Consider the following 63695-nt stretch of genomic DNA (forward strand, 5'->3'; position numbering starts at 1 on the left):
AGGCTTACACTTCTGCTTACCTGAGCAACTACCATTTTAAGTTCTAAGGGTGTGGCAGCCAAGGCAGATGCCCTGGGCGCTTTGAGATAGCCTTAGAAATCTTTATATTTACTGGCAGAAGCTTTAGCTTTGCGAAATGTGGCTGCTGGCATTTGTAAGTTCTGATCTCTGTTCATTAACACTTTTAGGGCACAATCCTATGCAGGTATATATAAAAAAGTCCTGCAATTCCCAGCATGCCCCAGCCAGTTGTAGGACTTATTTCTGTCCACACCTGCATAGGACTGTGCCCTCAAACTCTACTGAAGGCCAAGATCAAGTGTTGGCCTTGTTGGGCTCACATCAGTGCCCACGCCGCAGGAAGGGGCCCACTGCCAACCCCTTGTGGGCCCTGGTCCTACTTTTCCATCCTTTGGGTCACTGTACTGGGTCATGTACAATGCAAACCCAGCATGCTTCTCTGACACTGCAAACCCATGGCTGCATGTCTTGCCAACATATATTTTGAATGCCCTGCAGGAATATAGAAATGTACATTATCAAAATGATTAATTTGTACCTTAGTTATATTATTTAATGTGTTGGGAAAATATTTGCATTTGTTTTCATAAGATTACACAATATATAACAGGTCTATTCAATGGGCTTTAATGCTGAAATTTAATCTTGAAACATCAAGAAGAGAGTGCCTCTGAGCACGTGCAGATCGCATTACATAGGGAATAGGGGTTCCAGGTCAGAGGTGTGACTTCCAGCCGTTCTGCGGTTCTGACATTTCTCTTAATAACAAAATTGGATACAGTTAACTAGTTGTTCTGATTCCAGTAGAACTAATATGGGTTTTACCAGAGCTTCTATGGTTAGGAATGCTAAACTCTAAAGGGTGTGCGTGTGTTTGTGAAAACGTTCAGCAGTGGTGAAAAGTTTTCCGCTTTGGTAGTGATTTTTCAGGGAGGATCACTATTTTTTTCAGCAAAAACGGGCCAAGGGGTTCAATCAAACAGGCTGCAGTCCTAATGGCTTTCCCCATTTGAGAAACTAGCCTATGGGGAGAGAAATACTTTTTATTTGTTTGGGCTATTGCTTTCTGAGGGATCATAGAATCATAGCGTTGGAAGTAGGGATGGCAGAGAATTCCACCACGGATCTCGGTGAGGCCAAATGCCAGTGCATTCAGCCCCCCAAACTCCATGGCGGAATGGCCTGCCACCACCCCACAGAACCCCCCCGGGACGAGAATTACCTGGGGCGGATCTTCTGGGCGGCGGTGGTTCCGGCGGCGGTGGCGGTTCCGGCGGCGGCAGCGACTGCAGAGGCTGGTCTTCTGACTGGCTGCCACCGCCGCCATTTTTTTGAAAAAAACACACACACAAAAAATGACTTGATAGGCTATGTAAAGATTTACATAGCCTATCATGGCTGGGTTAAAAAAAAAATACAAAAAAAGGGATAGGCTACGTAAATCTTTACGTAGCCTATCACGTCGTCGTTGTTTTTTTTTTTACTGGGTTAAAAAACAAAACAAAACCATGTACGCAAATGGCGGCGGCTACGGCTGCCACCATTTGCATTCCTTATTTTTGCTGTCTTAATCTACGTAAATATTTACGTAGACTATGACGGCGAAAACAAAGGGGAACGCAAATAGTGCCCGCTACGCTATTTGCGTTCCCCTTTATTTTCGCCATCATAGTCTACGTAAATATTTACGTAGATTAAGAGGGCAAAAATAAGGAATGCAAATGGCAGCGGCCGTAGCTGCCGCCATTTGCGTATGCAGTTTTTTGTTTTTTGTTTACCCAGAGCCCTCCGCAGCCAGAAATCCAGAAATCTGGCTGTGCTCCATGGAGCTGCTGCGGAGCACAGCCAGCCGCGGAAGATTCTGGGGGGCAGGAATGGAGCGCCTCCCCCCCGGCGAGGATTCCGGGGGGAGGGATGGAACGCCTCCCCCCCCACCATCAACATAATCTGCGAAAGGTAAGTGACTTTCGTACATCCCTAGTTGGAAGGGGCCTACAAGACCATCGAATCCAACCCCCTGCTCAGTGCAGGAAGCCTGATTCCCAGGCGGTAACCCATCCAAATACTAACCAGGGCTGACCCTGCTTAGCTTCTGAGATCAGACAAGAGTTGTAGGACATTGTTCTGATGCTTCACAACAGTTTTGGGTAATGTGTAGTCCTCCAGATGTTTTGGCCTATAACTCCCATTGGGCCTAGCCAGTACAGGAATGATGGGAGTTGTAGGCCAAAACATCTGGAGGACCATATGTTGCCCACACTTGCTTCACAAGATAGATTTGGAATAATGAAATCAAGACAGGTTGCAACACATTAAAGCCAAGCATGCAGAACTCACTGTATGAGGATGGGGATGTTCCCTCTGCTTCTCCACAGCTGCTTCTTCCTCCCTTCCAGGCTGATCCCCATCATCCCCACAGCGCCACCACCACTGCTTCTCCCACCCCTTGCTTCTCCCTTCTCACACGTTGGCCCCCAACTCCAGGCCTTAGGGTGCTCAGCTTTTCCTGACACTGAAGTTAATATGATCAGAAGAGTTTCAACTGCTTAATTTGGCTGCTGTTATATCTTGCCTGTATTAAAACGGGTAAATGTGCTGCAGTGGTTAGAGTGTTGGACAGGGACTAGAAAGACCAGAGTTCAAGTCCCCACTCAGCCGTGTTGAAGCTCACTGGGTGACTTTGGGCCAGTCACTGACTCTCAGAATAACCGACTTCACAGGGTTGTTGTGAGGATAAAATGGAGAGGAGGGGTATCATGTACAGCTCTTCAGGCTCTTTGGAGGAAAAGGCAGTATATAAATGTAACAAATAAATAAAATATATAAAAACAACTGTATTTGTTCCTGCTATGATTCCATGCTAAATTCAAAATCCTGGTTCTAACCTTTAAAGCACTATACAGCTTAGAATCCAGATATCTGTTTCATTAAATGGCATGTGCATAGTTAAGCTATTGAATTCACTTCCAAAAGGTGTAGTGAAGGCCACCAACTTTGATGGCTTTAAAACAGGATTGGACAAATTCCTGGAGGAGAAGGCTATCAATGGCTCCTAGTCCTGATGGCTATATGCTACCCCAGTATCAGAGGCAGAATGCCTATGTACGCCAGTTGCTGGGGAACATGGGCTGGAGAGTGCTGATGCACTCATGTCCTGCTTGAGGTTTTCCCATGGGCAGCTGGCAGCTACCATGTGAACAGAATGCTAGACTAGATGGACCCTTGGCCTGAATCAGCATGGCACTTCTTATGGTCTGATGTGCCTAGCTTAATTCTGATCCCTTTCCTTAAGGGATAATAATAATCACAGGCTGATGTGGAAACTGGACAGAGCAAATTCAGGTGTAATTGCCACAGACTGGAAATACACAGTGTTGCTGCAGCCCTAGCATCCTCACACACTTGTGAATATTTTAATTCACTTTGGAAGCTACATTTGAACTGTCCAAGACAATTGTTTGGGTTCAAGAGGAGAAAGGCAGCTTGAGAGGATGCTGCTGCCATGCTCCAAATGCCAGGAATGTGAGATTCAAGGGAACAACATGGCTTGTTTATCTCCAGGTCTTCCTTGCCTTATGTTATTCCAGTCACTTTGCAAGTAAGAACAGGTATTGCTTCCTGTTATTTAATATCCCTGTGTGTTGGTACATCTGTTCTTTTATGTAGGGGTGTTGCATGCCTCAGGCTTCAATTTTTCCTCTAATCCCTGTTTTTAAAATTCTGTTTAAAATAGCTACTACTAGAATTGCTGTTGTTGTTTAAACTATTTCAGCCACATAATTCAACCAGCTAATTAATTTTACATTTCATTCATTTCAGTGGTAGAAATGAATAGCATTTAAATGTGCGTAGCTTTGGCTGGATTGTGCATTTTGTTTTTGTTTTGTTTTTTCTCCTCCTTCTCTCCCTAAGAACTTGTTTTGGATTCACCAGTTGTCCAGGACTACGTTGTTGAGGTGGGCTTCTAGTTTCTTTAAATCTAAAACACCTTTCCTAGTTTGGTTTCTTACCATTTTCTTTCATATCCTATCCTTCAGGATGGCATATGAAGCTTATCTGCTTTAATCTACACAACAACCCTGTGAAGTGTGCTAGGCTGAGAAACAGAGATTGGTTTAAGGTCACCCACTGATTTTCATAGCTGACTTAGAAGGGCTTTTTTGCACACGCGCACACACACACCAAAAAAATTAAAAAGGAGAATCCATGCACCTTTCTTCATATATCAATGGATGGATGGACATGTGAGGATTCTTTTTTATTTTCCTTTAATAGACCATCACTCACACACACACACACACACACACACACTTACTTTAAAGGTATGCATTTACATATTATGCAATACAGATAGATAGACAGATGTAACTAACATGCACAACACACATATGCATTTAATACAGTTAATCACTTGGGTCATGATCCTACATAATTAAACTCAGTAGATTTATCGTCCTTCAGACTATTATTCCAGCTTAATTCTTCCCAGTGAATTTGTGTATGGCAAATTTGTCCTTATATCACATATTGTTTACATATACCCTCATTCATAAGCTCGAGAGAGAGAGAGAGAGAGAAAGAGAGAGAGAGAGAGGAACTCATAACCAAGAAAGGATATTTTACTAAGAGATTTGCTTGCTCTGAGATTATTTCAGGAGGCAGCGAGCTTCCAATGACAATATTATTTCTTCGAAACAGATTGCATTATATTAGTTCCCTCTTTCCCATCTCCCACTCTCATTATGCTCATGAGAGAAAGAGGAAATTTGTGGTTGCAAAAGGATATTTCACTCAGAGATTTGTTGTGTAGAGATAATTTCTGAAGCTTTTCACATCAAAATTTCTGTCTCAAAAACATTGCATAATACCATTTCCTCATTGCTGTGCACAGTCTTCATATGGTCAGAGCTTTTGTTATTATAGCAAAGACATTTCTCACTTTTAAGCTGCTGCAATGGTTGCTTTAAGGACACTGTGACCATTTCATGCATGCGGGGTACCACTGGAGGCTGGTAGCTCCGATTTCAGTGGGGCTGCGAATCCATTCTGGGTTTCAGTCTGAACCAGCCAGAACTTTAAAGGAGCTATCCAAGGTGCTAGGGATAGGGTTTGGGATAGGGTAGGGATAGGGATATCCCAAACCCTAGGGATAGGGTTTGGCACCTTGGATAGCTCCAAGTGGCTGTCTGATGAGGCTTTACAAGTAGCTGAGGAAAGAAGGGAAGCAAAAAGCAAGGCAGAAAGGGGAAGATATATCCAACTGAATGCAGATTTCAAGACAATAGCAAGGAGAGACAAGAAGGCCTTCTTAAATGAACAATGCAAAGAAATCGAGGAAAACAATAAAATGGGAAAGACTAGAGATCTCTTCAAGAAAATCGGAGATCTCAAGGAAACGTTTTGTGCAAAGACAGGCATGATAAAGGACAAAGAAGGCAGGGACCTAACAGAAGCAGATGAGATTAAGATGAGGTGGAAAGAATACACAGAAGAACTATACAGGAAAGATCTTAATGCCCCTGATAGCCATGATAGTGCAGTCACTGAACTTGAGCCGGGCATCCTCGAGAGTGAAGTCAAGTGGGCCTTAGGAAGCATGACTAACAACAAAGCTAGCGGAGATGACAGTATTCCAGCTGAGCTATTTAAAATCCTAAAAGATGATGCTGTTGAAGTGCTGCACTCAATATGCCAACACATTTGGAACACTCAACAGTGGCCACAAGACTGGAAAAGTTCAGTTTACATTCCAATTCCAAAGAAGGGCAATGCCAAAGAGTGTTCAAACTACCACACAATTGCGCTGATTTCACATGCCAGCAAGGTGATGCTCCAAATCCTACAAGCTAGGCTTCAGCAGTATGTGAACCAAGAACTACCGGAAGTACAAGCTAGGTTTTGAAGAGGCAGAGGAACTAGAGATCAAATCGCCAACATTTGCTGGATCATGGAGAAAGCAAGAGAATTCCAGAAAAACGTCTATTTCTGCTTCACTGACTATGCTAAAGCCTTTGATTGTGTGGACCACAACAAACTGCGGCAGATTCTTAAAGAGATGGGAGTTTCCCAAAATTGGGAAAGGAGTACGACAAGGCTGCATATTGTTGTCCTGCTTATTTAACTTATATGCAGAGTACATCATGAGAAACTCCGGGTTGGATGAATCACAGGTTGGAATTAAGATTGCCGGGAGAATTATCAACAACCTCAGATATGCAGATGATACCATTCTAATGGCAGAAAGCGAAGAGGATCTAAAGAGCCTCTTGTTGAGGGTGAAAGTGGAGAGTGCAAAAGCTGGTTTGAAACTCAACATTAAAAAAACTACGATCATGGCATCTGGCCCCATCACTTCCTGGCATATAGAAGGGGAAGAAATGGAAGCAGTGACAGATGTTATTTTCTTGGGCTCCAAGATCACCGCAGACGGTGACTGTAGCCATGAAATTAAAAGACGCTTGCTCCTTGGGAGGAAAGCTATGGCACACCTAGACAGCATAGTAAGAAGCAGAGACATCACCTTGCTGACAAAGGTTCGTATAATCAAAGCAATGGTTTTCCCAGTAGTAATGTATAGCTGTGAGAGCTGGACTATAAGGAAGGCTGAGCACCGAAGAATTGATGCGTTTGAACTGTGGTGCTGGAGAAGACTCTTACGAGTCCCCTGGACTGCAAGGAGGTCAAATCAGTCAGTCCTAAAGGAAATCAACCCTGAGTGCTCATTGGAAGGACAGATACTGAAGCTGAAGCTCAAATATTTTGGCCACCTAATGCAAAGAGAAAACTCTCTGGAAAAGACCCTGATGCTGGGAAAGATTGAAGGCAAAAGGAGAAGGGGATGGCAGAGGATGAGATGGCTAGATAGCATCACCGATGCAATGAATATGAACTTGAGCACACTCTGGGAGACAGCGGAGGACAGGAAGGCCTGGTGTGCTATGGTCCATGGGGTCACGAAGAGTTGGACACGACTTAGCAACTGAACAACAACTGTTGGGGCTGATGGGAGTTGAAGTCCAAATCACAGGGAGGGCTACACCACTGTACATGAGCCATGTTCCAACAACCATCGCTTCACCTAGCTAGGGATGCCAACCAACTGACCTGACTTGTATTTCTATGTCTTTGCCCAATTGCTAGAACAAAAGGGCCAAGGCCATTCCGGACCCCCGGGGACATCTTTTGCACTGACAAAAGGGACTAGGTGTGATGAACCCCGGTACCAAGCCTGCCCTTACCACACATGTGAGGAAAGCTCATCCTCCCCTGCTTGAACCACTGCGTAGGGCAGAGGTAGGCAATTTGCTGCCCTCCAGATGTTTTAGCCTACAACACCCATCAGCCCTCACCACTGGCTATGCTGGCTAGCATGGATGGGAGTTGTAGGCCAAACTACCCGGAGGGCCACCAGTTGCCCTCCCCTGGTGTAGGACTTGCAATGGAAGCCAGGTTACAGCTGCAACACAGTTCAATACCTTCTCAGCCCAGGAGGAAACGCCAGCTCCGCCCTTCTGCTGCATTTTGGAGATTTGGCTAGTGACAGGGGAACTGTAGCCAGAAGCAAGGGCGTCATGACCCATGGTCTGTCATCCTCTCAGTTCAGGGCCTCTGGAACTGTACACTGTGACAACATCCTCTCCAACCAGGCTTCTGTCAAGTCTCATACTTTCACAGCCCGCTCACCCTCTGTGACCTGGCTTTCTTTGGAAGTCCTTCACCAGGGCTGGGCAACTTGTGACCCTTGGGACGTTTTGGCCTATACCTCCCATCAGCCCTAGCCAGCATAGGCAAAGGGGAGGGATTAAGGGAGTTGTATGAGAACTTTAGACCACAGCAGGACTAAACTTGAAAGTCCAAGACCTGCAAAAAGTCCTCTCAGACAGCATTTGGCCAGAACAGGTCATGTGGGTCCTAGACCCTAGAAAAGTTTCCATACTCTGGAATACTCTGGGCTTACTCTGTTGCCTGAGCAACAAGAGCTGCTGCTGCTGCTGCTCCCACTTGGCCTATGCTTTGCCTGTGCCTCATTTCCCTCAACCTTGTTTCCATGACATTTCTCCTCCACTTGATAGAAGCCTGGTTGGAGAGAATGTCACCACAGGGTACAGTTTCAGAGAGGATAAGAGAGAGGATAAGAGATCGTGGGTCATCATACCATTGCTGTTGACTACAGTTCATCTTTCAATAGCCAGAGCTCCAACGTGTGGCAGAAGGACGGAGTGGGCTTTTTTTCATGGGATGAGAAGGTATTGAATGGTGAAGGGAGGGAAAAGCAACTGAAGAAAAAAAATACTCATTTGCAGGGCCAGCCCTCCCATGAAGTAGGGTGAGATGCCTGCATTAGGCAGCAGAGTGGGAGGGGAGGGGAGGGGAGCTGTGCCATTCCCCCCAACCCCCACAAGGAAGGCCAGCCGCCACTGCCCCACCAGCACCAGCAGGTGCTCTGGCGAGCCCTCCCAGCCACTGTCCTGCTGTGACATTTGCTGCAGCAAGAAAGCAGCTGGTGGGGCTCTCTGGAGCAGCCACCTGACCTCTCTTTCCATCACCATGCCCCCTCCCCAATCTCCCAGCTGCATGCTCTCCATAGAGCAGATAAGGTGGTGGTAAGAGGAAGGGGATGTCCCCTTACACGACAGGGGATGGGTGAGCAATGCGGCAGCGTGCTTTCTCCTACCTCAGGCTGTGGGAGAGTTTGCGCTGGAGCTGATCTTTTCCATAGGAGTGTATTAATGTTTGGCCTTCTCATGGAACCATTTTAACCACTGGACGTGTGTATGTGTGTGTGTGTGTGCGTGTGCACGTGCACGTGTGTGTGCAAGCTGTTTTTGTGCAGGCCAGCTCAGACTGGTAAAAAGGCTAAATTGATAAGCACGGCTGCTTAAATATCACTTAAACCTTTGTGAGCAACAGTGCAACCAATCCAAGGCCTGGCTGATAAAAATCCAGGCTGATACTCAGTACCACTAAGTTTCAGGGCAAAGCTAAGCTTTTGGTGGCAAACATGGGTCTGGGAACCCTGACTCCTGCTTCTCCACCACCAAGCTGTGGGGGTGGGATTTATGGGATGGAAATGGTGGGTGATTTTCTTTTGCAACCCCATTTCACTGGATTTCCTAGACCTGTGTTAGCTGCAACAAAGGGGAAAAACAGTTGGGGTGTGCGGGTGTTGCAGGGGAACAGTGGCATGTAGGGCAAAGACTAACCACACACTCCTGTCTGCCATTTGTCCCCTGCAAATCATCCTCCCTCAACTCCCACAGTCTGGTAAAGGTTCCCAGATTTTACTTCTTCTTTTTCTCTTTTTTTTTACAATACATCTTCTCGTTGCAACTTGCAATGCAAATTAAAGAACAAGTGAAAAGTGACCCCTAGTGTTGGTTTGGAAGGTTTTCCTTTTCCTACAAACTATTGTAGGAAAAGCTTAGGATTTTTAAATTATTTATTTATTTATTACATTCCCCCACACACACACACCTCAGGGCTGGCCCTACCATGAGGCAGAGTGAGGCAGTCACCTCGGGCAGCAGATTTGGAGTGTCATAAACGGGCAGCAAATTGCAAGTTATTTAGGTCGTAATCCTATGGGGATATTTATTTTATTTTATTTATTTATTGCATTTATATCCTGCCTTTTTTCCTCCAAGGAACTCAAGGCAGCGTACATGATCCTCCTCCTTCCTCCATTTTATCCTCACAACAACAACCCTGTGAGGTAGGTTGGGCTGAGAGTCTGTGACTGGCCCAAAGTCACCCAGTGAGCTTCCATGGCCGAGTGGGGACTAGAACCCGGATCTCCCGACTCCCAGTCCAGCACTCTAGCCACCACACCACACTGGCTCCGAATTTGGAGGCGACCACCTATCCAATGCAGGGCAGGAGAAGCACAGAGGGGATTGTTTCCTCCGCGCTTCTTCTGCCCTGCATTTGTGGGTAGACAGCTGATTTCGGCTGTCTAGGCATGGGAAGGCAGAGTCGGAGAGGAGGATGCCAGGCAACACATAGGATGTGTCGTACCAGCATTTCCGCCTTCCCCACCCCGCAATACCCCCCGGAATGCCCCGTTTTGGCTGCTCCGCATTCCTCTTCCAAGCGTGGAGCAAGGCAGCATGGAAGGCGGGGAAGGTCAGTTCTCCAGGAACCAACCTTGGAGCTCAGGCTTCAAGGTCAGTACCTGGAAAACCAGATACCCTATGGCTGTCTAGCTGCTGACTAGCAGCCATAGGACTGCTCCCTTAATTATTATTGTATTTTCCACTGCTAGGGATGGGGAGAGGTGTTATGGGATTTTCTGCCTCATGTACCAAAATATCTTGGCTCGGTTTGGACACTATGCACCTTGATTTTTGGAGGAGGGGGCCAACTTTTGCCTCTCTGCTTCAGGCAGCAAAATGTCTTGGGCTGGCCCCGTTACCACCCAATAGCTGAAGGTCCCTGGGTGGTTCACAACAATTGAAACCATAAAATACAACACAAGAAGATATAAAATAAAAGTGTAAAACTTTTAAACTACAGTATAAAATAAAAACCAAAATAAAACCTAGAAGCAATGGAAAGATTTAACATACAGTAACAGATCTAAAACAGCAGAAATGGAAAGACCAAAATGCCTGGGCAAATAAGGAGGTGTTCAGCTGGTGCCGAAAAGAGCACGTCAGTGTCAGGAAAGCCTCCCTGGGAAGCTCAGTCCACAACCAGGGTGCCACAGCAGAAAAGGCCCTCCAGTTAATAGCCACCCTTCTCACTTCCTTTGGTGTGGGCCAAAAATTCACCCTGGATTTTTTTTGGGGGGGCAGGGTAAGAGGACGTTCAGTTTGAGTTGTTCAGTTTCCCTCCATTTCACCTAATAGCTATTTTGTACTATGAGAGACCCTCAGCTGAAAGTGTTTCGAAGTGCTCATCTCCCCTGACAGCTGTGGTGGGCATTCAGGCAGGCCTCCAGGTATGTCTTTCCCCCAGCAGCATTTCTTTCCTCCCCTGCCCACCCCCCCAACCCACAGTAGATGCACTTGACAGCAGAACAGGGGGAGGGGCAGGGCTGGAGAGGGCCCCTTTAGATGTGAGGAACCCCTGAGGCATGCAGGAGGGTCCTGCTTCAAGGCCAGCCTGAGACATTTGGCTGCCTGAAGTGAAGGACGAGATGGCCATCTTTCCATTCCACCTACAGAAGCTGGCAGTGCTACCACTTGAACTTTACTTGAACATTAGCAATGAGACAGCCTCCTCCATCTCACCTGAGGGCAGCAGGCTAGCTTGACAGGGGCAGGGGCAAGGGGTGGGCCAGGCCATGTGGAATACACAGCTTTGTCTCCAACAGAGGGGAACATCCAGGGCACTGCTGCCACTGCCCAGTCCACATCACCCATCATCTGACATCTGAGGTGACTGCCTCACTCTGCCTAATGGTAGGGCTGGCCCTGCTGTCCTTTTTTAAAAAAAAAATCACACCACCCAAATCTGTGAAACAGGTACAGACTCAGGGCTATGCATGTATGTTGCCCTCATGATGCCACTGAATGTTAACCACAGAAAGAAATATACTGGGGTGAGCCATCACCAACCAGAGTAGTCTCTTTAGTTAAGGTACTTTCACCAAACCCACCCTAGATTCCCCTGCAAGCCCGGGATGGCTCCAGATTTTGGAGGACCCTTGAGGAAGACACCCCCAATAGGCCCCCTGCCTGAGTGAGTCAGCCTCCTCACCACCATTGTCACCAGTTGCCATTGCTCCTCCACCACTGTTTTCTGGGCCAGAGCGAGAGGCAGGTGAACTTGCAATGGGGAAGAGGAGGACAAAATCCTGGGGGGTCTTGTCAGTGGGCCCCTGCTGCATTGTGCGCCCATGGCAGATGCCCAAACATGCCTGCCTTTGATGCCAGCCCTGCTGCATTCCCTACATATACACACCAAAAACAAACTCAGACCTATGCAAATGTAAGTATAAACTACAGAGGACAAGAGGAAAAAGTGGCTTTGGGGGTACAGAAAGTTGCAACTGGAGCAAGAGAGTTGGGGCAGGGGGAGTCCAGTGCAAAATCCAGTGCAAAATTAATGACTGTGGAAAGTGTTTTTATTGATTTTTACTGGTACTTGCTGTTTTTATGGCATTTTAATTAAATATATTCTTAAGGATCTTTATTGCATCCATTTGGTGTGGTTTATCTTGTACACTGCCTTGAGAGCATTTCACCCATAAAGGCGGCCTACAAATAAACTTAAAAAATAAAAATAGGAAAATCTCAGCCTTGCCCCCTTGCTATACTGGTATCTGGCCTCAAAGCAAAAACCACTGGGCCAGGCACCCTAAGCCAGCAGGAGGGGATGGCTAGGTGCACAGCATAGGGCCTGTGGCCAGCAAGGGATTCCACGTAAATGAAATCCTCACAATGCCCTTAAAGCCCGCCTGCCAGGAGATTGAACTTGATGTCCTTGAACAAGAGAAGTGACTGTATGACACTGCACATAGCAACAGGGAAATGAGTCTGTCGGTTTCTGAGACTTCGAAGAAGGAATGTTATCATGAGAAGCTGTCTGTGGAGTAGCTTTCCCCAAACAAACCTCTTAGAAAAACATTTCCTTTCGTGAACCACAAATGTCCTCTTTCTTTCATGACCATTTGAGGACAGCACCGGGACGCTGAGAAATGGCATAATGAAATCTTGTTTCTGAGACTTTGAGGATCGGATTTCGCAATTGCAAACTTCTGAACTCAACACCTCAGAAGCAAGTTCTTTGTAAAACAGTATCATTTTGCGGCCACAAGTTTCCTCTATAACTCATCAGCATATAAGGGCATCATTGTGAGTGGCCTAAGAGAAATTTTGTATATAACAAGAGGTCGAAGGCAAAGGGGCTGCCCCACAACACACTAACCCACACTCAGTGGTGGAGTGTGGGTTGTTGATGACCCATAGGTAGTTTGTTGAGCCATGGGTTATTAGGAGCAGTTACTGCTGTGGTTACTCCGAATGGGAGCCACGAAAAGGGGCAGGGAGCCTAGCTCTTCCCTTTCTTGAATAGCTGGAGACTTGGGGAAGTGCTGAATGGAAGCAGGACTCAGACAAGTGTTGGTACAACACTTAAAAACACTTATTTTATCTTTTCTGTTCATGGCGCCGAAATCTGTTTTAGATATGGAGCGGTATACAAATATTGTAAATAAAAATAAAATAAAAATAAATAAAACCCACAGGATCACTTTGCTAAGTGGCCAATCATGTAACCCTGTTTTTGGTGCACTTACTTTTCTTACCTGACACTGACAACAGTGAACTGATTAGCCTACATGCAGTCTCATCTTGTCCATTTCTTTGTATGTTTCCTACTGCACTTTGTTCCCTTTGGCAGATGAAACATACAAGGGCATTGACAAGGCAAGGCTATACATATTGGACAGCCACATGTGTGCACTTGCACACCTCTGAAAGACTGACTATAACAAGAAATAATGAAAATATGGCCCCATTTGTTCAAATTTCTGGGGCCAAAAAATAATTAAAATAAGAAATATTATGTCCCTATTTGTGCAAATTTTGGGGGCCAAAAATGTTTTCTAAAAAGCCAGAGAATGAAAAGGGGTTGCGATCAGACTTGGGAGGGGGACAAGATGGGTTCTGCCACAAAAGACAGTGGGATACTGGCTGGAGGACTTAGGGGGAGAACAAGCAGGGTCAGCCCTGGTTAGTACTTGGATGGGAGACTGCCTGGGAATCAGGCTTCCTGCACTGAGCAGGGGGTTGGACTCGATGGCCTTGTAGACCCCTTCCACACCTATGGTTCTATGATCTATAACCCACAGTGAGCCCAATCATCTGTCAGGTGCACCGTGGGTTGTTTGAACAATAGCTTATTCACAGAGTCAGTTGTCGTGTTATGTGAACCTGCCCATTCTCTGCTTCAAATCTCGCTTTTGCCATGAAGTAATCAGGTGGACTTAGGCAAGCTACTCACTCTCAGCCTCAGTTTCCGTATCTACAATGCAGTGGATAATAACAGAGCTTTGAGCACTTGATAGTACTTCAGTCTATCACTTTAGCACTGTTCAGACATTTGCCCTCAGAGTGGGTAGAGAGTCGGGGCTGTGCACCAATTAATGAAATAAAGTATCAAAACACGTGGCTATAAACAGTAGGACCAGAGAAAGTGTTTTCCCATATGCCTGCATATGGGAAAGCACTTCCTCTGGTCCTACTTTTTATAACCACGATGTGTTTATGGAACTCATTATTTGGATTGTGTGAGGAAGTAGGGAGTGGATTTGGAGAAGAAGCATAAACAAAGGAAAGATTTCTCCTACTACTTTGTGGGATGGAATATAACAACACAAACAAAAAGATATAAGCAGAATGATTTTTAAAAATCAGGTTTTCCCTACCTACCCTTATATTCCATATTGCTAACTTTCCATTTTAGTTTAAATAACACTTGTTCTTTAAAAATACAAGACCCAACGTTTCTGTGTAGTTCTGTGGTTTATTTCACAGCCTTTAGAAACACAACATAAAGAAGAGACAGCCATTACATCATATGCTGTCTGTGTGCTGGAAATTTACAGACAGTATTGGAATAATTACAAAATGGCTAAAAAACAAACTCACTGAGAAGGCATAAATAGAAATGAGAGCCAATTTTCTTTGTAAAATGAACTACGATTGCATTACTTGCTAATTTTTCTGTTTTTTTGTTTTTTTTTTAAGTTGGTTCAGAAGTCACAAATTCCTCCAAGGACTCCTGGGAAATTGGGGACAGTGCTGGGATGTTCAGCTTTCCAAGGTCCCTCTCAGAATTACAATTCCCATGGTTCCTTAGGGAAAAGCCATGACAGTTAAACCAGTGTGTGTGTCTGTATTATGCATCCCTACTTAACCTTAACTGTGTAGCTGCTATACAGTGCAATCCTATACATGTCTACTCAGAAGCAAGCACCATTGAGTTCAACGAGACTTATTCCCTAAATATGGATTGCAGCCTCGGAGAGAAAAATATCCTGAGTGGTTTGTCACCACATCCAGTTTTCAGACCAAATCCAGTTTCCAGGGTGATGTCTCATGCCCCACACATGTTTTCCTGTTGACAGCTGCATTGCATAGGACCAAAGCTAGTGTCGTATGGGCAAGAGTGAAAAGTGTGTTGGGCCACCATCTTTTCCCTTTCTCACATCCCTTTCTCCCTCTCCCCACCTTCTCCTTTCCTCCCCACCCAGTGGGCTGCTGAAAAAGGGACAGACTGCTCCTGCCAGAGGTCTGAACTGATCACTTGTAGAAGGCTTTTGAACGTAGGTTGAGAGTCACATGTGGCGCTTAGGATGCCAGTTGCCCACCCCTGCTTTGAGGTCCACCATCCTCAGTACTGGTTTGGTATTTTACTCAATTCATCCCTTGCTCCTGACACCCTTGGCTGAGGTATCTGCTTGTTTCTGTTATCTGTTTCCCACTTATTCAAATAATAAAGGACGGTGCTGTTTCTAGTCTGTTTTTAGTGTTAGGTGAAAACCTTTTTACTTGTCCTTGTCTTTTACAGCATATGTTTACTGAGAAGTAAGCCCCTTCGTGAGTTCAGTGGGACTTGATCCCAAGTCAGTGAGTGCAGCCTTAGTTTTGTTCTTTTATCCTGGACTGGTATTGCCTGATGTGACTCATTATATATCTATATATCTTATATTATTTATCCATCATCTACCTGTCTATCCATCCATCCATCCATCCATCCATCCATCCATCCATCTATGGGTATTTTTATGTTTTTATCTCTGTGTTGTTCTGGGAGCTATGGCTGAAGTGTGGCTAACACTTGTTTTAAATAAATAAATTAACAAATAAGATCTGGTTAATGCAGATAGGAGGATGACAAAATGGGCCACTGCAGCGTGGGGATAGCAGAGGGAAGCACCATTCCTTCCTCCAACATATCACACTGCTCTGGGTCTTTAAAGCAATGTGTACCATCTCTGGGCCAGGAGATGGAAACCCTAACTCCATCTGTAGGATGGGGGGGGGTGTCTCAGCCTGAAAAGTGCTAAGTTTCTTTCACAAGGCGCAAATTCACCTTCAGCTCTTGAATAGTATAATTATATAGCAGTAGTTTTGCAGGGTGCTTCCAGATGAAGGACTCCTGGTGCTAGCAGTCAGAAGGCACTGTGCAGCTGTTCCATCTTTTTCTCCTGAACAGATTTTTTGTGTTAAGGAAAAAGACGGAAGAAGCAGTAACAAAACATGGGAGGGTGATGAGTAGAAGATGACATCTGGACCTCCAGTAAAGTCCCATGAATGACGCAGGGCAATGGTGTCATGAAAGCCTTGTCTGGAAGCATCTTTCATCAGCACCTGACAGGATAGTTGTCCACTGTTTCTTCATGCAATTTTCAAATATTGTAATGCCCCACAAAATGCTTGTGAATTATAACACTATCCCTTTTAATTCAGTTCCAGACTGATGTACATAGTGCTACATGGTCTCATATATACAATATAAAGTCAGTGGCAAAATTACCAGAGCTTGTTCACAGAATCAAGCTTCTAAGTTAAAACAAACAAACAAACAAACAAACCCCAACACCCACTATATTATTGTTCATGGGTGACAAATTGTTCCACAGGTCAGAACCTGGCCAAATGCAATCAGCACCAGAAAATGGAGTTGGTGTTCAAGACCCGAATAATTCTCTCACTCCAGATGCTGAATTCATACTGCAGTGGTCCATTGAAAAAGTATATATAACCTGCAAGAGAAGAGGACTAGTTAGATCAATTTGCCACTTAATGTTGCTACTATTTTTTTTGTTTAAATGATTTACTAGACATTTTAAAAATACAATGGCTGGGATCCTGAATTTGCTGATGGGATGCTCCCGCGAGTAGATATTCCCTTTGAAATTCCCTTTGCAGACTCTTGAAAATCTGTCCCAGTGGGCTTGAACAGCATTGCAGGGCGGCTGCAGGGGGAATTGGTGAAAAACTGCCTTCCTCTGACAAGTTCCTCCACAAGATCTCAATTCCATCCATGAAGTGAAGGAGCCTTTCCATTCCCAGGAGCTTAGGCAAAGATCCAAACCTATTCTGTTTGTTTCTTTCTTTTTAAATACATGTTCTGCAGTTCACAAAATGATTTGTTGATTAGAGTAGACCTGCACAATTTGTGATGTTTCCCAGCAGGGACATGCTCACCCTGTGCCCCAGCCATGTATGGTTGCCTACCTGGTGGCCCCCTCTTTTTTTAGTCCCAGATAGGCAACAAAACTAGCAAATGGACCACCAATAATTAGTGTTACCAGAATCAAGGCCAGAGAGAAAAGTCATATATCTTCAAAGGCGCAATCCTATGCTGGCTGGGGCATGCTGGGAGTTGTAGGACTTTTTGTCTGTCTAAACAATGCTTTAGCAGACAATGCCATTCCCTCCCCAGCCCTGTCATCCATCCCATTTATCGACCCACTATATAATTAGTCATGGTCAAGATATGCCAGACATCATGGAGGGGATAGGGTAGGGCTCCTCCATAACGTGAGGGAGGAGGATGGACAGGTCTGGCTCCCAATTTGAGGGCCCCCCTGGGGCAAAGTGCCCTCTAGTTGGCCTCCTCTATAAACAGGCTGTGGTGGATTTACCTGGCAGTTGGGTTGGGGGGCAGCAACAAGAGTGCTCTGAGAGGCATCAGGGCATTGTGACAAATTAAAATGAAGGCCGAACTGAGCTCCCTGACACCGCTTGGACTGCTGGGCCAGAAAAATGCATAAATGGGGAGGGGGAGACCCAGCAGGCATCAGCAGGGGGCCCTGCTGGGGCACTGGCTACTGCCCCAGGATATCTGGTGCTGACACCATCTCTGAGCACAAAAAGTAAATGCATACCATTTTTCTGATAGGCTGCATCCACTCGGTGACCAATCCCTGGGAAATCTTCCTCTATAAGTCTAGGGTAGTCTTTGTCCATACCTTGGTTCTTTTCATTGTAACTGCATTAAAAAGGAAAATAAGTAAATCAACAAATACGGTTATGTGTACCGTGATGTACTGCAAATCTGTTTCAAGGACTTCTGCTTCCTGCAGCTTACAACGAATTAACACAAAGAGCCTCAAACCCAGATCAAACAAAAATAAATGTCATAAAAGTAGAATATAAAACAGTAAGGATACAGCTACAACAAAAACGTACATGTTTCTGGCAGCAGTATACAAATGCCTGCTGGAACAGAAAAGTCTATACATTTATATGGATGTGTTTATGTGATAGATTAGATAGATGATAGATAGACACGACAGACAGACAGACAGACGACAGACAGACAGACAGAACGGGACATACAAAAATGTCTTTTGAAAGGGAGTTCCTTAAAGTGGGTGCTGCTACACAGAAGATTCTGCCTTAGACAACACCTCACCCTCCACAACAAAAAGGAGACACAGACTAGGCCTCACCAGCTCATCTGCAGGACTTATTGTTGAAGCTTTTAGAAATAAGCAACTATCTTTACAGAGCAGAAGATGCCATGGAGTTAATATAATCACAGAATAACCTTTGCCCCAAATATTTCTGAATTCAGAGAAGCCAAAACAAGGGGCTGGATCTGGCCTTAGCGTTAGACATACTTAAAATCAATAGCACTTAAGTTAGTCATGTCTAAATGAAGTTTCAATGGGTCTACTCTAGGTATGACTAATATTTGGATCCAACCCACAGACTACAATATGTTTAGTACAGTATGCAAGTTGTTCCAAGTCACTGGAACAGTGAGAAAGAATGAGAGAGAAACTGATTATAATATCTAGCAGCAGGTGAAAAGAATCGCTGACATACCTCCAGTATTTGTCTCCTATGAAAAGAAGAGTTTTACCGGTGTCGCTGATGTGGATGGCTGCATCTACCGCCTTCACAGATTGTGGCAAACCCAATTCATAAATTTTTTTAGGGTAGCCCTCTACGATGTTATAGCCATTCAAAGCCCAGAATTTCCTGCCTGTGAATAAGTGTAGATAATGCATTACACTTAGACCTGGGTTCAGATTCCACATCAACCATGTACTCATCATAATATGGCCTTTCACATGTTATTCTCTCAGCCTAAGTCCACCTTTTGTAAAATGAGACTAAAGATGATTTACATCACAGGGATGATGTTATGATGGATGAGACTGGCAAAACACCTGCTGCAAACATTTCACACACTAGGTAGGAGCATGATCCAGCCAGTACTAAGCATATTTAAGTCCTACTGGTTAAGAAGGTAACATTAAAGCATATGCTCAACTCTGCCCCACAGAAAGCAATGGGACTTGAAAATGCTTAAGCAGGGCCAGCCCTACTATTAGGCAAAGTGAGTCAGTCACTTCACGTGGCAGATGCTGGGAGATGGCAGCAAGATGTTGGAAGAGAGGGCAGTGTGTGTCACACAGCCTGCCCTGTTCCCCTTAAGATGTAATGGAGGATACTGTCCTATCACCAATGATGAGGACAGATTCAACAGCCATCCCAGTCGGCAAGACAAAGTAGTCCTTTTTCTTCAAAACTTGTTTTAACCATGTGTACCTTTCTCCAGATTTAGGCTACAATCTTATGGTCCCCAGGAGGGTGTCCCAAGGGCAATAGGGATGTTTTGGATCTCTCCCTCCAAGGACGGGGAGAGAGGGAGAAATGTATGCTAGACCTGAAGCTGACATACATAATATACCTCCCACTGCAGCCAATGGGAGGAAAACCGTAAAAGAAAAAAATTAAAAGGGATAAGATTCCTGCAATGAGCAGGGGTTTGGACTCGATGGTCTTATAGGCCCCTTCCAACCCTACTATTCTATGATTCTATAAGAAATAAGAAAAATGCCCCTTAGACTCCCACCCTAAGGTAGTTTCTTCCACTCATCTACCACTGGTAGGATTGCTCTGCCCATCCATCTGATTAATTGACTAATATTTCTTTTAAGGGCACAATCCTATGCACGTTTAGACAGAAAAAAGTCCTACAACTCCCAGCATTCCCCAGCCAGCATGGATGGCTGGGGAATGCTGGGGGTTGTAGGATTTTTTTCTGTCTAAACATGCATAGGATTGTGCCCTAGGTGAATGACAGCCCTAGGAAAAGTCAGATTAAAAAGCCACATGATGTCCGTGACATGCATTTGATTTAATAACAGTTCTCTTCCCCTTTCTGTTTCATGTTAACGTACTCAAAAGTATTAGGGCTCTACCTACTGAATATAGGAATCTCCCTTCAAATCAGTTTTCACAATTGTTTCTACAATACCTTCAAGTGTTCTCATGTAATGCACCAAGCAGGACGTTTGTTCTTTCCTGCCCTGTGCAGAAGCTTACCCCTAAAAAGCAGCACATGATCATTTTCAGGGTCTTCATATGCCGCATCAATCTTGCCTGGAATTTCTGGCCAAAATGACTTAATTTGTACCAAATCTGCATCAACCATCTGGGGATGTAGGCGCCAGAAGAACCTGTGATAGGAAGAGGAACGTTTTGACTCAACATGTCTAGATTTAAAGATATTGAATAGGCCTTTAAAGTAAACCAGAAATTAAGTCACTGGAGCCAGGTCTCAGATAGCACTGAAGAAATATATGAATAAATATCATAGTTGTTAACTATTTGAATGAAGTTAACTAACTATGTTAGTTGTTAACTTCATTCAAATTTCAAGTTACAAAGCATGTTTTTTGCTTAGAATATATTCAATGAAAGCTTGTATTGATGGATACAGTGTAGCCCTATTCAGGTGTTCGCCTGCACACATGAGAGTTAAAATGGGGGGGGGGCAGCAGGGCACATACAAGCCCCACCCCCAGCATCTTCCTTAGATCTTCCCATGTTGAGCAGGAAGATCCACAAAGGGCTTCTATTCATGTTCACCTGCAAAGGGCTTCTACTCATGTTCATGGTTACAAGCATACACAAAGTCCACGTGTATACATGAAACACTTGATATTTCATTTGTGTCTCACCTATCCTTGAAGATCATCATTTCTCCACGGAGTTCTGTGATGGCATCAAGGGTCAAGTTTGCACTGCATTTCTCTGGAGTTTTGGGATGATCCGGATGAGGATCATGGTCTCCTGCACCTGTGTCAGTAAATTACATGTTAGCAGCATGGAGTTCCCCTATAGTTGACCACAACAGTGTGTGGATGGCACAAGGAAGCTTTTGTTTGATATTACATGAAAAAGCAAAGCAATCATCAACAAGAAAGAGTTGTTGAAGCAGGGTTTATTTTCTTCTTTTACCAATATGTAGTACAGACAGAATACTAGTTTAGATTAGATTTCCCAGCTTGGAGCACAACAATATATTCAGCTAAATAAGGTGGCACAGAGCTTTCTCAGACTGTACTGTTTCAGACTAGCTGGTGTGTGTGTGCGCGCGCGTGTGTGCGTGTGTGTGTGCGTGTGTGTGTGCGTGTGTACGTATAGACAATACATGCTACAGAGAACCAGGATGGACTTCTCCCTGATGTGCTAATTTTTTTTTACATGCAGGGTTTCTTTTTTTAATGTGTGGGAATATTCCAACATGCAGATCCCACCTCTGCAGTCTGAAACAGAACTCTGTACCACCAGATTAATCTGAATGTGTTGATCAGATCTTAAATGCAACACAGTACATCTCAGCTGGCTATTGCCTGAAGTGTAAGAAGATGAGAGTAAAAATAGTTAAGGGTGTAGAATAAGTCGTAGGTAGGAAGCAGTGAATATATTTTGTTTCCACCAAGTTCAACTAAAAAGCATGAATTCAAGGAAGGTTGGTGATTAGTCTCAACCCAGAGTTGTCTCAAGGAGACCTCTATGGAATTAAGCAGTTGTGCTGTATGAAAAGGGTATGAAGGTCAGCAGTGATGTGGTCAGAGGTTTCTGAAGGAGTGAAGGGTTTGCCAAAATTGGTAGTGCAGATGCAGTGAGGACATGATAACAGATTAGCAGTATCTGTGGGAGATGCAGGAAATTATGTGATGACAGAGAGAGAGAGAGTTGAAAAGATAATATTTAAAGAAGAGTGAGGTGAGAGCATGAAAGATAAAAATGAGAGTATATGCATATGGGAAACAAGTAGATAATTAGAAACCTGGTGATGATTAACATAGATTTGCATGTGATGTTCTGCAGGATCTAACACAGAATGATGATAGAAAGCTGTGACTGTGTGTGTGTAAAGCAGCATCACACACGCAGTGGCACATCTTTCAACATTATGCCTTTGTGTAGAAACGCCAGTGAAATTCACCACCCATATCTTCCATTGCAGAATAATTTGTACACAAAAGGAGGACACCGCAAAAGGCAGACATACCATAGAGAGTCTGGATTCCTTGGACGTCATCATCTGGAAGCAACAAGCCCGTGTTGCCAGTGTATGTGTAAATTGGATACATCAAAGCTCCTGGGTCTCTGGAATGCTCAAGTCCCAGCGAATGACCAAACTCATGGGCAGCCACAAGATACAAGTTATATCCTAGAGAGCAGCATGTAAGTGTGGTTATGAGAGCAATAAAGCTTACATCGCATTATTGCTTTAACCCAATTCTTTTGCTTAATGCCTCCTTCTCCATAACATGTTCAAATACTAATAGCTGGTATGGTTATTCACTACTATTCTCCTTACATTAATGGAATGGAAATAGTATTTGACATCTAAATTAATTCACTGAGTAGGAAGACAGCACATACTTGGGTATGCTTTAGTCCCACTGGAATCAAACTCCGGTAGCAATGATATGTACACTCACTTGGGAGTAAGTGCCACTGAATACAATGGAACACTTCCAAGTTAACATGCATAGCATCAGGGTGCAGATGTGCTTACATGAGTGCAGCTCGGCTCGGGCAGCATGAGTAAGGAATGGCAAATAACCAATCACCAAAATAATGTGGTTCAGCCACTATTTACTCTTTGTGAAATTATTCATGTGAACTTTTTTAAATTATTCATGAAATCGCACACACTTCAGCAAAAGGGAACGTCCGCTTTCTAAACCATGCACTCATTAAACATTGTCTAACTTGGCATCGAATGCTGTTGAAAACCAGCAACCCACATTATGGTAAGGTAAATGATCTTTAGAGCACTTGTTACCATTGGAATCAGTTGACCACAGTTCATCCTCATCGAAATGAGCATCTCCTCCAAAGTCTGGCCCAGGAGGGAAAGCGTGAGCCAACAGTCCAGAAGGTCCATCGAAGGGATAGAAATCACCATGCTCTACAAATATTAGAAACAGCAGTGAATTCTATTAACATGCCTAATTGCTAATCAAATGAAGGGATAACATAACTCTCAACACAGAAAGCAATTTCTCTCTAGTTACCTCTCCTTCCAAAGGAGATCATGATATCAGCAGTGCCACTGCGAATTCTAGTAAAGTTGAGCGGTGTCACATCCGACCAGACCTTGAAAGCCTTTCTGAATGCTCTGTCCACTTCAGACTTTTTCAGATCGGGGGTGTAATTTACAATCCTACCAAAGAGAAACAATTGGTTCCTTGCAAACTCCAAAAACGTTGCAGAACATTCCTGTGATAATATTCCAGTTATTGTCTTTCCATTACCTATTTAGCAAGTACAGGAATGCAAATGCAGGCACCTTTCCTGTTATGGAATTGAGGTTTTGTGGTCACAGGATGTGTGGTTTTTATTGCGGCACTATAATAAATTGACTTTCTTTTTGGCAGAAGCTATGAAGGGCAAAATCCACACACAGTTAAGGTGGATCAGGCCTTTTGATTCAATCAGACTAGTGGCTTGATCCTAAACATGCTTATTTGGACTTGTTTTTTAGTACACAGGCATTTAAATGTGTAACATTCATCCTATGTTAGCAATGTGCAGTATTCTCAAAAATAAAGCCAGACAATTCCACCAAAGAATACTGGTGGTTAATCTAGATATGTAAACCTTATTTTCATCTCTGCTTTTACTGGATACATCGTAGCACCTCATTTACAAAACCAACAAGTTCCTCTGTTTCGATTCCTCATCCAAGGCTTACAAATATATGCCTCAAAGGAAATTATATAGGACAAATGAAATACAGTCAACGACTTATGGCCTCTGAAGGTCTAAAACTAATAAAACATAACATGAAAGGTTGACAAATGTTGCAATTAACTTTCTTGCACATCTTGTTCCCATGGATGCACAGCAAAACTCTTGTTGTCTTAAGGATGCAAAGACACAATACACATGCTAAGTGCCTAATTATGCACCAAAAAACAATCAAACAAACCCGCAAGTGCTTAAGAGATGGGTTCTGGCCCAATGGTAGATCATATGCCTTGCATATTAAATAAGAACTAGCAAAGACCTGAGACTCTAGAGAGATTCTGCTAGATTAACAGATAGTTGGACTGTGGTTTTGACTTGGTATAAGGCATTTCCTTTATATCCCAAAAGGAATATAATGATGTGTGCCAAACTAATGTCATTACAAATGGTCAGCCTTCCCAAACCTAGTGCCCCAGTTGTTTTGGACTACAACTCCCATCATCCCTGGCCATTCAGCATGCAGGGCAGTGCTGGTAGGAGTAGTCCAACCTATCTGGAGGGCATCAGGTTAGGGAATGCTGACACAAGCGTTGTGCTGGCATTGCACAGAGTTACACCAGCACAAAAATGTTTTGGATTGGGACCTAGAGACGGGGTTCTTACCTGTATGTTAGGTTATTGTGGGACCACTTCAGCTTTCGAGGGAAAAAATTGTATTCCCCCACATCAGGGACACCACATCGTGGCTGTTGCATTAGCTCATACGTTTCTTCATCTAGCTTGCCTGTTACTTTCAGTCCAAAAAAAGCCTGCATTTCTTGAAGTTTGGAAGCAACTGTATCAGCTGACTTCTTCAGTATCCCAGCAGGACTGGATTGGAGATGATAATGAGTTTTTAGATAACGCTGGGAAGAGAACAACAACAATTACACTTCTAGTTTGGTACTGCAGTGTAGTGTACTACCAGTAATAATCGTATTTTGCAGACTAACATAAGCAAAAGGACAGGCCTCTGCCCTGAAGAGCTTACAATCTAAGTTTTAATAGCGGGGAAGGCAACAGAGACAAGGGAGGAAGACAGAGGCAACAGAATGAGAATATGAAGAGATCTATACTGCACCTCTGCAAACTCAAAATCTTGCTTCGTGAACTCATCACTTTCTGATTCCTCTGATATTGGCAGTCTAAAACACCACGACATGCCCAGCAGTAGTAAGAAGGCAGCTACAGAGTGTAGGTACATCATGCTGGAAGGATGCTTAGCTTTTGGAACTCTGATGGTTTAGCCTTTAAGAGGGTTTGACTTATATAGAGCGACACTAGTGACTCATCATCTCTCAAAGACAATGTCCGAGTGACTGAAAAGTAAACATGCTTACACTGCTCTTCCCCCACACGCCTCCCTTTCCTCCAAGAAGGCCTGGGGTTTTAGGAATCTGTTGTCCCACTAGTGGCTTAGAAACACGGTCTCAGCATATTCCCAGGTGTTGTGGGAAGGGTTGAGTGGAGCAAACAGAGCATTTCTGATGACTTCGCAGTAATGTTTCTGACCTGCTTTTGTTGCCTTTTACAAGAATGATTTCCTGTCTTTTGTTCTGACAGACAGACAGCTGAGATCCAAGCAATGAGATCAGATAAATTGGCAAAAGGACTTTTTATATACTGCATGGAGTGCATGGAGGTGGGGAGAAAGGTGGGATGCATGTTGATTCCTTCTTCTGACTTCCACCTACATGCATAGCAGTGGAGGCTGGTGGCTCCGTTGTCAGTGGGGCAGTGAATCCGCTCTGGGTTTCAGTCAGAACCAGTCAGAACTCTAAAGGAGCGATCCAAGGTGCTTCGCACCTTGTATAGCTCCTTTAGAATTCTGGTTGGTTCTGACTCAAACATAAAGCAGATTTACTGCCCCACTGACATGGGAGCCACCAGCCTCCACTGATGCACAGGGCCCATTCCATGTGATCACAGGAACCTTGGTGGCGGCGGCAGCTGGCTTTGAGCTGCCATTTTAAATTCCCCACAATGTCCCAGAGTGATGCTTTGCGGGCCGGGCTGCTCAGTGCATGGTTGCACCATTCTGAAGCTTTCTCTTTGAATGTTCCCACTGATTGGAGAATGGAGTGGGGAACAAAAGTGGATGAAGAATATTTTTCAGGCAGGCAATCAAATGTTTTGAAGATGGGGGGCCGGGGGACTTACCAGTAAAAATAGTGGCATCAGCACCTATCAGTTTTTAAGTGTTCTTTGTGGCTACTTGAAGAGGCCTGGAAGAGTAGCTGCAAGGAATTTCCCACAATCCCACATTTGGAACGATGCTATATCATGACATAGCATTGTTCCAGAACTTTCTGCAGTGGTCACCTGCCCTTCCCCTCCACCATCCACAAATGTCCAGAAGAATGCGCCTGCACTTTGGTGGCCCATGAATATCGCTGCAAAAGTGGGAGGGCCTCCTTCACCCATCATGAACAGAGGGGGTCCCAGGGCAGTTATCAATGCTGGCAGAGCCCTGGCACCTGCCCATGAGTGTATTATGTGCCAGTTTAAGCACTGTACGGTCGGCAAGTTGTGCTATTGATCAGCTTGTACATATTTTGAAGATGACAGATTATCAGCCCCTCATCTAACAATTTGTCATAGGCATGAGTGTTCTGATGCATATGTGGAGTTTCCCTGTTCATTTCAATGGCCAAAGCAAACCCACGTGCTCATTTTTTTTTGCATGAACAGATCTATACCTCCGTTAAAATGAGTGGGGCAATATATACGAACAAGAATTCCATGTGTGCATTAGAGCATACACAAGGCTCCCTATCAGAGTTTATTGATTTTGTATAATGTATAAAAAGAATCATAGACTCACAGAATAGTACGGTTGGAAGGGGCCTATAAGACCATCGAGTCCAACCTCCTGCTCAATGCAGGAATCCAAGTCAAAGCATCCCTGACAGATGGCTGTCCAGCCTCATCTTGAATGCCTCCAGTGTGGGAGAGCCCACCACCTCCCTAGGTAATTGATTCCACTGTCATATTGCTCTAACAGTCAGGAAGTTTTTCCTGATGTTCAGCTGGAACCTGGCTTCCTGTGACTTGAGCCCATTATTCTGTGTCCTGCACTCTGGGATGATCAAGAAGAGATCCTGGCCTTCCTCTCTGTGACAACCTTTCAAGTACTTGAAGAGCGCTATCATATCTCCCCTTAGTCTTCTCTTCTCAAGGCTAAACATGCCCAGTTCTTTCAGTCTCTCTTCATAGGACTTTGTCTCCAGTTCCCTGATCATCTTTGTTGCTCTCCTTTGAACCCTCTCCAGCTTGTCTGCATCCTTCTGAAAGTGTGGTGACCAGAACTAGACACAGTACTCCAGATTAGGCCTAACCAGTGCTGAGTAGAGGGGAACTAGTACTTCCTGAGATTTGAAAGCTATACTTCTATTATTGCAGCCCAAATGAGCATTTGCCTCTTTTGCAGCCACATCACATTGTTGGCTCATATTCCGCTTGTGATCTACAACAATTCCAAGATCCTTCTCGCTTGTAGTGTTGTTGAGCCAAGTAGCCCCCATCTTGTGACTGTGCATTTGGGTTCTTTTTCCTAGGTGCAGAACTTGGCATTTATCCCTACTAAATTTCATTCTGTTGTTTTCAGCCCAGCACTCCAGTCTATCAAGATCACTTTTGTGTCATCTGCAAATTTGATCAGAATTCCCTGCACCTCCTCCTCCAAGTCATTAATAAAAATGTTGAAGACCACTGGTCCCAGGACTGAGCCCTGCAGTACCCCGCTCATTACCTCTGCCCATTTTGAGAAGATCCCATTGATAAGCACTCTTTGAGTCCAATTCTGTAGCCAACTGTGGATCCACCAGATCATTGTTTCATCTAGCCCACTTAGAGCTAGTTTGCTCATCAGGATATCATGGGGCACTTTGTCAAAAGCTTTGCTGAAGTCGAGGTATATTATGTCCACAGCATTCCAGCAGTCCACAAGGGAGGTGACCTGATCAAAAAAGGAGTTCAGATTCGTCTGGCAGGAATTGTCCTGCCAGAAATGATATTTGACTCATCTATAAGGCAAAAGATGGAGCAAATTTATTGATGTGCTGACAGAGAACACTATAATTCTTTTTTTCTTTACTTTTTTGGTGGTGGAGGAGTATAATTTGGGGGCATTTTTGGCATGCAAAACCTCAACACAGTAAGTATATTAAATCCTATTCAATAGTATTCCTTCAAGCATTGAAATTTCTTATTAGAGACAGTCTGCACCTGCCTTGTACATCTGTTGGTTTGTGTATATTGGATGAAGATATTTTTAATTACTTCCAGACTGTGCCCACTATTTTCAGTTTGCCTATTTAGTTACTCAATGTTTTGCTGCCTGCGATACTTCCAAGAGCAAATCGAGACAGCTGACAAAACCCTAGTCAGACAGGAAACAGTGCTGGTTAAAGTTCAACCAATTCTTTGGATAACAGCAGCATTCTAGCAAGCAGCGCCAAAGGGCAAAACCAACTGGAGGTGGGCAGAATTGCTCACCGGGTTAATTTTCTAGTTTCACCTTTTGCTAGGTGTGGTTGTTAGACCGGGAAATCACCTATGAAACTGTGGTAGCCATGCTACTGACTATCTAGGAGTTCCCCTCCATGAGTGTACAGAGAGGAGGAATTTGAATACTATAGGCTATTTATTGACTGAAGTGCTGGTCCTGATCAGCTGTGTGGTCACTTCCTCTTTTATCACTATGGATTTGCCTGAGTCATAGGAATTAGTGGTTATTCCTTAGCCTACATTCATCTCCAACGGGTCTGCCTTATCATGGACTGACCGGAAGCAATTATATTAGGCAGCAGGTTTCAGAAGGTGTGTGGGTTCCTTGTCTCCAGTCTCCATGTCTGTGTGTGAGTTTTTAAAGCATGAGTTCTCTCCCCATTTGAATAACATCTCAGCTCACATATACTTGCACACCTCAAAATTAATTAATACAAACAGATCGTACACTTCCAACCTCCCTTTCTCTTGTCCCACTGCAAAACACCAACTGATTTCCAATACTGGTTAGGAAGATGAATGGCAGTATATAGCCAGCAAGTAAAAAACAGACAAATATATTATAAATTATCAGAAGGAATCTTTTAGAAAATAATTCATAAACGTTAAAAATGATCTAACTAACAAAGGGCATGATCCAGCTAAAGCAAAGCGCCATTGATTTCAAGCAGAGAATTCAGCACGTGGCCTCAAGAAATACTCTTATTGTGTTATTTGGGGGGGGGGGTATGGTTTCAATAAATACCACTGCTGAACTGCATTTTTCAAGTGTTGGTATGAAATTGTGTGTCTTGGTGCTGCCAAGGGCAAAAAGTCCAAGGCAACCCTCAGCTTGTTAAAACATTATCAAAGGGCACGTCTGTGTTTCCGCCAAGTAAATAACCAGGACACTGCACCATTTGGTCTGTTGCTCAGTCTGCAATGTAATTCTTCCCCCATTTTCATGGTCCTTTGGTGTAAGTAAACATGTTGCAAATGCATAGCAAGATGACCCAATTTCATCCTCCTCTTTGTAATGAAATATTGTATTGTTATATTACTGTTTTATTATGTTATTGATTGGTTTTATGGTATTTTATCACGATTTTTTCTCGTGAGCCACTTTGATAGTTGTTCCTTTTTAAAAAATGAAAAGCGGTATAGAAATTTTCAGAAATAAACATAATAAATAGTACTGTGTACCTAAACCCAGGCTATGTTTGGGTCAACCCACATTTCAACCCATTTTTAGGATCGTGTAGAGTGGACCACAGAAATGGCGCTCCAGTAGGCAATAGACATCACTCTCATGCATAAACATCATAGTGGGCTTTTCTAAACCAGTGAACATTACCCTGGTTGAATTGGACGGCCAATCATTTTACATTACCCTGGTTGAATGGGACGGCCAATCATTTTACATTATGCAAGACTGGGAGACTGCGAATGCAGCATAAACAAACTATTTATGCAGCTCTGGTATTTGGGGCATGATTGAGGTAAGAGTGGATTGACGGGAATTCTCTTGGAGGAGGGAAAAGAGGAGGCCATTTTCACACGTCCTTTTCCTCCAAAAAGGGGTCAGTGAGAGGAAGGGGAGACAAAGTAAAGCCCATGGATTAGGACTAGTCATTAAAAACAACAAGAGAGAGACAGCCAAAAGCAATTGCAAAACATCCACAAAATGTGTGGGTATTTTGTAATTGCTTCTTGGCTCTTTCTGTGGGTTTTGTCTTTTTGGTTTTTTAAACAAAATGTATGTCATATTTTGACTTATTCTAACTGGCATTTGCAATAGCTATACTGAGACCCTCTTTTTTTCCTCAGGCACAATTTCCTGAAAATAAAATGCTATACACTTTAGAATGTGCAGTATTCTCAAAAATAAACTGCCTGGTTTTGTCAGTTCCTAGCCAGATTTGCACACAAACATTTGTTTCCTGTTAGACTCTGATCCTGAGGTATAAATTGAGGTTTCTTCTAGACAAGTGATGACCTGTGAAAATTCTAGAAGGGGCTGATTTCTTTTTTGGGGGTGGGGGGATGACAAGCATCTTGGGCCGTTTTTCACTCACAAAACTCATGGGCACGCAGCCCATACAGTGCACCCTGTCAGCTATGTATAGCAGTCCACCAGAGACTGATAAACCTCCTGTCGTTACTGCCTGCCCGGGACTGCAAAAGCAGGGGAGTTGTCATGCCCTTCACAGGCCACAAGACAAGTTGTGCAGATCTGGTCTACAGGGAGATAAGTAAAAAAAAAAGCACACATTCCAGAAGAGTCACTATGTTTGTCTACAGATACAAAAACTACTGTGGCACCTTAGACCCTGTTCCCTCAATGACAGCAATGTCAAGCGATGACTTGTGTGACTGAAGGAGCTATTACAGATTAAACATCACATATTGAGCTCCCATATTATTACATCACATTAACTCGAGCACAATGTTTTTCAGTGGTGCTGATGCCCATGTTCATCTGCAAGTTCACCAGCTGATGAGAAATAAAAAGATGGACGTACATATGTGATCCAGTTTATTGTGGCATGAACTTTCATACACAACTGGACAATTTATGTGTACACACACACACACACGTGCAAGTACCATGTAAGATAAACCAAGTTAACGAAGTTAGAACTAAAAACAACAGGAATGCAATCCCAATTGAAGCTGTGCGCAAATATCCATTCCCTGATATTGTATCAGCTTGCATAATCAGAAGCCCTCAGATCCAGTGTTCTAATCCAAATCACTGGATCCAAAATAGTGGCTTTATGAGGAGTTGCTAAGTGGCCTGCAGCTGTTCATCATGGTACACATTTTCTCCGCCAGAGATCTCAATGGAGCTTGAATTCAGTTGAATTTCTTGCACAGAAGAAGAAAATAGAGGAATGCCTTTCTGACTTCCCCAACTTGGGGGTGGGGGGAGAACTTTAACCATACATGGTGAATTGGCCACAGTCTCAATCCAAGGTGATCTAAACAGTACAGACATTACCAATGCTACTGTTGTACTACCAGTGTTTGCTGAAATGCACTGCTCTTACATTTTGCAATATCTTCAGCTGATCCAACGTCTACATTGACAGAATTCCTTGTGGCTTAACAGCCTAACACAGAATTTGCCGGCAAAGTGCGGATAATCCTTTTATGGGAGATGTTGTATTCAAATTGCAGTGGTCCACAGATGAAATAAATGGAGCCTGCAAGCAAAGGAATGAATAAGTGGCTGCAATTCTAAGCAGGTGTAACAATTGTTAAGTGTCCATCTGTTGTAAACTTGATTGCTCGCTAATGGGTAGGGATATCCGCTAATATTTCTAGAGCAAGCTGAAGATGCTAGGTCAATGGTCTTGGACATATAAACAATATTTCTTGAACCCAGATTGCTGAGTCATTTAGGGGCTAAACAAACCAGAGGTTAACCTGTGGTTTGTTGTTGGGTTAACTTCTGGGTTGTTTAGCCCCTAAACAAACCAGCGGTCCTGGATCAGACATCATGCTTCACAACCTACGAAGGAGCCAGTCATGGGTTGCAAAGTAAAAGTGGAAGGCGTGCAGCACGCATGCCCTGTCCCACTTCTGCATGACAACTCATCAGTTTTTAAACTGAGGGGTTATCATTATGTATGATGAACAGGGCCAATGTATATACCTGCCTACACAAGGATGATGCACAAATTCATGACATGTTCAATATATACGCCTAAATAGCTGTAGGTTAGAAAGCATGCACGCCAGTGTATTTGGTTTCACCCACTAGCACTGTGGCTTCCAGACCAAATAAAGTTTCCCGCTCTGTAATACAAGTACAAATGTTTACCATTCTGTTGATATGCTGCATTGACCTTATGCATAATTCCGTGAAATTCGTCCTTTATTAGTTTTGGGTAGCCGTGTTCCATAGAATGAAGACTCTCATCATAGCTATTATATCAAAATGAATAACAGTAAGAGATCAGTGCAAGTTTTGTTTATTCTTTTCCTTAAAAGTTTCAGGTAGCTCAGAGTACGAGGTGCGTTTTGTTTATTCTTTTCCTTAAAAGTTTCAGGTAGCTCAGAGTACGAGGTGCCTTTTGCCTCTAGAAATTGGAGGGGAATAGAAGTAAAAGATTGTTGATCGGATGAGCAAAGGGTTGGATGTGCCTGATCTCATCCGATCTCAGAAGCTAAGCAGGGTCAGCCCTGGTTAGTACTTGGATGGGAGACTGCCTGGGAATCAGGCTTCCTGCACTGAGCAAGGGGTTGGACTCGATGGTCTTGTAGGCCCCTTCCAACCCTATGATTCTATGATTGGGAATAACAGTGTTACCATAGACAATAACCAGATAGAGAAGCTTGCTATGTCAAATAGAGATGCTGACAGAGAAACTAGTGATGGCATAGTAATGACAGGGGATTACATCAAAAAGAGGGTACAGGCTAAGAGTTTTAAGCCAGTTAGCAGGCACAACAGCAAGCGTTATTCAGGTGCAGAGCTAATTAACAGTTCTGGATGCAAAGCCTTGGGTGCAAATATGGGTCACAAGATGGGGGGGTGGGAGTTGCCTAGTAGCCAGGTAGAGCCTGAGAAGTTTCCTTTTTAGCCTGGATTTCTCTTGTATGCAAAACCTAGCATTTTCAGTATGTTCTGTAGTAGTAGTAGTTTCATTCTCTTAGAAGCCTGGCCTGATTTGCTCCTTCTGGCTGCTCAACTACTATCTGTTTATGACTCAGTAAAGTTTGCTATGCCCTTCATTTTCTGGATTCAGTCTGCTATATTCAGCCACTTCTACTGACAACTGGGTTCATCTTCCATCTATGAAAATGAGAGAACATTTCAATTCCTAGAGCAAAGGGCAATCTGCTACTTACCTGAAAATCAAACTTCAAAAGGGAGTCTTCAGCATGAAACTTCTGAAGTAGACTGTATCAGTCAGTTTGATTCTATCTATTTTCAGCAAGTACCATTAGGTAGAGTTAGGTAGCCAAATCCAGTCCTCCAAAGATCTCAATTTGGCCCTCCAGAGTTCCCCAGAAGGCCTCATCCCCTTTTCCCCAACCACCAATCATTTGGTGGTTTCCAGGATTTTTGAAGTGTTCCCCTCCATTCTAAAAGGTTGCAATGCCTCACCTAAGCCTTAGTTACTGGTGATAAGAGCTTTAAGCTAAAATCCCTGGTATGTCTGGATTTTGGCCCTGCCACTGGAATGTGTCCCCTGAGAGCTTCTCTGGAATGCAATTTGGCTCTCAGGCTAAAAGAGGGTCTGCACCTCTGATCTAGGTGTTGGAGCTGTCTGGGCCCTAAGCATATCTGCAGGTGCTGTCTTGTTGAAGTGAGATTCGACTGCCAGTCCGGGCAACATCTGTACTTGAAATGTCCTTCACTTCAGGCACCAACATGTCTTGGGACGGCCTTGCATCTGTGTTCGTCACTCTTTGGTACATGTGGGTTGTTGCACAACTGAATGTTGGCCCTTAGGAAGGCCTCAGACAATATACAAAGAAGATCCCTTCAGTGATGGCAACTATAAACTCTGCTAAATCTTCCCCCAAAAGAGGAGACAGACAGTTGCTGATTACACTGAGGGAACCCTGTCTATGGAGGACTGAACAAGGTATAAAAGGTTTGAAATGGGAGGGAGGGAGGGAGTGATGTATGTGTACTAAATTGTCCAGTGCTCTGATTTTCTGTTGGAAATGTGTTTTCTGATATTCTTATGATGGTAGACAAAGCAGCTAAACAATACAGCAGAATAATCAGGTAAGGTACACTCTTCAGATAATTCTCCAACAACCAGAAAAGGTGGAGGAAATGGTTATGGTGAGGTGTTTCCTAGTAAAAAGCCATTTTCTATTTTTCTTCCTCAGCACAGGCATTTCTTTCCATTTGTGCAGACGCATACCAGGGTCAAATACGACAATCCTGTAGACAGCTATTCAACTGCTGTTTCAGTTTGGCCTTTTGGTAAACAACAGCACCCAACGTTTGACAAATGAAAACAGGTATACTGGAATTGCACTACATGAGCAAAGAGTTTGTATGGTTTTTATGATTGTGAAGAAGTCAAATGTGCAAGCCATTTCCACTGAATTGGTTGGCTGGCCCCACTGAATGGTGTTTGGAACATTAACTTCAGCTGCATAGTGAAGCCATGGCTGGTACCTGGCTGGAGAAAACAGTGATAACCTCCTTAATTTTTTATGGCTGGACTCAGGAATACTGTCGGTGCAACTGCCCTTGCTCACCTAATAGCAACTTAGGATTGATATATGGTTGCCGAAATGTGTGTGTGTATAAAAGCTGAGTCAGTACTTCAAAGCAGATCATGGTGATGCAAAGATGCAGGAAAGGATGAAGACTGGCCAACCTTAGGGTAAAGGAAGCCTGGGATAGATTTGTATTGCAAAAGATCCAGGAAGTGATCAGAGCTCCACATTAACCACAGCATCATGAGTAACCCTATGTCATGCTATCACAGTGTAAATACAATATACCACCATGACAGAGAAACAGTATTTGGTGGGTTTCTAGACTCTGGTTTTGGAAGTGCTTCTGGCACAAGGTTATTGAGTTTTACAGGAGTGCAGATTACATGAGCCACATACTTTAACTTGCTTCCTACCTCCATATCTTGTCTCCAGTGAAAAACTTCGTCTTCCCAGTCTTTACATCATGAAATGCAGCATCTAGCCTATGTACATTGCTTGGGAAGCCAAGATCATAAAGTTTCTGGGGATAGCCATGAAGTATCTCGTAGCCTTTCACAGCCCAATATTTCTTCCCTGTACAAAACAAATAGTGGAAATAAATGACGAATTGATACAATGATAATAAACTAGGGATGTACGAAAGTCACTTACCTTTTCGCAGGGGTGATTAGCGGTGGGGGGGAGGCGCTTCGCTTCTCCCCCCGAAGTTCAGGCGAGGGGGGGGAGGCGTCCTACCTCGCCTGGCCGAAATTCAGGCTGGGGGGGGAGGCGCCCCACCTCACCCGGCCGAAATTCAGGCTGGGGAGAAGCGCCCCGTCTCCCCGGCCGCGAAACAAAAAGTAAAAACAAAACAAAACCCCGTGATAGGCTACGTAACGATTAACATAGCCTATCACAGCTAGATTTCCAAAGTCAGCCGTGATAGGCTACGTAAATCGTCACGTAGCCTATCACGGGTGACTTTGGAAAAAAAAAAGCGCGTACACAAATGGCGGCGGCCCATGGGCGCCGCCATTTGCGTTCCTTATTTTGGCACGTCTAGTCTACGTAAAGATTTACGTAGACTACGGCGAAAATAAGGACAACACAAATAGCGTTCCCTTATTTTCGCCGTAGTCTATGTAAATCTTTACGCTTTTTTTTTTTCCAAAGTCACCCGTGATAGGCTACGTGACGATTTACGTAGCCTATCACGGCTTACTTTGGAAATCTAACCGTGATAGGCTATGTAAATCGTCTCGTAGCCTATCACGGGTGTGTTTGGTTTTTTTTACTTACTTTTTAATTTTGTAATGGCGGCGGCGGCAGCTGGTCGGGAGACCGGCCGCTGCCCCCACCCCCCACGAAACATCGCCGAACCACCGCTGGGACCCGCTGCCGAGAGGGACATTCGCTGAAGGTAAGTCCCATCCTGGGGGGGGGGCGGGGGGCTGGCGGAGAATTTCCCCAACACTTTCGGGGGGACAAATGCCTCGGCGCTTGGCCTCCCGAAGATTCGGGGAGAAATTCTCCGCCATCCCTATAATAAACTGATATGGGCCATTCAAAAACAGGGCTGGATATGCATCTGCTTTATAATTTAGAAGTAAATAACACACCATGGAATTACTATTTTATCAGGTTATTGTGTTCAGAATTTCCAGCTGAGAATCATAAAATCCAAACTATAAAAACAGACACAATATGGTTTCTATATTTGAACAAATGAAGCTGCCAGACCAATGATTCCATTTAGCTCAGAATCATTCGCTCTGACTGACAGCGGCTTTCTAGGTCTCAGGCACAAGTCTTTCTCATCACCTGCTACCTGAGATCTGTTGTGGGGCAGCTGATCAGACTTGGCCACCCTCTTTTCTGTGGGGAAGTAACTCCATTGGGTATTTACCCACTGGATAGAACAGGTATTGCACTCTGTTTGCAGTGAAATCCCTGTGTTGATGCATGAAACTCAGAGGTTTTCTACATGAAGCTGTTAATCTCTGTATCTACTTTCGGTTTCATCACAGAATTGAGTTCTGAGCTCTACACAAAGAGCTTTTCCACTACATAACCTCTAGGTTGTGGTTGTTGTTCAGTCGTTCAGTCGTGTCTGACTCTTCGTGACCCCATGGACCAGAGCACGCCAGGCCTTCCTGTCCTGCGCTCTCTCCCGGAGTGTGCTCAAGTCCATATTCATTGCATCAGTGATGCTATCTAGCCATCTCATCCTCTGTCATCCCCTTCTCCTTTTGCCTTCAGTCTTTCCCAGCATCAGGGTCTTTTCCAGAGAGTTTTCTCTTTGCATTAGGCAGCCAAAATATTTGAGCTTCAGCTTCAGTATCTGTCCTTCCAAGGAGCACTCAGGGTTGATTTCCTTTAGGATTGACTGATTTGACCTCCTTGCAGTCCAGGGGACTCGTAAGAGTCTTCTCCAGCACCATAGTTCAAAAACATCAATTCTTCGGCTTTCAGCCTTCCTTATAGTCCAGCTCTCACAGCCATACATTACTACTGGGAAAACCATAGCTTTGATTATGCGGACCTTTGTCGGCAAGGTGATGTCTCTGCTTCTTACTATGCTGCCTTGCTCCACGCTTGGAAGAGGAATGCGGAGCAGCCAAAACGGGGCATTCCGGGGGGTGTTGCGGGGTGGGGAAGGCGGAAATGCTGGTACGACACATCCTATGTGTTGCCTGGCATCCTCCTCTCCGACTGCCTTCCCATGGCTAGACAGCCAAAATCTGCACAAATGCAGGGCAGAAGAAGCGCGGAGGAAACAATCCCCTCTGTGCTTCTCCTGCCCTGCATTGGATAGGTGGTCGCCTCCGAATTCGGAGGTGGCTGGCTATCCCCATAGTAGTATGACCTAAATAACTTACAATTTGCTGCCCATTTATGACACTCCAAATCTGCTGCCCGAGGTGACTGCCTCACTCTGCCTCATGGTAGGGCCAGCCCTGAGTTGTGTGTGTGTGGGGGGGGAATGTAATAAATAAATAAATAAATAATTTAAAAATCCTAAGCTTTTCCTACAATAGTGTAGTGGAGCCAGTGTAGTGTAGTGGTGAGAGTGACGGACTGGGAGCCCGGAGATCCGGGTTCTAGTCCCCACTTGGCCATGGAAGCTTACTGGGTGACTTTGGGCCAGTCACAGACTCTCAGCCCAACCTACCTCACAGGGTTGTTGTTGTGAGGATACAATGGTGAGGAGGAGGATAATGTAAGCCGCCTTGAGTTCCTTGCAAGAGGGAGAAAGGCGGGGTATAAATGCAATAAATAAATAAATAGGAAAAGGAAAACCTTCCAAACCAACACTAGGGGTCACTTTTCACTTGTTCTTTAATTTGCATTGCAAGTTGCAACGAGAAAATGTACTGTAAAAAAAAAAGAGAAAAAGAAGGAAAATCTGGGAACCTTTACCAGACTGTGGGAGTTGAGGGAGGATGATTTGCAGGGGACAAACGGCAGACAGGAGTGTGTGGTTAGTCTTTGCCCTACATGCCACTGTTTCCCTGCAACACCCGGACACCCCAACTGTTTTTCCCCTTTGTTGCAGCTAACACAGGTCTAGGAAATCCAGTGAAATGGGGTTGCAAAAGAAAATCACCCACCATTTCCATCCCATAAATCCCACCCCCACAGCTTGGTGGTGGAGAAGCAGGAGTCAGGGTTCCCAGACCCATGTTTGCCACCAAAAGCTTAGCGTTGCCCTGAAACTTAGTGGTACTGAGTATCAGCCTGGATTTTTATCAGCCAGGCCTTGGATTGGTTGCACTGTTGCTCACAAAGGTTTAAGTGATATTTAAGCAGCCATGCTTATCAATTTAGCCTTTTTACCAGTCTGAGCTGGCCTGCACACAAACAGCTTGCACATACATGTGCGCGTGCACATGCACACACACATACACACGTCCAGTGGTTAAAATGGTTCGCCTCAATGAGGAGGCCAAACATTTATACACTCCTATGGAAAAGATCAGCTCCAGCGCAAACTCTCTCACAGCCTGAGGTAGGAGAAAGCACGCTGCCGCATTGCTCACCCATCCCCTGTCGTGCTCCCCTTCCTCTTACCACCACCTTATCTGCTCTATGGAGAGCATGCAGCTGGGAGATTGGGGAGGGGGCATGGTGAGGGAAAGAGAGGTCAGGTGGCTGCTCCAGAGAGCCCCACCAGCTGCTTTCTTGCTGCAGCAAATGTCACAGCAGGACAGTGGCTGGGAGGGCTCGCCAGAGCACCTGCTGGTGCTGGTGGGGCAGTGGCGGCTGGCCTTCCTTGTGGGGGTTGGGGGGAATGGCACAGCTCCCCTCCCCTCCCACTCTGCTGCCTAATGCAGGCATCTCACCCTACTTCATGGGAGGGCTGGCCCTGCAAATGAGTATTTTTTTCTTCAGTTGCTTTTCCCTCCCTTCACCATTCAATACCTTCTCATCCCATGAAAAAAAGCCCACTCCCTCCTTCTGCCGCACGTTGGAGCTCTGGCTATTGAAAGATGAACTGTAGTCAACAGCAATGGTATGATGACCCACGATCTCTTATCCTCTCTCTTATCCTCTCTGAAACTGTACCCTGTGGTGACATTCTCTCCAACCAGGCTTCTATCAAGTGGAGGAGAAATGTCATGGAAACAAGGTTGAGGGAAATGAGGCACAGGCAAAGCATAGGCCAAGTGGGAGCAGCAGCAGCAGCAGCAGCAGCTCTTGTTGCTCAGGCAACAGAGTAAGCCCAGAGTATTCCAGAGTATGGAAACTTTTCTAGGGTCTAGGACCCACATGACCTGTTCTGGCCAAATGCTGTCTGAGAGGACTTTTTGCAGGTCTTGGACTTTCAAGTTTAGTCCTGCTGTGGTCTAAAGTTCTCATACAACTCCCTTAATCCCTCCCCTTTGCCTATGCTGGCTAGGGCTGATGGGAGGTGTAGGCCAAAACGTCCCAAGGGTCACAAGTTGCCCAGCCCTGGTGAAGGACTTCCAAAGAAAGCCAGGTCACAGAGGGTGAGCGGGCTGTGAAAGTATGAGACTTGACAGAAGCCTGGTTGGAGAGGATGTTGTCACAGTGTACAGTTCCAGAGGCCCTGAACTGAGAGGATGACAGACCATGGGCCATGACACCCTTGCTTCTGGCTACAGTTCCCCTGTCACTAGCCAAATCTCCAAAATGCAGCAGAAGGGCGGAGCTGGCGTTTCCTCCTGGGCTGAGAAGGTATTGAACTGTGTTGCAGCTGTAACCTGGCTTCCATTGCAAGTCCTACACCAGGGGAGGGCAACTGGTGGCCCTCCGGGTAGTTTGGCCTACAACTCCCATCCATGCTAGCCAGCATAGCCAGTGGTGAGGGCTGATGGGTGTTGTAGGCTAAAACATCTGGAGGGCAGCAAAATTGCCTACCTCTGCCCTACGCAGTGGTTCAAGCAGGGGAGGATGAGCTTTCCTCACATGTGTGGTAAGGGCAGGCTTGGTACCGGGGTTCATCACACCTAGTCCCTTTTGTCAGTGCAAAAGATGTCCCCGGGGGTCCGGAATGGCCTTGGCCCTTTTGTTCTAGCAATTGGGCAAAGACATAGAAATGCAAGTCAGGTCAGTTGGTTGGCATCCCTAGCTAGGTGAAGCGATGGTTGTTGGAACATGGCTCATGTACAGTGGTGTAGCCCTCCCTGTGATATGGACTTCAACTCCCATCAGCCCCAACAGTTGTTGTTCAGTTGCTAAGTCGTGTCCAACTCTACGTGACCCCATGGACCATAGCATGCCAGGCCTTCCTGTCCTCCGCTGTCTCCCAGAGTGTGCTCAAGTTCATATTCATTGCATCGGTGATGCTATCTAGCCATCTCATCCTCTGCCGTCCCCTTGTCCTTTTGCCTTCAATCTTTCCCAGCATCAGGGTCTTTTCCAGAGAGTTTTCTCTTCGCATTAGGTGGCCAAAATATTTGAGCTTCAGCTTCAGTATCTCACTCTCATATTTAATATTTAATATTTGAGCACTCGGGGTTGATTTCCTTTAGGACTGACTGATTTGACCTCCTTGCAGTCCAGGGGACTCGTAAGAGTCTTCTCCAGCACCACAGTTCAAACGCATCAATTCTTCGGTGCTCAGCCTTTCTTATAGTCCAGCTCTCACAGCTATACATTACTACTGGGAAAACCATTGCTTTGATTATACGAACCTTTGTCAGCAAGGTGATGTCTCTGCTTCTTACTATGCTGTCTAGGTGTGCCATAGCTTTCCTTCCAAGGAGCAAGCGTCTTTTAATTTCATGGCTACAGTCACCGTCTGCGGTGATCTTGGAGCCCAAGAAAATAACATCTGTCACTGCTTCCATTTCTTCCCCTTCTATATGCCAGGAAGTGATGGGGCCAGATGCCATGATCTTCGTTTTTTTAATGTTGAGTTTCAAACCAGCTTTTGCACTCTTTTTGATCTTTTTGCAGATCAAATCGTCAACATTCACTGGATCATGGAGAAAGCAAGAGAATTCCAGAAAAACGTCTATTTCTGCTTCATTGACTATGCTAAAGCCTTTGATTGTGTGGATCACAACAAACTCTGGCAAATTCTTAAAGAGATGGGAGTACCAGACCACCTTACCTGTCTCCTGTGAAACCTGTACGAAGGTCAAGAAGCAACAGTAAGAACCGGACATGGAACAACCGATTGGTTCAAAATTGGGAAAGGAGTACGACAAGGCTGCATATTGTTGCCCTGCTTATTTAACTTATATGCAGAGTACATCATGAGAAACGCCGGGTTGGGTTCTGAATCACAGGTCAGAATTAAGATTGCCGGGAGAATTATCAACAACCTCAGATGCGCAGATGATACCACCCTAATGGCAGAAAGCGAAGAGGATCTAAAGAGCCTCTTGTTGAGGGTGAAAGTGGAGAGTGCAAAAGCTGGTTTGAAACACAACATTAAAAAAACTAAAATCATGGCATCTGGCCCCATCACTTCCTGGCATATAGAAGGAGAAGAAATGGAAGCAGTGACAGATTTTATTTTCTTGGGCTCCAAGATCATAGAATCATAGAATAGTAGGGTTGGAAGGGGCCTACAAGGCCATCAAGTCCAACCCCCACAGGTTGGATCACCACAGATGGTGGTCACCCATCACCACAGATGGTGACTGAAATTAAAAGACGTTTGCTCCTTGGGAGGAAAGCTATGGCAAACCTAGACAGCATAGTAAGAAGCAGAGACATCACCTTGCCGACAAAGGTCCATATAATCAAAGCTATGGTTTTCCCAGTAGCAACGTATGGCTGGACTATAAGGAAGGCTGAGCGCAGAAGAATTGATGCCTCCAAACTGTGGTGCTGGAGAAGACTCTTACGAGTCCCCTGGACTGCAAGGAGTCAATCAGTCAATCCTAAAGGAAATCAACCCTGAGTGCTCATTGGAAGGACAGATACTGAAGCTGAAGCTCAAATATTTTGGCCACCTAATGCAAAGAGAAAACTCTCTGGAAAAGACCCTGATGCTGGGAAAGACTGAAGGCAAAAGGAGAAGGGTACAGCAGAGGATGAGATGGCTAGATAGCATCTCCGATGCAATGAATATGGACTTGAGCACACTCCGGGAGAGAGCGCAGGACAGGAAGGCCTGGCGTGCTATGGGGTCACGAAGAGTTGGACACGACTGAACGACTGAATAACAACAACAACAGGCCATGATAAAATAGTCTTCATACAACAATTAGGAATTGCCCTTATAAGAATTAGAGGAGTGCTGCTTTTCCCCAAATACCCAGGGAGCACAAGCTCCGAAACCAAAAACAACTTCAGTGTTCTAGGAGTGTCATCAAATACACCCTTACAAACACCTGTGCACCCTGCTCAGCCTTCAGCATGGGAAAATGCAAGTACAGAGACTGTCATACTTGTAGTGCTTTTCTCCCACTTAAGTACAAGGCTTGCAGCAAACAACTCTTCTTTATGACTTTCTTCAGCATACATCTTTGATTTGCCAAGCCAGCAACCCTTTGATGAAGCTCCAAATTTTGGGCAAGTTGTCAAGAACATAAGAGGAGCCCTGCTGGATCAGATCAAAGGCCTATGTAGTCCAGCATTCTGTTGCCACAGTGGCCAACCAGACGCCTATGGGAAGCCCACAAACAGAACATGAGCACAATAGCACCCTTACGCTCATTGTCTCCAGCAACAGGTGCTTGGACACATACTACTTATAGCAGGGGTGCAGAACCTTTTTCAGCCTAAAGGCCAACTTCTATTTCAGAGAAGCTCTCCTGGGCCACATTCCAGCAGTGGGTGGAATCAAAGGCAGAACAGGTAGGGCTAACATACCATAAATAACAGCACATTTCAGTTTAAAGCTAACTAAGTTTTAGGAGAGGCATGTCAACTTTTTAGAATGATGAAAAACTGCACCAAAGCTGGGAAGCCACCAAACGATTGGTGGTTGGGGAAAGGGAGTGGAGCCAGGCAAGGGGTGTGGTCATTTAGGGAATCCCAGAGAGCCAGATTAGGACCCTGGGCAGGCCAGATTTGGCCCCCAGGCCTGAACTTCTACACCCCTGACTTACAGTTTAGGTTTTATCCTTTCTATAGAATGGGTAAGAGCAACAGTCGTGGCCCTATTCAGGCATTATCAAAATGGGTTGTTTAAGCAGACAAGGAGGGGGAGTGTGCTAGCCCTGCCTCCCTACACTGTCACTCTGGTGGTGCTGTATCTGTGGAATGTGACTTTGTGAAGAGGAGAGCCTCTCCACGCAGTCTGGACTGCTGGATAAATTAGTATTCTGGATCACATGAACAGTCCCCATGGACAGAGAGGAGACGCTCCTCTTCACAGCGTTGCCCTCCACATGTGCAGCATGATGAGAGTGAAAACGTAGTGTGGTGGGGCTAGCACTCTCCCCCTCCTCACTTGTTTAAACACCATGCTTCGGTAACACCTGAACAGGGCTCAGAGGTGCTGGTGAATCTCAATGAAGGATTATTACAGGGCAGAAGGCTACTGAGGAGGGCAAAACGATGTTTACCTCTGAATATAAAGACAAGGTCCTTCTCTGGGAGGCCATAAGCAGCATCAACTCGGTTTCGAAGTTTGGGCCAAACTGAATGAATATCAATCCAATCTTTCCTAGAGCTCTGAGGATTGTAATGCCACACGAACCTGGTTTAGAATAGAAAACAAGCATCATGGTGATTATTTAAGTAAGTATATTCCAGGCACAAAAGAAATCATAGTGCAAAAAAAAAGAAAAGAAAAATGGTATTTGAAGACGGAACAAAGGATCTTGATAGCTCAAAATCATAGACTGTCTTTGGATGTCACACTAAACCACAGTTTAGCACGATGTGAATGAGTTTAAGTGAGACTTGGGCTTGTATGCTCACCCCTCTCCTCTCCTCCCACACAACCGCGAAGAGGAGACTAGAACTGTTCACTTCCATTTTCCATTAACCACAGTTTAGAGTTTTCTCTGAACTTAACTGTGGTTAATGTTAACTATGGTTTGTTGAAACAAGCCAACTTCATACTGCATGGTTTGAAATTGCCTTGTTTCAAACAAGCCATTGTTAACATTAACTTGACACAACAAGCCACAGTTAAATAAATGTGGAAATGAAAGATTCTGAACTTCTCATCCTGCCCATGCTGGAAAGGAGAGGGGAGGGTATGAGCCTGAGGCTTGCCTAGGTTTGTTCATGTCATGCTAAACTACATGATGCCTGAAAACAGATATACTCTACTTATTCTTCATTGAGGTTAACTAGGGGAGAGGGACAAAACGCTTATATTACTGCTTGTTTTATTTTTCAGCCTTTTGCTTGTTTTACTATAGTGGTCTGTTGTCGAATTGTCTACAGTTTGCACTGATTTGCTGGGCAAGTCATATTACTGGTTTTAAATGCTTCATATTGCCTCAGGTGCCCCTGGGTGGAGAGTTGACTCCTAAATATAATCATAATTATAATCAATCAATCAAAAGAGAATCAAGCCCGGTTCCTACTGCATAAAACAAGCATGAAAGGAACTATCAGTATACTTCCTGAGGAAGCTGCCTTATACTGAGTTGGTCCATTGGTCCATCTAGCTCAGTACTGTCGACGCTGACTGGCAGCAGCTCTCCAGGGTTTCAGGCAGAAATTTCTCCAGCCCTACCTGGAGATGCCGGGGATCGAACCTGGGACTTCTGCATGCAAAGCAGGTGTGCTGCCACTATGTGATGGCCCCTATACAAAGCAGGTGTAGTTCTGGGCAGGCTTTTCTTTTCTTTTCTTTTCTTTCCTTTTTCTTTTCTTTTAAAGTAGGCTTTGAGGAGGGACTTGGAGGAGATGAGCAGGGCACACTGATGTATGGAGATTAGGAGCTGTTACAAGCATAGGGAACAGCATGACAGAAGTCATGCTGGTAGCAATGGAATGGAGGCAAGCTGGAGCCAGGGATGCAAGAGAATTTTGTTTGGTCCATATTTTAAAGCATCAAACCTAATTTGCCCTTCCCAGACTACTGTGTGGATAACATTGTTATCCTTTGAACTGCACAAAATTCAGATTGCAAAGTTTGCAATGCAGCCCTCTACAGGCGTTTTTATTATGCGCTTGTGATAGGTCATTCACGGGAATTTGTGGGTTCTTTACATGACATTATCAACCTCCAGGGCCTGTCCTGTGCTTTCTGGCTATTATCCTGGCTTTTTTCTTAATGGGGAAAATGCACTATTTTCTATTCATGGTGCTCCAATGGCTCTGTGTACTTGCGCAATTCTGCTACATCACAGCACCATCTAGTGGCTGTATAATGAAGCATATAGAACTTGAAGAGAAAGGACCCCCCCCCATGTGTAGGCATATGTAAAGGAGCTGATCTTAATCCCACAATGAATCCAGAAGCAAAAGCCCTGGTAAAGGTGTGGGATATAACCTTGGTGTAGAGAAGCCCAAGGTATTCCAAAATATATATAATGCAATATCTTTACCAGGCCAACTCGAAGATCACAAAAAATGTGCTAGCTTTTGAGATCTCCAGATCTCTTCATCAGGCATGATGTTGCAAAAAGCAGGTTGGCTGGGGAGCAGGGACGGGGGGGAAGGGTGCCTAAACATTGCAGTCAGGACGTCTGCATGGTCAGAGTCTTAAGTTGATATGGAGGATGATAAGTTGCAGACATTCACATTGGACTCTGCCAGGCGGTGTGATAGTTTCAGGTATCAGTGCCCCTAGGACCACTGGGAAGAAGAAAGTCCCAGACAATTGTAGATCCTCCATTCTTGAAATGGTCAGGATGACCATAGAGACATCCTGACTGAAACATCTAGTCAGCCTTCCCCTCCGCCCCACCTCCCTGCCCCCAAACACACACAGACCTGCTCTTTGTACCATCTTGCCTGATTTAGAGATCCGGAGATCTTGAACGCTAGCACATTTTTTGCTATCTTTGAGGTGGCCTAATAAAGGTATTAGATTTTGGAATTTTTCTTACAGCCAACATGGCTGCCTTTGTTGTTTGTATGATATAGGGTTGTATCCAACATTAGTCCCATGTAAAGTAGATCCACTGAAATGAATTGAACTTAAGTCAGTTGTGACTAACTGAAGTCTCATTCATTTCAGTGGGTCTATGTAGGACAAATATTGGATATTGCACCATGGAACGGAAACAGACTGATCCCAAGTTTGAGCAAAAGTGCAGAGAGGAAAAAAGAGGCATATGGGGAGACAAGAATGGAGAGATCCTCAGGGGCAAAGAAGGGACCATAGCTCAATGGGTAGAGCACCTGCTTTGCACGCAGAAGGTCCCAGGTTCGATCCCCAGCATCTCCAGGTTGGGTAGGAAAAACTTCTGCCTGAAACCCTGGAGAGCCTTTGCTGCCAGTCAGTGTCGACAGTACTGGGCTAGATGGACCAAGGGTCTGACTTGGTATATGGCAGCTTCCTCTGTTCCTAAGTATAGAGGTTTGAAATTAAGAACTAGCACCTTGAAAGGGAGACAAAGCCTGACACAGGGAGCCCAGGCAAGAATGTAAGGCGAGGAGTGATATGATCAAAACAATGGGAGAGAAAGTGACAGCAGGGGGAGGGGAGATAGAGCAGGGCAAAAATCCAGCCAGTCAGAAGTTGCAGTAGTCTAGATGTGTCTCAAGTGGCTTCCAATCCATTGTCTACCTTCCTCATTGTAGCCTTTGCTATTAATTACTGCAAAATGACTGTAGTTAGAAATACAAATGGAACCAGTAAATATTTCTACTGGCTTCTTACATGTCCTTGAATATGATTTTCTCCCCATGTAATTCCGCAACAGCATCTGCTGAGAAGTTTGGGTCACATCTCTCTGGAGCTTTGGCACCGACCGTTCTTTTTTCGGGACCTGCAAATAATGAGAAGCTTGTCTTTGTATATATGTACACACAAAATGTTCTATGATAAGATGGGAATATTTAAAAAAAATAGTCTGCAGCAGAGGGACTTTGGTATAGGCACACATGAAGCATGATCTGAAGTGCTTGTAAAAATATTAAAATAGAGAAATGGATAAACTATGGGCGCAACCTATGCATGTTTTGACAGCAAAAAGTCCTACAACTCTTTTGTTACATCTCATTCTGTATTCACCATCATGCTTCTATTTAATTTCTGCAATACCGTCTGCCAGTAACTACCTATATTAGACCAATATTGCTAGGCAGACTTGGAAGAACTAGCAGAACCACATGAGGACTAAAACCTGTCTCTCCAGATATGAAAGTATATACATTTATGGGGTACCGTAAAGAGCTTGGATGCCTTCCACATCATCTTCAGAAAGAATAATGTCCTTCAAATCACTGTAGGTGTAAAGAGGGTACATCAGAGCTTCGGGGTCACTGGAGTGTTCTAGGCCCAAAGCATGGCCAAACTCATGGGCTGCAACTGCAAATAAATTAAAGGCTGGAAAAAGCACAGACCAGTTCAGTTAGTAACAGTGCCTCAGGGAGCCCTCCCACATCTAAGCATAAGGCAGAATGAAGGCTCAGCTCCTCCATTCACATCACCAGCTGTAGAAATAACAGGCATGTCCCCCACCATCACTTTTACCTATGAGTAAGCATCACAACCTGCCTCTTCAGGTGGCAAGGTGGGGGACCTACCCAAGTGTAAATTGTTTTAATTTGTCCTTTGTGGTTTCTTCTGTCATTATCCTATACACCAGGGATGGGTAAATGTCAGGTTTGTGGGATCTACTTTGTATTTTTTACCAGAATCCAGAAGTCCATCAACCAGAGAAGAGTGCAAAATACTGGCCAACGGGGGTGGAGCCATGTACGAAGTAGGGATTCAGAGGGTGGGGATCAATTAACTACTTCATCTTCCCCATGAACCTGCATGTACAAATCTGCATTTGAGTCACTACAGATCAGAGATTCTAACACCAAATTCTAAAACAGGACAGCAGAGTTGCACAAAGACCTGGTCAAAAGCAACCTAGTGATACTGATATTTCATAGGACAGGAACACTGGGACCGAGAGAAAATTGATTAATACATGGTCAGCCACAGGAGAGATATTATTTATTTTTTACTTGCAGTTTTTAAAAAATCATTGGGAGTCAGAAACCCTTGGAGATCTATTGCAAATTGCTCAGAGATCTACCAGTAGCTGCTGATCTCCTACTGCCCACTACTTCTGGTCTTTCTATATATATGTACACACAAAATGTTATAGAATAAGGTGGGAATATATTTTTTAAAAACAGTCTGCAACAGAGGGACATTGGTACAGACATACATGAAGTATGACCTGAAGTGCTTGTAAAACTATTAAAATAGAGACATTGATAAACCAAGGATGCAATCCTATGCATGTTTAGACAGCAAAAAGTCCTACAACTCCCAGCATTCCCCAGCCAGCTGGCTGGGGCATGCTGAGAGTTGTAGGACTTTTTTGTTGTCTAAACATGCATGGGATTGCACCCTAAAAATATTAAGACATTAGTGTTGCTAACCAAACTTTAGGTTTATGACTGGCACATCATGTTGACAGAACACCTAATAGGACACCTAAAAGGACTGCCTCCTTACACTAGACTGAGAGGCGTGGCTGGCTTGAGACATTGTGCCAGGAGGCGGTCCCAGGAATATTTGCTACATTGTAGGGGATCTTGAGGCACAATGTTCAGCTTTGTACAAGAGGTAGCCATGAAGCAGCATGCAAGCTTAGAGTTGCACCCTGGTATCTATGCTGACATAAAGGATCCTTGGGCACACCCCCTTAGATAGCATGCTCCCTTCACAATGGCAGCTGCACACTTGGGAGTAGCCATAGCTCCGTGGTAGAGCATATGTGTTGCACGCTCAAGGTCTCAGGTTCAGTTCCTCACATCTCCAGTTAGAAGGACGAGGTAGCAGGTGAATTGAAAGACCTCCTTCTGCTTGAGATCCAGGAGAGATTCTACCAGACAAGTAGACTAGCCTTCCCCAACCTGGTACTCTCCAGATGTGTCAGACTACAACTCCTAGCATCCCCCAGCCAGCATGTAGTCCAATGCATTTGGAGGCACCAGGCAGGGGTTGGGGTAGAAAATACATATATAGATACGGATTGTTAAAAAGCACTGCACAGAGACCATAGCTCAGCAGTAGAGCACATGATTTGTATGCATAAGGCCCCAGGTTCAATCCCTGGCATCTCCAGTTTAAGGGATCAAGCCCCAGGTGATGGGAAAGACCTGTGTCTGAGATGCTGGATAGACATTGCCAGTCAGAGTAGACAATATAGGGCTAGGTGGACAAATAATCTGTCCTGGTATAAGGCAGTTTCTTATGTTCACAGGATCCAAGAGTTGCACCCCAGCATTCTCTGAAATGTTACAGGGGGCCTGTGGGTATCTCCTAGCTGAAATACTCCAAGCAACTGGTCCTCAGCCACCTTGAATTGCCAGCCCTAAAATATATATATGGTGTACCAGGAAACCTCTGGGTTTGCTTGCCTAGACAAGCTAGTCTTTCTGGGGAGCCTAGATATGAGCAAACAAACAGCTACCTTTGGAATCATTGGTCCAGGTTTCATCATCATCGAAGTGGACATCCCCTCCAACATCACCTCCAGGAGGGAAAGCATGAGCCAGTTGACCCAATGGTCCATCGAAAGGAAAGAAGTCCCCATGCTCTAAAAAAACAAAGCATCACAAATAATGCAACTGGTAACATCAGTGTGAGAACTAGAGATCAGGAAATTTGGCCCAGGTAGTGCAATTAATTTTAAACTAATCATGACAACAAACCATCTTGCCTCAAGTTACCTTTGGTTACAAAAGAGAGCATAATATCAGCGGTGCCACGAGAGACTCTAGTGAAATGAAGAGGGCTGACATCACTCCATACTTGGAAAGCTTCCTGGATGGCTTGGTCCACTTCTTCCCAGCCCAAATCCAGTGTATAGTTCACAATTCTGTTCAAGTGACAGATGGCAAGTTACAAAACCTTTCCCTATTTGTTTTGTGCTAGGATATTGCAAATGAACTAGGAATGTATCCCAGACATTATTTTTTTTCTCACCAAACCATATTTTTTAGAGTTAAGCACAATATTTGGACCATAATTAAAATATGTCTAAGTGCGCAAGACTTAGCAATTCCATGTATAGCTTGCTTTCTCTTTGTTTTCAATTCACAAGGAAACATATGCACAAGACTTGACCCAGATCAACAAGGACGACACTGGTGATTACAAAAAGCAGCAGTATCTGAATCAGCTGTTTTATCTTCTTCTTTTTAAGGGCCAGGGCCAGAAAATTGTAGTATTTGGGGAATGTTAGAACAGATTTTTTAAAAAAAATCTACTTGTTTTAGCAAACGTACTGATGCTGTGAATTATTCCAAATCCCTTCCTAATGTTGATCCTATTTATTATTTATTTAGTAATTTATTACACACACCCCACATCTAATTCATCAAATGAACTATCTGCAGTCCACAGATACACATTCAAATAAAGTCTGTCCTCTGACAGCCCTTCAAATAGAGGACTGTCCTCTGTAAAAACAAACAAACAAACAAACAAACAAAACCTCATGGCAACCCTATATTAGCATTATATGTACATCAGTTGTAACACTAACCATGGCTGGCTCAAACCCAGTTTGCAAACCCAAGTCTAACCATACTTGCAAACTGCTTGGAGCTAAGAGCAGGGCATATCTAATAATAATTATGGTTAGCTTTGAAAAGGGATGGGAGAGAGAAATTCCCTTACAAAAAGGGATGGGGAACAGGAAGGAGTGTATGATCCTGCTGAGTGACACTCCTGATCGCCTAACCATGGTTAGATTGAGCAGCATTATAACTGCATTAAGTATTAATCTTTGCCAGTTCTCTTCTGCATCCCCCCTCCACTGTCCAGACCGTTTTCTGTGCTCTTTGCTTCCCTCTGTTCCAGAACTACGGCACTAGTTTGCTGATAATGGGACAGCTGTATTTGCATGTATGGGACTACATCAATAGTCCCAACCTAACTGGCTGGGGGATTATGGGAGTTGTAGTTCAATACATCTGGAAAGGCTGCACTACATGATAGGCTCACAGCCAAAGTGTCTATTCAGAGGTCCTTTTGTGCTCTTAATTTTCTCTGAGTTACAGCCATAGACCGTACGAATCACTGTGCCAACAATTCTCAAAAAAGGGTTTGCATCCCTGGGTTGCAGCCTGGGTCAGACTGACTCACAGTTGAAGCTGCTCTAGGAAGGCCACTTCCAATCAGAATTGTTGTTACGGTTAGGTATATGCGGTATCAAATATATTATTGTAGCAATAAGTTATATCAAGTCATCTTGCCTGGCCCTCAGAAATAGTACCAGCATCAAGATTTCTGGTTTTGGTCTAAGTCTCAGACTCTAAGAACTCTTGAAAACCAGAAAGCTAAAAGTACTCTTGTGGATTACAGACCTAACACTTTCAGGAACACGAAACTCTATGCATGAATACAAAAAAAGGAAAAGAATACAGAATTCAATGGATTGATTTTACCTGAACGTTAAGTCCCACACTGGCCATTTCACTTTCCTGGGGAAAAAATGGTATCCAGCCACATCAGGGACACCACACCTCGGCTGTTTCATCACTTCAAGGGTCTCATCATTCAGCTCTCCGTTTGCTTCCAGACCAAAAAACGACTGCATATGCTTCATTTTATCCAACAAAGGGACTGAGCTTCTTTTCCAAATGGTTCCTTGACTGTAGAAAGCATTCAGATAGCTCTGGAAACAAACAGGAAAGACAACTAATGGAAGAAGAGCAAAAGCAAAAGCAACAAAGGGAATGTAGTTGAGAGCAGATACCTCTGCAAAGAGGAGGTCATCAGTTGACCGAACCCCGGGATCTAACGTTGCATGTCTGGGAAGTGGTATAGCCAAGCCAAGCGTGAGTGTCCAGAATAGGAAAGCTGTGGAAATGAAGATAATCATGTTCACACAACTCCTGAATCGCTGGAGGTTTCACAAGTGCTCCTGGTCTGGATAGCTTCTTATAGGGCATGCGACTGAATATTTGACTCATCATCTCTTATCTGTGAGAAAATTGTGCAATCTCCTTCCCACTCTAGGGCACAGGACTGCTTATCACATTGTTTAACATAAAACTCCATGCTTGTGGTAAAGAGATTAAATTCATTGTTCAATGCCGCTTGCTGATGCTAAAGCGGTGCCTTGCTTTCTGCAGGATCCAGTCTCACTCAAGAGAAATAATTTTATTTACATATATGTATGGTTTATTTTCTTTGCATTTTATAAAAAATATAAAGTCTATTTTGATTTTAAACAAATTATTTAATGCATTTCAGGCTCCCCACACCCTCTTTGGATCATGATGAGTTGCACACACAAATGCATGGTAAACATAGTTTCCTGAAGGATTCTAAAAAGCTGTTCCTCTATTTCTACTCAGATTCAAACAGCCCTCTTTCTGTTCCAGTTTTCCCTGATCTGGTGTATGCCAGATTTATTTTTTTTATTTATTGTATATACCCAATAGCCAAAGCTGAAGGTGACTTCAATTCCCATCAGCCCCAGCTAGCCAATGGTTAAAATGATGGGAATTCTAGTCTAAAACATCTTGGAAATGCCAGGTTGGGGAAGGCAAGACAATTCCACTCTTTTGAACCAAAATAAATATGGCACTGGAAGGCAGCACTTTGTGTTGCAGCATGCCAGCCTCCCAATGTTTTAATTAAAAATCTTAAGAAATAAAATAAAAATCAGGGGACAGGGAGTCTGGCAGATACCAAGAGAGGTCTCCACAGAGTCATCAGTGTCCATAAGTACCACATTGGAGACCCCAGGCATACAGGATAGAGCTGTGAAAGGCAATATGATGGACAAAGACATCATTGCCCACGGTGCGAGCCTTCATTTCATTTGTCCTGTTATTGTAAACGGTTTTGGGTTTTTTAAGCAATACCAAAATGGAGTGTATCTGATGCACCTATCATACCTTTCAATTATTTGGGGGGACAAAGAAACAAACAAACCAAAAACCCACTACTGTTTATCTTTAGCCTAATCATACTACAGTCCATAATGTGCAATAAATCTAAACAGCAAAGGATTTATTTGGCATTATTATGCAATTTGTACCATCATGTATAGTCATAAACACTTATCAATAATAATAATAATAACCTAGACAAAAATAACAGGAAGAATGAAAGAATTTCTCTGCCCAAGATGGCATCAAAAATGTCTATCTGAGGATATATGCATCTGTGAAGAACAAACAACAAATGAGCCAAAAAGCTACTAACTTCTGCAATGTGGCAGTTCCTACTTAATATGTGGTTAGTATTAATTCAATAGCAAAAACAACAGGTTCAGTTTATTGCTCAATAGCCATCCAGGGTTTTGCACACACAGTACATCAAACTAAAAACACAAAACAAGAACAGTACAGAATGTCAACATACAAGGAAATCAAACTAAGCAGAATGGGAAGAAGATTTTAAAAAATCATTTAACAAACCATCAGCATCTGATTTGTATACTAAAAATTATTAGATTAATTAAAATAACTCAATAACCTGTGTTATCATCTGTCAAAATAAAAAAACTTCCTCTTTCCTAGAACTAGCTTAACAAATTTAACAGTGTCTCACAAAGTAATTTGTCCCAGCCAATAATAACATTTTGTTCAAAGAGGAGTTATCTCGGATATCACATATCAGCAGAAAAAGGATTAAAGTAATGAGTTCTCAAATGTAAATTTGAGCTCAAGCTTCTGGCTTGAGGAGACAGAGGCCACAGCCTGAGAGAGCTCATTGGAAAGGCTTTGTTGAAATAAAACTTAGATTTGTTTGGAAGAGAGTCTGTGTGAGACACCAATACACCAATTTTGAAACACTAGTGGCCAAGTGCAGTTCCAGCATGTTGTATAAAGATTTTGCAGCCCTTCCCAGGAAACTGCCCCCATATTTGTTTTTTTATCTGCCCATGTAGATTTAGATAGCTCTTAATGCAGTTTAAATACCCTGCGGTTCATGGAGGTTAAGGGATGCTATATTGACCAACATGGGATGGCTAGACGTTGTCCAACTGGATGCCAAAGGTAGAGGATGGATGGATACCACACTTAGAATACTGTGTACAGTTCTGATCACTACACCTAAAACAAGATATTGCAGAGTTGGAAAAAATGCAGAAAAGGGCAACCAAAATGATCAGGGGGCTGGAACAATTCCCCTATGAGGAAAAGTTTCAATATCTAGGACTGTTTAGCTTAGAAAAAGGGTGAGTAAGGGGAGATCTGTGCAAAATTATGCATGGTGTGGAGAAAGTGGATGGGGAGTCATTTTTCTCATCTCATAATACTAGAACCCAATGGGGTCATCCCATGAAGCTGATAGGTGGGAAATTAAAGACAAATCAAAGGAAGTACTTCTTCATAAAGCACATGGTTAAACTATGGAATCCACTTCCACAAGATGGCCACCAATTTGGATGGCTTTAAAAGAGATTGAACAAATTCCTGGGGGATAAAGCTATCAATGGCCCCTAGTCCTGATGGCTGTATGCTATCTCCAATATCCGTGGTGGTATGCCAGTGTACACCAATTGCTGGGGAACATGGGTGGGAGGGTGCTGTTGCACTCACATCCTGCTTGTGGGTTTTCTGTGAACAGCTGGTGGGCCACTGTGCGAACAGAATGCTGGACTAGATGGGCCCTTGGTCTGATCCAGCATGGCTCTTCTTATGTTCTTATGATTTGGTTCACTTTCTTTTGAAATGCCGGTAGAGAGGACTGTTGAAAGCACAGCTTAAGCCAAAAATGAATGGCTGTCTTCCAAGCTAAAGTACCCACTGAACAACAGGCTGTCTCCCTTTGGACTATTGTCATGGGATGGATCTAGGCACACCCAGGGGCTCCTTCATACTGAGCTTTTATCCTGCGATTGAGATTGCTCCTTCACGGAAGTTTGCGGGCTCTTTACATGATGCCGTGATCATTCAAGGCGTCTCCTGCTCTAAATGCCCTTTGTTCCGTTTTTAAACAGATCGCAGATAATGAGCTATCAAATTACACCGGTGTGTTCCGCTTCAGTTTCCTCTGTGAAAAGAGTAAAAGTGGCAAGAAGAAGAGTGAGATCAATGAAAAATAATGGAAGACTCAGATATGGGGAGAAGGAGGGGGAAGGGGGTGGGGGAAAGGAAGCACGTGAAAAAGGGAGTTGTTGTGATCCTGCATTTAAAATGCAAGCAGAAAGCCCTGTTTCAAATGCAGGATTTTAGGCTGGTCTAGAAATGCCCCAGGTCTCTACAGAAATGTATGCTGCTCCGATTCCAGGGCCACGATATCTGAGTGAACCCACACAAAAGCCCCATACTGGGACAGTAATATGATTTCATATAGCTCAAGCAGGGGGCGTCACTAACATCCCACTGGATCCAACTGAGAAATAAGCAGTTACATTTGCCTCCAGTGCAGTGGCTTTCAAATAAGCAGAGCAGGATCCAGAATTTTTGAACCATCAAACCCAGATAGCTATATGAGTCAACTTACTCCAGCACCTGATTATCCAATTTCCACCAGTGTCTCTTGCATCTCTTCCTGAACACCAGTATTTTTGTTTTAGAACTGGAAAGTTGTAGAGATTCCCTAGTGCAATATGAACTTAAGGCTCTAAAAAGTCTACACATCCCCAACTGGGTACATGACAGAAGAATAACATCCTTCGCATATAATAGAATAGAAATACTCCTATCTATTAATCAGAACAGATACTGAAGCTGAAGCTCAAATATTTTGGCCACCTCATGCGAAGAGAAAACTCTCTGGAAAAGACCCTGATGCTGGGAAAGACTGAAGGCAAAAGGAGAAGGGGACGGCAGAGGATGAGACGGCTAGATAGCATCACTGATGCAGTGAATATGGACTTGAGCACGATCTGAGAGACAGCGCAGGACAGGAAGGCCAGGCGTGCTATGGTCCATGGGGTCACGAAGAGTCGGATACAACTGAACGACTGAACAACAACAACAACATTAATCAGAAAGGAAAATCTGTATATCAGAAACAGAGGAAACTCTATGATTAAATAAAAGTAGTTGCACTCCCTTATTCATAGTAGTAGCTTCTGATAGACTGCCCCCTGTGGTAACTCTGTCACATACACTAACCCCTGAATTATCCTTAATCGACAGCCATATTCAAAAGAAATGGTTTGTGCCGAAGGCAGGACCAAAATATGGAACTGAAATCTACAATGGCAGCATAGAGAGAATGATATGGTGCGGATTTATATTTCCTTACCAGGTGATTCAGAAAGAAGCAGTGGTTAATTGTTGAACTACAATGATGGGAAGCTGCATGCTCCTCTGGCAAAAGCTTTTCTGAGCCCACCCAGCTTTCTAACTTATGTGTGAGGTGCCTCGCACATAATTTACTGTCCACGTCCAAAGACTTACAGGATGATAGTTCTTGGGGTCAGATCTTGAATATTTCTTATAAATAGGCCCCACAATTGCTATCAACTACTCAATAGGAAATTTTCCAGTTATATGCAGAAGTGTGAATAAAGGCAATCCTGTGCATGTTTAGACAGAAAATAACCCCTGCAACTTCCAGCAGGCCCCAGCCAGGGCTGTAGGGCTTTTTTCTGTCTAAACATGCATAGGATTGTGCCCTAAGGCAGCTGGGGCCGGGATCCACCAATCAGCACAATTGATCACAAGATAGGGAGGAATTCCATTAATCCCATTGCCCCCTTTTAACTTCCTTAACAAAAGTGCTCTCTTCTCACAGATAACTGGAGCCCAGTGTGGCAGAACTAAATCATCCAAAGGCAATGGTGAAAGTCTAACTGCTGCATCTTAAAAGACAGAGCCGAAATGCCTCTCCCGTTCAGACATCGGGATAACAGTATCAAGGCATGGGTCTCCAGTGTGCCTTGAAGATGAAATAAGGCACCAAAATGTAGCCTATCATTATGTGAGAGGCACAGAGCCAGCTAGGACCATTGTGTCAAAGTACTCATGTTCTTTCTTGTAATAAGCTTTTTATAATATTTACATTAGGCCAAATAGTAATGAGGTAAAGGAACTACATTGCAGGCCTTAAGAATTTTGTGCCAATTAATTAACTAATTAATTAATTAATTTCCTTTTAATTTAATTTCCTTTTTAATTTGTCTACAATCAATATCAAGCCAAGGATTAGAGTTCCTTGGCCCCAGCTTCCTCGAGTAAGCTTCCCGACATAAAAGGGGTTGCATTACTGAGATTATCTGAATGTAGCAGTCGAGGGCCACTGCCATATCTCTTGAATTAGATAGAATATTTCTCAATGCCAATAGTCAATCAAAAGGCAGTAAACAATCCAAATCTTCTAAGATTACATTTGCCCATTTAATGAGATATTTGGTAGTCAGGCAGTGAAAATACTACTAGGTTAATTTCAGCCATTGCCTCCTGTGCTGGATGGGGTTACACTCCCCCTGAAAACTGAGGCTCATAGTTTAGACGTACTCTTGGATTCAGCCCTGAACCTGGATGTCCAGGTTTTAGCAGTGGCCAGGAGCGCATTTGGCAGTTGAGGTTAGTGTGCCAACTGGGCCCATTCCTAGAGATGTCTGATCTGGCCATGGTCACGCATGCCTTTAGATCCTCTTTGGACTACTGTAACACGCTCTGTGTGGGGCTGTCTGTGAAAACTGTTCGGAAACTTCAGTTGGTCCAGACTGTTGACTGGGGCCAGTTCAGGGAGCATGCTGCCAGTCTGTTTCTAGGCGCAACTGAAAGTGCTGGTCATGACCTATAAATCCCTAAACAGCTTGGGACCTGGCTCCCTGAAAGACCATCTTCCCCCATATGAGCCTGCCCAGGCTTTAAGACTTCAGGGGAGGTCCTTCATTCAACACCATCACCTTCAGAAACATGTTTGGTGGTATGTGTGAGAGAGAGCTTTCTTGGTGGCCACTCCCAGGCTATGGAACTCCTTGCCAAGAGAGACTAGGCTGGCTTCCTTTCTACTGTCCTGCCAGCAGGCAAGATTTTGTTCAAGCAGGCCTTTGGCATTTAAGCAGGTCTGTTGGGTTGGGAGCTGTTATTGTTGCATTTTTAACTGTGCTTCAGGGCGAAATCCTATGGGGATAGTCAGCTGCCTCCAAACTCGGAGGTGGCCGACTATCCAATGCAGGGTGGGAAGAGCATGGAGGGGATCCTCTCCTCTGCACTCCGGCCACCCTGCATTTGTGGCTAGACAGCCAATTTCAACTGTTTAGCCAGGGCACGTTGGAGCGGGGGCAGGGAGGCTGGACGGCACATTGGAAGCATCCTACCAGTGCTTCCATGGTCCCCTCCCTGCCCCCAGGAACACCCCCTTTTCACCCACTCCATGCTGCCCTTACAAGCGCAGAGCTGGGGGATGACCCATGCTGCCTACAAGGCGGCGGGGGAGGGAGTGGGGAGTCAGATTTCTGGGAACCGAGCTTGGAGTGCTGGCTCTGAGCTTGGCTCCCAGAAACAGAAAAATCCTATGGCTGTCTAGATGCAGTCTAGTGGCCATAGGATTGTGCCCTTAATGTATTTGTTTTATTATTGTTTTAATCAAACACTATTGTTTTATTTACCCATGATTGCAGGCTGCCTTGAGTTCCATTTTCTTGGTAGAAAGGCAGGATACAAATCAAATCAATAAATACTTTGAGATTGCTTAGAGGTTGGAAGACTGGCCCTTGAGGCTTTTGTATTCGTTTTTGTTATGCACAGTCAGGGCCACGATTACTTGTGCCTCCTCCTCCCCAGGAGGGATCTCTCACAGGTAAGAGCAAGTAAGAACAAATGGAACCTCCGCAGCAGTATTCACAAATGGACACAGAAGCCCAACACCAAAATATTAATAATAATCGACTTCCCTCCTGTATAATTTAGTTCCAATCTATCAACTGCCTCTGGGCCTCCAGACATCTGGAATTCACAACCTAATAGCAGTTTCAGGCGCTATTTGGCTGTCGCTTAACTCTCTGCCTCAGTCATATTGGGATCATGCTAGTTGTGCATCCCTGACTGTCTTCCTCTCATCCAACCATGGGCTGTTCTATTTGGTTGCTTAAATATGTGAAGCAGCTTTCAAAGCTTCAAATGAAGACTGCAGCAACAGCAGCAACAAGAACAACAAGAGCCAGTGTGGTGTAGTGGTGAGAGTGCTGGACTGGGAGCCAGGAGATCCGGGTTCTAGTCCCCACTCGGCCATGGAAGCTCCCTGGGTGACTTTGGGCCCGTCACAGACTCTCAGCCCAACCTACCTCAGGGGGTTGTTGTTGTGAGGATAGAAAGGAGAGGAGGAGGATAATGTAAACCGCCTTGGGTTCCTTGCAAGAGGAAAAATGGCAGGGTGTAAATGCAATGAATAAATAAATAAATAATAAATAACAACAACAACAACAGTAACAAAAATTCCAGTGACTCCCACACAGCTGAAATAGCCAAGGCAGATAAGAGAGACAAAACCTTGGCAAACTCTTTAAATCCTTAAAAAGGCAAGGCTTCTCCACTTCCTGAATACAACAGCCTGTGAAAATTAGCTCCAAGTGAGGAACAATTAAACTATAAAAATAAGAGTAAAGAACAAAGGACAATCAAAAAGGATAATAAAAGTTTATAAAGTTTAAAAGGCTATAGAGCTCAGGGAGATACAACAACAACAACAACAACAACAACTGCCTTTTTGCCCCTCGTCTGATCATCATAATCATCACAGTGACTAATGAAGAATAATTCTTCACACTTACGAAGCAGATTACCTCACAGTAAAACACTTTACCAATATTGTGTTACCCTCATGATTCTGCCAGGGAGCAGAGAAATTGCTGTCTTTGTCTGTAAGAGAGAACAGCAACAGAATTAGGGAATCGTTCCAAAGAAATTTGGGCCAACCTTGGAAAATAATGCTTTAACATTTCACAACAGAGAGACCAAGGAAGGTTGTAAGGGTGTTTCCATTTCAAGCTACCATTGCTGGTTTCACACTGTGATTGCTGCTAGTCTTTGGGAGTAACAAATTCTAGGATCGACACGTTCCCTGTGTGATTTGTGGATGTCAGCCATGCTGTTTCAGATGTGCTGAAGTTTTACCTAAAACAGCAGAGGGAACGTTTTCACTACGAGGGCTCTTGGGTAAGCTTCTGGGGGCTGCATGACAATGGTAAACAGGGCAAAGGCTATCCCATTCTCACTCTTCCATCCAAATACTCCTCCCATTCTCACACATTCATGCATGCATACATACATACACATGCACACACACAGAGAGATGCCCCACACACCTACACACACATAGAAATTAGGTTTTTAAAGAAGCCTCCTATTGGAGCCAATGGGAGGCTTTTTGAAGCCTAATTACTGCGCAGAGGGCCAATTTGTGAGGGGGCACAGTGTATGGGGAGGGCCAGGCCTTCCCTCCCCAGCTATGCCCCCACTAATTTTCCACACATTGCAATGAGGTTTGAAAAAAGCATCCCATTTGCACCAATGGGAGGCTTCTTGGGGGCAGGGCTAAAGAGGGGACCCTGGGCTGCACCAGGAGGTCGTATGGCCGCATCTGGGCCATTGGTTTCCCAGCCCTGATTGAAAAACTCGCCTCCTGCTACATGAGGCTGACCAAATACTGTGTTCATCATCAGAGGCTCGCCTCTACATCCCCTTATCATCTAAAATTAGGTGGCTGGGGACTGGGCCTTCGCAGTCATGGCATCCCAGTTATGGAATGCCTGCTCCAAGGAGGCTCACCTGTGATACCATTTCAGCGCAAGTTGAGAACGGTTTTTTTGAAAAAAAAATTGCTCAGGCATTACAGTATGTTGTGTGAGCGGGTTTTAATGCTATTTGTTTTTGCCCTGCTGTATTTTTACACTGAGTTTTTATGTCGCTGCATTTGCCCTGCCTTCTATTTTAAATTCTGGTTTGTTTTACTCTGTACCCTGCCCTGATAATTTGTTTCTAAAGAGCAACCTAAACTTATTTTTAAAGGCACTATCCTATGCATGTTTAGACAGAAAAAAGTCCTACAACTCCCAACATTCCATAGGCAGCAGGATTGCACCCTAAATAAAATTATCATTTCCCTACCAAAAAACAAACGTTTTGTGTTGCACACTATTCAAGAACATGGTCAATTATTGGGTTTTGGACTTTTGATGACCTAGGGTTAGTTACATCTGATTTCGTATGAACTGATAAGGCAATTGTACAAGGCAACTTGAATCATGTACGTTTTTGAATAAAGTTACGGCCTCAGCATCAGACAATGCTCACATCTTATTAAACTACAGGAAGTCAAATGAGACGTGAAACTTTACTGTTCTTGTAAGGGGGAGAAAGGTGTAACCCCTTGATACACCTGACCCATATGGTAATTTTTCAATGATTCACCACTGGGTTTTCCACAGCTGATTCAAAACAATATCCTAAAGGCACAAGAACACACACACACAATCAGCTTTTGAACTGCAGTACTTTTTCTTTGCTAAAGTAGATGTAAACGTTTTGTTTTATCCTTTTATTTTAGCATATTGAATGCACTCTGCTATGACTGGAAGACTGCATGTGTTTAAACATGATACTAAGTACTGAAACCTTTCAGTACTAAAACCTTTATGCAGGATAGTAGGGTTATGATATTGGCATTTATGTCATTTAACACATCTCCTTCTCCCCATCTCACTCATATCGTGCATTGCTACAAAACATGTGACATGATGCATTTGTGCTGTAGGGTGGTCACTTATGCATTGCCAAAAAAGAGGAAACACATACCCCCCAAAAGAGGACAAAGGACAGAGATTTGCATAAGATCTGCATATTATAACGTATATGTATAAATGCACATTTAGAAATAATTCCTAGAGAAATCCAATACACTTCACCATAATGGTGAAGACCGTACCCAGGTGGCCTGTGTTCCTGTTCAGTCTGCGGTCCAGGTGTTTTATGTATGTATGTATGTATGTATGTATTACATTTCTATCCCGCCTTTTTTCCTCCTTAAGGATCCCAAGGCAGTGTACATAATCTTCCTCCTCCTCTATTTTATCCTCACAACAACAACCCTGTGAGGTGGGTTGGGCTGAGAGTCTGTGACTGGCCAGTCACCCAGTGAGCTTCCATGGCCGAGTGGGGACTAGATCCCAGATTTCTCAGCTCCCAGTCCAACACTCTAGCCACTACACCACACTGTTAACTGTGGATGGGCAACTTCGAGGCCCCTTCTGCTCTCCTGTCTTAGGCGTCTTTATCCATAAAGCAGATATTGCCTGGACAGGCCTTCAGCTAAAGGACAGTCCTCTGTAACGTAGGACAAATGGACACCCTATAAATGTGTGTTTAGTCTCTCTGCTTCAAAAATAACGATAAAGAAGTGGAGTGGCGGTGGAAAAGTATAAACTGTCACCAGTTCGGTAGCATTACACACATTACCATGGAAAGCTGGAGGAAGAGAGACAAGTCTGCTGTTTTGCTGGCAGCATAACATGTAGCTATGACCTAAGCTACTACATGTTACTCTCCAAGACTTCTCAGGTAATGTGACACAGTTAATAGATGGGTTGGTGGCGGCAGGTGCGGCAATAGCACAGGAGTTCAGTTTAGAATAAAACATGGCAAAACCCGAGGGCAGCAGCAAGCAACACATGACAGTCTCCCCAGGCATTATGGAACAGTTGTAAACAACTGGTGGCCCATGAGCCAAATTTGGCCAACAGAGGACCCTTAGCTGGACCATCATTCAGCTATGACAATGGTATTAAACCTCAGGCCCAGGGGCTACATCTGGCCCTCAGGGTTCCCCAGATGACTATGCCCCCATTCTCCTGCTGCCCCCAACCACTGTTTGGTGGTTCCTCAGCTTTTGTGCAGTTTTTTTCCCCCATTCTAAAATGCCTCTCCTAAGGCTTGGGTAGTCGCAGTAAGAGCTTTAAGCCAAAATATGCTGGTCGTTTGGCCTTACTCCTGGGGCTTTGACCTCACCCCCCACTGAAATCCAACTCCTGACAGTTTATCTGAAACTGAATGCAGCCACAGGGTGAAAGAGGTTCCACACCCTTGAGCTATGCCCTTCATGAAGCTAGGAGAGACCATTCTGCCCAGGGCCAGTCCTACTATGAAGCAAAGTGAACCACTCGCCTCAGGCAGCAGATTGCTGGGAGCGGCAGTATGGGTGCACTCCCCCAAGCCCGCACCTACCTAACCGAAAGCTGTGCAGGAGCAATCACAACAAGAGCCTGAAAAGCGGCACTGTCTGGAACCAGGCCAGGGCCTGCTTCAAACAGCTTTCTCTATGTTTGGATTGCATGAGGGCCTAAAGCACTTGGTTCCAGCTTCCACCACCGCCACTGGTGCCTCTACCACTTTCCAGGGCCCTCAATGTCTCTACTGCACTGCTGGGAGGGGAGAAAGAGGATGCGCAGAGCAAGCGGCCGCTACCCTGGCTGGCACACACCTCCCTCCTTTCATGGAGAGCCACTAAGCAGAGTGGTTGTTCTGTTGCTGCTGCAGTTGTGGGTTAGGCTGCCTGAACGTCCTTAACCTTGCACTTGA

At 44.3% G+C, this 63695-nt stretch overlaps 2 protein-coding genes across 2 annotated transcripts; both read right to left on the reverse strand.

Annotated features, from left to right (window-relative positions):
• Nucleotides 1–14473: 14473 nt before the first annotated feature.
• On the reverse strand, nt 14474–25265 carry LOC146349455 (collagenase 3-like). Its single transcript, XM_084842692.1, has 10 exons — nt 25108–25265; nt 24651–24892; nt 23312–23460; nt 23080–23205; nt 22297–22458; nt 20957–21074; nt 20319–20452; nt 18810–18969; nt 17864–17967; nt 14474–16735 (listed from the first exon to the last, which is right to left on the reverse strand). The coding sequence occupies exons 1-10, from the start codon at nt 25231–25233 to the stop codon at nt 16635–16637; spliced, it is 1422 nt and encodes a 473-aa protein (XP_084698818.1). The 5' UTR covers nt 25234–25265; the 3' UTR covers nt 14474–16634.
• A 5769-nt stretch (nt 25266–31034) lies between these two features.
• On the reverse strand, nt 31035–60011 carry LOC146349456 (collagenase 3-like). The gene is made up of 11 exons (XM_084841629.1): nt 59906–60011; nt 51956–52059; nt 51645–51874; nt 49923–50071; nt 49664–49789; nt 47410–47571; nt 46903–47011; nt 43679–43812; nt 35123–35282; nt 32341–32444; nt 31035–31720 (listed from the first exon to the last, which is right to left on the reverse strand). The coding sequence occupies exons 3-11, from the start codon at nt 51803–51805 to the stop codon at nt 31620–31622; spliced, it is 1206 nt and encodes a 401-aa protein (XP_084697755.1). The 5' UTR covers nt 51806–51874; nt 51956–52059; nt 59906–60011; the 3' UTR covers nt 31035–31619.
• Between the last annotated feature and the right edge of the window lie 3684 nt (nt 60012–63695).

Source organism: Heloderma suspectum, chromosome 3 (genome assembly GCF_057233095.1).
Source record: "Heloderma suspectum isolate Gila_16-S chromosome 3, 16-S_ref, whole genome shotgun sequence".
Taxonomy (NCBI): domain Eukaryota; kingdom Metazoa; phylum Chordata; class Lepidosauria; order Squamata; family Helodermatidae; genus Heloderma; species Heloderma suspectum.

Coding starts and splice junctions, on each gene's coding strand:
- LOC146349456 (XM_084841629.1), bottom strand. CDS start 51,805: ATGAAGCATATGCAGTCGTTTTTTGGTCTGGAAGCAAACGGAGAGCTG. Junction 49,790..49,922: donor GCTCTCTTTTGTAACCAAAG/GTAACTTGAGGC, acceptor TTGTTTTTTTAG/AGCATGGGGACTTCTTTCCT. Junction 47,572..49,663: donor CTGGACCAATGATTCCAAAG/GTAGCTGTTTGT, acceptor TGCTTTTTCCAG/CCTTTAATTTATTTGCAGTT.
- LOC146349455 (XM_084842692.1), bottom strand. CDS start 25,233: ATGATGTACCTACACTCTGTAGCTGCCTTCTTACTACTGCTGGGCATG. Junction 23,461..24,650: donor CACAATAACCTAACATACAG/GTAAGAACCCCG, acceptor TCTCTTTGGTAG/GATTGTAAATTACACCCCCG. Junction 20,453..20,956: donor ATGATGATCTTCAAGGATAG/GTGAGACACAAA, acceptor TTCCTATCACAG/GTTCTTCTGGCGCCTACATC.